Raw genomic sequence first — 72,089 nt, forward strand, 5'->3', positions numbered from 1 at the left:
CTTAATTGTACTTTTCCCTTTTAACTTTTCTTTCCCTATAACAACAAAATGAAATTAATTATAATTTTCTTGCCCTGCATTCCTTAAATGACTCTTATATTACACTCTTCTAAATTTTTGCTAAAAACAATTTAAATGTAAAGCAAATAAATAAATAAAATTCCAGGAATGCAAAGTGATTAGAGAAAATTATGCAGACTAAATTAAAAAAAAAAATTCAAAGTAAAATGTGTTGACAGAATCACCCTTTTAAGTAATTATGTGGTGAAGTTGTGAACATGGAATAACAAATTAATTAAACAAAGACAAATATTAAAAATTGTGGAATAGTCATTATTTTATGAAACCTATTTGTACACACTTGTTCACATTTTATTAGTTTACCAATTTATGTAATATGAGATTGCATGGTTTTCATGACATGGGATTCATGATAATTGAGCCATTAAAATTAAGGGTCTAATTAATTTTAGGTGTGGTTTTGCATTTTGACATATAAGGGATTGTAATTTAATTTTTATCAATTTGATATCATATGTTTTCCCATTAGCAAATGTGGTCCAAATCATTAGTTACATTAAATAATGCTTATGTGGAGAACAAGTAGCACTGATATAATGAACACTTGGGTGACACATCAACACTATGTATTCGCAACATAAGCGCCACATCTAAAATGTGTTGTCACTTCAGCGTCACATGTTCGCCACGTTAGTGTCATTTAACATTAACTAATGGTTTGGACTACATTTGTTAATAAAGGAAAATAAAGGGAATCAAATTGACAAAAATTAAACTACGGTCCCTCATGTGTTAAAGCGTGAAATCATATGATATTTTTTTTATATTTTTACTCATTAATACATTTCTAACTTATGGGTGGAGGGGTAGAGAGGGAGAAGAACAAGAAAAAGGAGAGTCAGAATTTAAATAAGGTTAATTTGGTCATTTTATAATATATACCAATAGTAAAAAATTTTAAAGTTGGATAGAATGGTGAAATAGCAAATGAAATCAAAAGTTAAGGATGTACTAAAGAATTTCTTAAAATAGATGGACTGACTAATAAATGATGACAATACTAAAGATTTAAGCATAATTCATCCAAAATTAAATATATGTCAACAAAAATCCTAATCCTCTCCTACTAAATTCAAGCAATGATGGACATGATTTGGCAATTCTTAGTGTCCATTAATGTTGAGTATCTGCAAGTATACAGATTGTATTAAGTAATAAAGTGATAAGTCAAGTATCGTTCCCACGAAGATTTGCATTTGAATATCAAACTATGAATGAATGAAGAGATTATTTGGGCTAATGATATTGGAAGTAAAGTGCAAACGTAAATAAACTTGATGAAATTAATAAATCTAAGAAAAATAAGTAAATAGCAAAGCAAATAAATTCTTAAACTAGATACAATTAAACTAAATTAGCAATAGTTAATTAAAATAAAAGACTAATTAATGGTGAAATTAATTCCAGAGCTGGGATTTATGCATAAATTAATTGGGATTTATCCTAGTTCATCCAAATTTAAGAGAAAAAAGAGTTTAAAAGTGATTGATTATAAAATCTTTTGATATTTTTTCAAGCAAGGAGTATTTTAAGAAAATCAAACCTACTTTCATACAATATTTAATTCACTTAAAACCTATTAAGTTGTGTAATCAATCAATATACCCTATTAAATTTCTAATTTATTTCTATGTGTTTTTATGTTCTAATTCCTTATTATCTATCAATGATTTTTAATTTTCAGTCCTTCAATCAAAGATTAAAAATAATACCCAATAGGTACCAACATTAGGTAAGTAAAATAGGCACACAAGGAGAAGAATCAAAGCTCATATTTGTATAAAATCTAAAATAAACCAGTCCAAATCCACAAATTAATCTAAAACATAGTTTTCAATCCTGAAATCTAAAGATTTTACTCACTCATGTTAATATTTACAAGAGAAAATAATGAAGAAGAAGAGAAAAACGTGATAATAATCTAAAAATAGAAAAACCCAAGTAGAAGAATCCAAGATTTCTGAATTCTGCAGCTCCAGATGTCTCCAACAGCCACACTTGCCCAGACGATCAATGGCGTCCTTCTTTCCTTTTCTTTGTTGTGTTTTTTTCTCTCTCTCTCTTTCTTTTTAGGGCAAAAACTAGAAAAAAGATGTTTTTATATGGTTTCCAAAAATTGCCCTAAAGTAGGTTTAAAAATGGATAAGGACAAATGAATGAACAGAAGATAAGGTGTAGAGATTTATAGATCAGCATGTAATTTCACGTTTCTGAGGTATCTTTTAACAGAGTTATCTTAAGAAAGGTTCCAGGCGCTGCACTACCTAGCGGCATAGGGTAAGCAGGTTCTTCAGCAAATCTCGACAAGTTTTGTATTTTTAATGAAATTTCGTTGTGCTTGACTTTCTGCTTAACCCGAGCCATATCGTAAGCACCACTACATACCCTAAATAGAATCTTAAGCAACTTCTCATGCAAATTTCGGTAGGTTTGACATTGAAAATTCTAAAGATATTGAAATTTAGCTACGCTTGACTTGTGACTTAACCTATGTCATAGGCTAAGTGATGTGACATGTCATAAGCAATATCTCAAACAATATCTTAAGTAAATTTCAGCAAACTTTAATTTCAAAACTTGATTTCTTCAACTTTTTTCATTATTCAAACTTTCAAACCTCCTCAAATCATCTCCTAATGCATTATTGACCTTCAATTCACCATAAAACCTATTAAAAACACCAAAATTATAAAAATCAAATATAAAGTAACTAAAATTAATAATTTAACTAAAATAACGACTAAAAGCATAATAAGAGCAAAATGGATACAAAATTACCCTAAAATACCTATATAAAATGAGTATAACATCCACATAACATTATACTAAGAAACTAACTGTAATTTTGTCCGCTTGATGTCAATGGAGTTCATAATCATATTAAAATGGTAACAATAAAAGATTATGGAAAGTGTAGAATTTGATTAGAAGAAATAAAAGGTTTAATTATACTCAATTGGAAATATATAAAGTTAACCATAAAAGATTATGAAAAGTTAAAAAATTGATTGGAACAAAATAAAAGATTTAATTGTAGTGAATTGGAAATGTACTAAATTAATTATAAAAGATTATGAAATTAAAGTTTATAATTTGATTGGAACAAATAAAAATTTTAATTATACACAATTGGAAATGTATAAAATTATTATGATCATGGTTTTCAAATTTGATTCAACTAATTCAATTAAAAAATTTGAAAATAAGGTCTATGATTGGTTTAAATTACCCATAAATTCAAAAATATAAAATACCATCAATTCGATCAAAACTCAGTCAACTTGGGGTGGGTTTCAATCTCTTTTTTTTTTTTTATCCAAAAAGATGCCATTTTATGCACATGTCTGATTGGCGATATGGCAACCCTTAACATGGTATATATATATATACATTGCATCCCGTGTATACAATAATTGATAATTGAAAATGCCAATTAAAGCTTTGCTTGATTCATATTCCCAATTGGATTTTCCATGGTTGGTTCTTATTTAATTTATGGGAACCAACCATCTTATTCTGTTTTATTATAAATATAAATTAAGGAAATATGATATGAGCCATCCATTGCAGAGAATCAAGCTGGAGCCCATTGAAATTGTAGATAGAGATGTAGATTACAAATTAGGATTGTTGATTTAGTAGTTAATTTTCTTAAAAAGTACAAAGAAGTTAAAAAATGAGATTGAGGTGAAAAAAAATTATAGTATTAAAATAATAAATAAAATAATTAATGATTTTAATTTAGTAAATTTCATAAGATATTGATACTGAGTTTTACTTAAAATTAAATGAATATATATATTTCATGGTGATGTCACGTGACATTCTCTATGAAGAAATTATTATTTAAGATTATAAATTTATACCAAGTGTAATTTTTTTTTCTTTCTATTGTTAAATTGGATATTTATTGAATTTTTTCTATTTTTAGTAATTAATTATTCAATTAATTTACATTATGATTAAATTACAAATTTTAAATATTATTTTATAATTACCCTGCTATAATTAGTATTATAGTTAAGTAAGTTCCAATCTTTTTTATTATATACTTATACAATATCACCGATAAAAAAATAATATCTAGATTAGATAGAGTACAATAAATAATAATAATCATTAGCTTTAAAATGAATATAGAGAAATGAAGGAGTCATACGATGGTCGAAGCAAATTACTATAACTTTCATATTCAATCTTTTAACTTTCATATTCACATTGTGCAGTAATAATTTTAATTTTTTATTTAATCTAAATTAAGTAAATTTTAACCAACGAAATATCTTTTAAGTTTTAGATTGTTAGTTAACAAGATTAGTTTTAATTGTTGAAAATATTTCTTTTATTTTTATTTTTTTTAATATTTTTTTTATTTTAAAAATTAATAATTTGATATTTTTATTTGAGTATTGAGGTTTATTTGGAAAAGCTTATTATGATATTGCATGTTTAATTTGTTTTACTCAAACTATTTTACATTTAATTTGAAACTGAATTCTTAAATAAATTATTCGAATTCTTAATAAATATATAACTAGTCAAAATAAGATAATAAAAATAAAATAATATTAAAATAAATTAAAATTTATTAAATATATAAAAAAGTGAGAGAAAAAAATTTTTAAGTACTACATGGATAATTTTAAATTATTTTATTAATTTTAAAATATATAATTTTTAAATTTATATAATTAAATGAAACAATTAAAAAATTGAGAATAATTGAATAAGAAATTTATAAAATTTTGACAATTAAATAAATATTAATGAAATATATCTAATATTTTTAATTATTTAATCATAAAAATTATGATAAAAATATTTTAAAGAAAAATTAAAAAAATTAAATAAAAAATAAAAATAAATATTTATTATAAAAAATAATAATTATTATAATTATAAAATATGATAATTTTTATATAATAAGTATCATATAACGAAATTATGAGAAAATATATTTATATAATAAATTCTCTTCATATAATGTCACGCATCACGCGGCAATGATATGAAAATATCATACTAATATATATATATATATAAAAGATTTCTTTCAAGCAGCTTTATTGCAATTTTTTTTTACCATTAATAATTCAAATTTATTCTCCATTTTCATTGAGATTAGATATTTTCACATTCAAATATTATAGATTTTTTTGGTAATTAATTTGAAATGTGGAATACCAAAATTAATTACAATATTTTAAACCACCAATATTTACTCATATTTATAAATTATTACTTATTTTATTACACTTAGAATTTTTTTAATTATTCATATTTTAATTAATTTATAAATATAAATAAAATTCTGTCCGTAGAGCGGGCACTACTCTTAGAAAATAAATAAATAAATGGAAAGATTGACAGGATTGGGAGGGTGGAGAAAGAAAAGAATTAAATGCGCCAAGCATAAATAGTAAAGCGCAGAGCATCCAATTTTTCTCTTTCGTTTCAGACCATCGCTAGCGATGCAAGTGTGTGTCTATATATATATATATATATATATATATATATATATACAGTACAGCATTGCTTTACTGGAAAACAGGAAAGCTACACGTGCAAGATTTTATATATATATATATAGAGGGAGAGCTATTTTAAAAAGCCTCCAAGAGTGAGAAGTCTGCTTCTTGATGTGCGTTTCTTGTAACTGAAGTTCGTCTTTGCCTCTTTCATAGCCATTCAAATCGTTTCTTTCTTATTTTCGTTTCTGGGTTTCATTTCTTTTTCTTTCTCTTATCTGCAATTTGGGACTTCAGCTTATGAATATTTGTGTTTTGAATTAACGGTAATCGTTGTCATAGCCTTCGTTGAATTTTTTTTTTTTTTCTTTTGCATAGCAGAGAAGGAGAAACCAATGGCGGGTTCGACGTCTGTGCAGCCTCAGTTCATTGTCAGCACTGGGAATCGGAGCTTTTCCAATGCACCCCTCATTGACAATTCAGATACTGATCAAATTGTCGTTCCCGACGTAACTTCTTCAACTTAATTTCTATTTGTTAATTTCACTTCATCTTTCTGGGTATGTTTACTTGATAATACTGTGGTTATTTTTTGTTTGGATGACCTCTATTTGTTTGAATTAAGGCCTTGGTCTATTTTGTGTGCATGTTATGCATCTGTTTGTTTTTGGTCATAGAGAAAGAGTCCAATGGTGTTTATTAGGTTCCGTAATTGATAAGTTTAAGCGATTATTATTATTATTATTTTTTTTAAATTGTTATTTAATTGGATAAGGCAGCTTTGGATTGATCTGCTTTCAGTAAGAATCAAAAACAGTTTTGGCTTCTTTTGCCAATTAAATAAGATGAGATTTTCCCTGTTTGGTTCAACCATTATCTGTTGATTACCTGATTTCAACTCACTGACAAAGTCATTTTTGACGTCTTCCATTTATATGTCCCTCGTCATATTTGACTTGATCAAGAGAGAGAGAAATTAGATATAATGTTGATATGTTCAACTTAATACTTATGGTAATCTAATGGTAAAATTTTGGGAGATGAGTTTATTGATAAAATATGTATTTTATCCAAAAGTGTTCAATTCAAGTGCGTTCATGCTATTCATCATTTTCTTTTAATTAATTTTGTTTCTTATTTCTTATTTATGAGTTGTTGTCTTTTGAACAGACTGAGATCAGTAAGACAGAGTGACATAAATGAGCACTGGATTACTCTGTTTTTAGATATTATGATTTGAAAGTCAAAACATCTCATGCTTCTTAATTTCAGGAAATTCAAATCAAATAAAAAATTGTATGTTCATAATTATAGTTGTATTATATATGGAGGTAAGTTTGATGAGGATTCAATCCTCCTACAAGTCTTTCTAAAACTACAGGCTTGCCACTGTAATACACCTGAAAGCTACCATGTGGTCCCTCAAACATTATAGTATAGATTTTCCTGTACAAATGCATTGACTCCTTTATACTGAAATGAGTCTCAGAAAAAGCCTGCAGATTGACAGCGTATACTCATTAATAATTAGTGAATATATTTTGATATAAAGAAGATTGAAGTTGATGGTGTGATGTAATTTTTAGCCATGAGTAAGCATCTGCTTTGCAAACAATAATTAGAATGGTTTAGCAGTAATGGGAGGCTTTTGTATGGCATGACTAAAGCTTTTGAAAAATTAATGGACTGGTTGATTGGAGAATTTCTTGGGAAAAAAAAAGCTTATGAGGATCAAAAAAAAAATAATGATGTTCAGTCCTAATAAGAATCTTTTTTCTTCTAATACCAGACCAGTATAGAAAACTTATGAACAACGGATATCTTTTTTTTATTTTTAATATACTATGATGCTGTAACTTTTATTGAAAAATACAACTGTTCAGTGAAAAGTGAAATACGAAAGAGGGTAAAGAATTTTTGCAGATAAGATACAAAATAGGTATATTCATGTAGGCATGTATGTATTTGTAAGTCAGGCAGGAGTAATTTTTAATTTTCTCTCACATAAATATAGTGATTTTTTTTAAGTTTTTGAAGTAGAAAATAACATTTAAATCCCTCTACCCACCCTACAAAAAGAAAAAAATAAAAGAAAAGAAAAATGCCAACAGAGAAGAGTAATTTGCTGATCTTAAGGGTGATAAATAATGGAATATTTTATAGGTGTTCCTTTAATTTGGCTCATCTTATATGGGAGACCTAGCTTGATTGATCATCGATCAATATATTAATTGTCTTCACTTTATAACATCAATGTGTTGTATAATTTATTGACCTTTCAGATAGAAAACTCTCATCACTTTCCCTGAATATTGGCATTCTTTTGTAAATACTGTTTGTATTTTTGGTCCCAATGGATCTCAGCTTTGAAGTCTCTTATTGATTTTGTGATCGTTTTTTGGCATTTTTTTATGCGAAATTTGCATTTTTAGATTGTGACTTTGCTCCTTTTTGCGTTATCTCTGCATAGAATTGATTTTGAGTGAGAACATAGTTCATGGAATCCCATTTTCATTTTGTTTATGCAGAAGAAAAGCTGGAAAAACCTTTTTGCATATATGGGTCCAGGGTTCCTTGTTTCTATTGCATATATCGACCCTGGAAATTGTGAGCCCGAAATTTCTAAGTTTGTTTGTGCTGCCACATGTTAACATATCCACTAATAATTATATGCACTGAATATTCTGTGTTAACCTGCAGTTGAAACTGACCTGCAGTCAGGAGCGGAATACAAGTATGAGGTACGTTCATTTTCTTCTCAATGCAGCGGTGTTTTCTTCCTCCCCTTTTCTCAGTTTTCTATATTGGAGTGGATTTTTGAATCTGATCAGGGTCATCATGCATTGGCATATCATATTACCGTGGAAAATTGCCAACAATGCAAAATTTTGAACTCTGTGGTTCAATTTGCCCTTTTTTTTTATGTCCAACAATGAACATGGTACTCATTTATTTAAAAAGTTTCCTAGAACCTTCTTTACCAGCCAATTAAAAGCAACAGAATCAAAGATTATATTGTTTCGCCTAGTCTTAGTACATCAAATGGGCTCCTAGATAGGCTACCCTGGAGTTTCTAGAGCCATTTTGCCCTTCATTAAAAAAAAGAGGGGCCTGTGGAAAGTAATACTAGTTCCCTTCATGCAGATGATAATATTTTTTTTTTAATTTAATTTTATTTTATTTTATATTATCTTACTTTAATTCAACATGCAGCATTACTTTCCTGAAGGATTTGTATATATATATATATATATAATTTTTTTTTTTTTTAACAGTTACTTTGGATCATATTAGTGGCCTCATGTGCTGCTCTTATCATACAATCTCTAGCAGCCAATTTGGGGGTTGTCACTGGTATGCAGCATCAAAATCTGCAACTCTAGTACATATTTTCTCCTATCATACAAGTATTAATTGCCGGGTTTTTTTTTTTCAATTCTAATTTGTACTTGTAGGAAAGCATTTAGCAGAACACTGTAGGATTGAATATCCTAGGGTGCCAAACTTCATCCTTTGGATTCTTGCTGAAATTGCTATTGTTGCATGTGATATTCCTGAAGGTAATTTTTGTTAATTTTCTTAATTATTTTATTCATATACATTTATAATCAATATATTGCTATGAGCTTATAAATTTCATTTTAATATTTCAAATATAATATTTCCGCATGCATGTACTTTTGAGCATCTTTACATGTATAATCAAAATTTTAAGAGCATATAGTGATGCATTCTTTTATATAACATGTTTCCCGTCTGCTAATTTTTGTGATTTTTGTTCTTCACTGTTCTCTGAATGATGTTGCTTTCATTTTCAGTAATTGGTACAGCCTTTGCATTGAACATGCTCTTCAAAATTCCTGTGTGGATTGGTGTTCTTCTGACTGGGCTTAGTACGTTGGTTCTTCTAGCTCTCCAGCAGTATGGGGTACATTGTTTTCTTTTTATTCCATATATCTTGAACTATTAAAATTAAGAAAATATACTCTTGTCTCTCTCTCTTTTTATTAAAATTAAGAAAATATACTCTTGTCTCTCTTTCTCTCTCTCTTTTTATCATTTTTATTCAAAATACATGAGGCTTTGCCAAATATCCAATTATGATGCATACATGAGGCTTTGCCAAATATCCAATTATGATGCATCAAATCAGCTTAACCACTCATAATTTCTTCTTATAGGTCCGGAAGCTTGAATTCCTTATCGCTTTTCTTGTTTCTACAATCACTACATGCTTTTTTGTGGAGCTTGCCTATGCAAAACCCTCTGCTTCTGAAGTTCTCTATGGGCTTTTTGTTCCACAACTCAAGGGACATGGTGCTGCTGGCCTTGCAATTTCACTTCTTGGTGCCATGGTTATGCCGTAAGTGTTTTATTCAATTATGTCTTCCAACTATTAATAGTTCCTTCCATATAGAAAAAAAAAAAAAAAAAAAAAAAGAAAACACATTTTTATCTTCGTTGGCTTCATTGCCCTTATGCAGACACAATCTCTTCCTCCATTCAGCATTGGTGCTTTCTAGGAAAGTCCCACGATCCATTCCTGGTATCAAGGTAAAGATCTTGAGTAGATTAGTTTTAATCTTAATCATTTGCAGGCATGCTTCAGTGTACAAGTGTGTTTATCAGTTTATGTGTGCATGTGTGTGAGAGTGACCATTTTCATGCACCTCTTTTGGAAAATTATATGTGTATGCAATATATTTTGGCCTTTTCCATTGGTGGATGGGTTTCTTAGTGTGCTTATCTTTGTAGGCAACGATATTAAACAACATAATCACGTTTTGAACTTTACAGCTCTCAACCTTTTGGTTAGTAATTTTTCATCTTTCTTTAAGTATTAGTATGTACCTTTGCACATAGAGTTTCAAGACACTTAAATATGTATCTTTGAAAAGTAGCCCATAGCCTTGACATCAGGAAGGATTTTCCATCCAATAATAGTAAAAAAAATAATAAGAGTATATAATAGTTTGATGATTGTGCACCCCAAATATCTCTACCCTTCTCGAAAGATATGTTTTCATTGCTGTTGCTGTCCTAGCATATCTTGAAGGTTATCCAAAACAAAGTTAAATTTATAAAGAAACTGCTACATGTTAACAATTTGACACTCAATGGTTCTTATTAAAACATGACATTGACGATTTTTTGAACATAGAAATTGGCAGAACTAACAATATTGTTTGCAGGAGGCTTGTAGATTTTACTTGATAGAAAGTGCCTTTGCCCTCACACTGGCCTTTTTCATTAATGTATCCGTTATTTCTGTAAGTGGTGCTGTTTGCAATTCCTCAAATTTAAATCCAGAAGATCAGTCAAACTGCAAGGACCTGGACTTGAACAAGGCTTCTTTTTTGCTTAAAGTATGTGAACCGATTTTCCAAATATCTGATTACATTTCCTTATCTATACTTGCTTTGCACTAGATAATGCTAATCTTATATTGGATATTACAGTTTTGTTTTTTTCAGTTCCTTCTAAATTTACTATTTGATCTTGATCTGCTTCATGATGGTGATTTCTTTTTTCTTTTTTCTGATAGAATGTTTTGGGTAGATGGAGTTCAAAACTTTTTGCAGTTGCTTTGTTGGCATCAGGTCAGAGTTCTACCATAACAGGAACTTATGCAGGGCAGTATGTCATGCAGGTACTTGGTAATGACTTCATTAATTATTATTTCTTACAGTCCATGTATGTGAATCAGCTTGCTGTTAGTGCTGCCACTTTTACATTAAGTAATAAGGCTTTATGGTTGCATTCCTTATTTCTCTTGAAGAATTTAATATTTCTTGGTTCATCTTGTTATGTTGCAAGTATTAATGCACATAACACTTCCTTTTTATTTGTTAAGGCAAATGATCTTTTTAACAAATCGCTTTCTATATATATAAATATATAAAAGAAGGCAATTGGTTCAGATAAGTTGTATATAACTATGGTAGTCTCCTTGATTGCTAGAGCCTAGAGGTTGCTATGTTATGTTTTTTCACATAATATTCACTATATTTCTTTTTGCAGGGTTTCTTGGATCTACGATTGGCGCCATGGATACGGAACTTTCTAACTCGATGCTTGGCAATAGTCCCTAGTTTAATTGTTGCACTCATCAGTGGCTCTGCTGGGGCTGGAGAGCTAATTATTATTGCATCTGTATGAATTGCTTACCTCTAAAACTATTATACTTTTAGAAGAATGTGCATTTTTTTTCTTTAAATTTCAACCACGTTCTGATATTTATACAAGTAATATGCACAGGGAATGAACATTAATAAGGTGTGTGTGGCAATATATTTAACTGCTGCAGATTACATTGGTTATTGTCTGCTCTTGACTTGGTAAAAATGCAATGCCTGTGCTTATCAATGATGTTGTGGAATTCCTTTACTTTTGCAAGGTCATGAGATTCTATGATGATGTACTCACATACAGCTAGACTTCTGGCTGCATTATCCATTGTTGAAGAGATTTCTTCTTGTCTTTTACTTTCTGGAATGCTAGTAAACACTAAAGGGCATTGACTTTAGGCTTGTTAAACAGAAAGAATCTTAGTACTTTGCATTTTTTCACCAGAGGAAGTTCTTTCTTCATAAACTTAAATAATAAGAAGTTATCATTGCCTCAGTTACCTCATTGACCCTACCATGTTCCAAACCCCCACAACCCCCCCCCCCCCCCCCACCCCCGCCAATGAAAAAAAAAAGAAAAAAAAATCTGTAATTTGTCTTTAGAATGATTCTATTGTTATCTAGAACAAAGGGCTAAAATTCTCATTTGTCTCTTACCTTGCAGCAAGTTCACATTTGGTGTTGTTTTGCAGATGATTCTATCATTTGAGCTTCCTTTTGCTCTCATTCCGCTTCTCAAGTTCACTAGTTGCAAAGCCAAGATGGGGATACATGCCAACTCAACTGTGGTATAACGTTATTTTGATCTATGCTTCTTCAGTTATTCATTTATACAATTCATTTAACCATTAAATTTGGTGACTTTGATTTATCTTGAAAGTTTCTTGCCTGACTACTTGGAGGATCCTTGGATCCCGTGAGAAATCCTGTGAAGAACACTAATCAAGTATTTGACATTTCCATCAAGACAGACGGTGTTAAGATGCCTGGCTTGAAATATGTTGTGTTTGTTTGGAACCTTTTTATCAAGGATTTTGCTGTTTCCTTTTTTCTTTTTTGTCTTTACCTTCTTTCCCTTGCTGTCATTTCCTGATTTTTCTTTTCATTTGACATGTTGGACTTGTCAGAATGTCAGTCCAGTATTTTTCAACAGTGACAAATGCATACAAAGATCTTTTTACAGAGCTTCAATTATCAAAATTGGATAGATTTCTGTTAAATGTTTTTTTTAAGCATTCTGGAGATTATTACTGCAACATAAATCATTATCTTTCAACTGTTATTTGTGCTTCTTTACTTTTCTAATCACTGTTTTATCATTTATCTTCTTTTGCAGATTTCAGCTGTCACTTGGATCATTGGTTCCCTGATCATGTCAATAAACATATACTACCTTTCAACTGGCTTAATCAACATTCTTCTTCATGGCCATTTAAAAGTGGTAGCCATTGTTTTTCTTGGAATATTCGGATTTTTGGCTTTCGCATTGTATTTGGCTGCAATTGCATATTTGGTGTTTCGTAAAAACAAGGTAGGTACTCATCTTTTGGCACTAACTGCACCTGAAAGTCAACAGATGGCTAACGAGTCTCGTGATACATCAATGCATAATCTCCCTAGAGAAGACATAGTAAACATGCAGTTACCTCAAAGAAGGTCTACAGAAGAAGTCGATTGATAAATGATAGGGTAAGAGTCTACAGAAGATGTCCACTGATAAGTGGTAGTGTAATTGATATCCTAGGATGGCAGTCTGTGAATCTGCAGTGACAGAAATAACATTTGGAATAGAGTTTAATAAGTTCTGAAACAAAAGACTAAGGTTTTTCTAGTTTCCCTCTAATGAATTAGAAGTTGAAAGTGCTTTTAGACCTATAGATGGAAGCTTTGTTTATTTTCTCATTCATTTTTTCTCCATCCACAGGTTGGCTTTATCTGATGCTTTTGTGAAGCAGTACACTTTCAGATCATCATATTCATATTATTAGAAAGTGGCATTGGGCACATACAATCCATTTATGGTGTGGCAATAGCTGAAATATTTTAACTCTGTAGATGTTTCCTCAAGATTCATAACAATCTTAACAAGAATTCCAATTAACCATTTTTAGATTCACAAAGCTGCTTTTAAATCTCTGAAATTCATCTATCAATTTTGTTTCCATGTGCAAAACCATCAAGATTTCTTTCAAATTAAATTCACTACAATCTGTCATCAATATATAGAGTAAGTGTTTACGAAAATAATTTAACTTATGTTTTGTATTTCGTAATGCAATTAGATTTTCTAGCTTAAGTTTCCTAAAACACTAAAATGTACATTTATTATTTAAACTATTTCGTCCTTCCATTTTAATACGTTACTTATTGCGTTGGCACGTTCGCACCTTATTTGTACTGCTTGTAAAAAATGTTTTATATATAATTTTTTTATTAATTTTAGTATATAATATAATATTATTATAATTTATTAATTTTCAATAACTAATTAAATTTATTCTTTTAAAATATCAAATTATCATGACTATATTTTATTTCTAATTAAAATTAATTTATATTTTTTTATATGTTTATTTTCTTAGTCTTAACTTAAAAAAACTTTACTTAACTAAGCTTTTATCTCAAAAATTTGAGGCCGGCTATATGGATTCTCTTTTCCCATTCTAAACGTTTTTTGGTTAAATTCTCGAAAATGTGTAATGCTTCTAGGTCATGTTGTACTATTCTTCTCCAAGTCAGTTTAAGTCTACCCCTTCTTTTCTTTCTATCATCTAAACTAATGTGCTCTACTTGTCTAACTGGAGCCTCCGTATGTCTACGTTTCACATGACCAAACCACATCAATCTTCCTTCTCTCAACTTATTCTCAATTGACATCACTTCTACCTTTTCTCTAATACTCTCATTATGGACTTTATCTAGTATAATATGACCACTCATTCACTTTAACATTTTCATCTCCGTAACTTTTATCTTAGGCACATATGACTTCTTCAGTGCTCAACACTCACCACCATATAACATTGCCGGTCGTATGGCTGTACGGTAAAATTTTCTTTTCAACTTATTGGGAATTTTGCGATTACATAAAACTACCGTGGTACTTCTCCACTTTAACCATCCGGCTTTAATCCTATAACTAACATTCTCTTCACATCCTCCATCTACTTGAAGGATTGAGCAGAGATATTTAAAGTGATTACTTTGGGGCAGTACCAATCCATCCAAACTAACTCCTTCCCTATTACCAGTTCGGTCTTCACTGAACTTGCAATGCATGTATTCTATTTTCGTTCTACTTAACTTAAAACCCTTTGACTCTAGAGTACTTCTCTAAAGCTCCAACTTTCTATTGACTCATTCTCGCGTCTCATCTATCAGAACTATATCATCTGCAAACATCATGCACTAAGGAATACTCTCTTGTATATGTTTCGTCAATTCATCTAAAACTAATGTAAAAGGGTAAGGGCTTACAGCTGAACCTTGGTGTAATCCAATTGAGATAGGAAAATCTATTGTGTCCCCTCCTACTGTACGCACAATAGTAGTTGCTCCTTCATACATATCTTTCAACACTTGTATGTACCTAATAGATACCCTTTTTTGTTCTAACACTTTTCATAAGACATCTCTTGAAACACTATCATAAGTCTTCTCCAAATCGATAAAAATCATATGTAGATCTTTCTTCGTATCTCTATATTTCTTCGTCAAGCTTCCTTTAAAGGATTTTTTTTTTGTTTATAGTATTCATATACTTAGTTTTTAAAGCATATACGTTGCACGTCCATCAAATTATTTATAATTATTTTTATTAATATAAATAAATAAAATATAATTAAAAATTTTAAATGTTTATAAAATTTATTTTTTTTAATTTCAACAATTAAATTAAATTTAATTTTATTCAACTAACCAAATAGTTCAATTATTTTTTATTTCTTTTTTCTTTTCTATCTGTTTTTTGTTGTTGCCATTTGTCATATGATCGGTTTCAATTCTGTTGTCACGAATCGATCATGATTCGACAAGAATTAAATCGGAATATAGGTCACCTATTGCTAATATGTTGGAGAACTCAATTAAATTCAATGAACTTATATGCTGGTTGGAAGCTCTAATTATATTAAATTCAATAATATTATTAAATACATAAAAATTATATTATGAGGTAAGTTGTTTTTAATAATTACAAGTAAATCATAAATACAACATTGATGTTGGTTAGGACTTAAACTTTCGTTCAATATTGTAAATAATTGAAAAGAATTAGTATATTTTTATTCGTTGATAAATTCACCTTTTTTTTTATATATTTATATAAATTATAGATATAAATTTATATAGTTTAGGGTTAAGCAATCCTCTTACACTATTATTAGTAATGAACTTATTATGTTGCTTTTATAAATAGCATTAACAATCTCTTATATATAGTATACTAATTATAATAAAATTCTAAAATTTTTATCTCTATACATTTTTTTAAAAAAAAAAAACATTTGATTGATGAAAATTATTACATATTTAGGATATATTTTTGCAAAGAGTTATATGTTAAAAATGATATTAAAATCTTAATATTAGTAGTCACCAGATAGTTTGTATCTACTGTATTTATAGGTAGGTTCTATTCGACATTAACTTTTAAGGTAGCATTTTTGTGTTTTAACACTATTCAAAATACTATTTATATCGTTCAGTGACACAGCATTTATACTAATGTATAGAAGTTGAAAGAATAGTTTATGAAAAGTTACTCCCTCTAACTTTTAGAAGTTAAGAGAGTATTTTTATTAAGGTTAACAATATCATATCACTATTTTTATATTTAACAATTAATATAACAATTATTTTTACTAAACACTTTTATTTTAAATTATTATATAAATAATTACAATTAATATTTAATAGTTAATTATTAATAAAACAGTTTATAACCACAAACACAATTAACAATTAATATTGCAGAATAAAGCGGAAGGCAACTTCTATGCGGACTGATTAGCTCATGTGGGCCATTTCTTGCCTATTGGAAGTCAATGCTTTGAAGATCCTTAGGAATGGCAATGGGGTGCGTCAAGGGTGGGATTGCTCCTCTCGTCCCCACCCCACAGGACTTTAGGGTCAGGGGTGGGAATTGCTCTTCTCATTTCCACCCCATAGGAGTTCGGCGTCGGTGCAGGGCATTCTCACCGGAGTGCGAGGCAATTTTTTTATTTTTTTATTTTAATTTATTAATATATAATATAAATTTATTTATTGAAAAATAAAATATAACTAGAAATGCAAGTTTTTCACATTATTTTAATAATACATTTATATTTTTTGTTAAAATTATAATATTAAAATATATAAATATATAAAAATAAATTATTTTTTAATAAAAGTAATAATATATTATTATGCGGGGCGGGTTATGGGGTTTGTGGGTGGGGAGAAGGTCATCCTGTCTCCGTCCTACACAAATTAGGGTCAGGACGAGGTCGAAAAAAATTGATCAAGGTCGAATTCGGGACGAGATAGGTCGAATTCAGGAACTTTTGCCATCCCTAAAGATCCTTCCCAAGGCATTTGCACTCTTTTGCTTCATAATATATGTGGAGTGTCTCATCCTAATTTTAGTTCTTGTGCTCTTGTTTTTCCCTTTTTTCCTATATATATATATATATATATATATATATCTTAATTTTTAGTAAAATTATTATTTGTAAAATATTAACTATAATAAAATGATGTTAGAATTTTAATTTTTATAAAGCATTTTATTTTTAGTATAATTTAAGGAATAATACAGTCATGTAAAAGATAATAACATTAGAGATTGATTTAACAAAAGTTAACAAATAAGATGTCATAGATAATGATAGTGGTGATTTTTAATTATTTAATAAAATATAAGGGTCTCCTATGGTATTTGCCATTTTGCTTAGCCTGTCTTAATCCCATAATTGAAAGTTTATAATAACTTACTTAGTAGACATAAATTTTTTGACTCTCTAATAATAATAATAATAATAATAATAATAATAATAATAATAATAATAATGAGATTTAGCAGGATTTGTTATATTGCATATGATATGATATGGCAACACTAACTAATACCTACCATAAATATTTTATTTTATAATATTATAGAAAATGTTTGCTTTTGTGGGCTTCATAAAGCACCCAAATTTAAGAATTACGGAAATTTTAAAGTAAAATTAGAAATTTAATAATCAATATTTTACTATTTTATGAGAAACAGGGTCTTTATTCGGTCAATTTGATAACAAATTAAATTAAATCAAAAAAACTTAAAAATTGGATTGTTAAAAAAGTAAGGGTGTTTAATTTTGCCTTTTACTCTAATTTTAATCCATTATTACTTAAATATGAATAAAAAATAAAAATATCAAAATATCTGTAAACACTGAAAATATATATATTAGCTTATACTAATTAAATTACTAAGTAAATTTTATACTTTTCAATTTTTTCTAATTATATCTTTCATCACTGGATTTATTAATTATTTAACGGGTCTGTCATTAATGATCTGGTACCACTTCAAAATAATGGAAACCTAATGCAGTACAAACAAACATTTTTTCACTCAAGATAAGCATCTTACTTTATTAGGATTATTTCCTCTAAAATAAGGATCGTATATAAGGGGTTCAAGCTGAGAAATTATACACTATATCGGTTATTCTATGTAGGATAGTTTACATAGAATCGCATATCAACAGTAAATAAACATGTATACATGGTGGCCCCGTCTTGTGCAACATAACTATCACTGCGCTTTCTATCATCAACTATCCAGTAGACTTGGTAAAAAAGGGCCCTAACTTAGTCTCAAAAAATTGTAACCACCAAGTAGTTATTTTTTTTTTTTAATTTCAGTAACTGTAATTATATATATGTCAATTTTCTATTGCTCTGCCATTCCATGTAAGGTACTAACAAATATGACATAAGTGCTTCATGATATAATTTCTCAAGTCAGGTACATTATTCTTTCTAATCAATTCCATTATACTTTGCTTAGTAAGTTGTCCAAGTAAACTCTCCAAGTATTCTTTCTCTTGTCTTACAGGTAGGCTGTGAAGTTCCAGTTTGATTCTTTGTAAAAACCAAAACTAAAACTGAACTTCCGTCCTTTCATTTTTTGGAACCAAAAGAGGAACGTGGTTTGGTTTTACTTTCGATTCTTGTTTTGATTCCAATTCAATTCAATTATCAATTCTTGCACTTAAAATTATAGTATTATTATATTTCTTTTAAAAGAACTAAATTAATTATATATTTCTAACATCAAAATGTCAATAAAAATAATAGCAATAATGTTAAAGTAACAATACTAAAATCAAAATAAAATATTAATAAAGTAACATAAACATAATAACTTACTCAAGAAAAATACTAAAATTAAACTAATAATTCTTACATAAAAATACAAGATAATACTAAATATCCATAATATTGGCATTGAATGGAGATAGCTAAGTGGGCCAGCATTCTAGCCAGGTCTCTTTGACCCATGACACTTAGGCTATCACGCTATAAGAGGTTAGAATTGTGCCTCTGCTAAAAGTTTAAGTTTTTTGCATGGTGGTAAGTGCTCGATCCTACAATTGGTATTATAGCCAATGTAATGGGTTTGAATCCCTGGCAAGTGATGGGGGTGAATTGTTGGCATTGAGTGAGGATAGCTCAATAGGCTAGCATCCTACCCAGATCCCTTTCACCTATGACATTTGGGCTACTATGTTATAAGGGATTAAAGTTGCACCTCTGCCAAAAATTTAAACTTTTGATATAGTGGTAAACGCTCGATCCTACACATAATAGATCATATAATATTTCCATCAAATTATGAAATAACAGTAAATTAACGAGTATAATATGAGTTAGGATTAATATAACCTGAACTAAGAGTACAAAACTACGTAATTTTTTACTTTAGAGAAATTTTTAATTATATTTTCACTCAATTGTTCAAAGTTAAAATTTTGTTGGATAATATACAATTTTTACTAATTTAAATTTTAATTTAGAATAATAAGTATTCAAGTAAATTTAATTTTAATGTAGTAAATGTTGTTTATAAAAATTTTGCAAATTATAATTAAAACCGTTTCAAATTGAAAATAAGATAACTAATATAATTTTTAATTTAGTGAATTCAATTATTAACGCTGACTCTTAAATATTATTTTGGATTATACTCTCTATTATGATCACATACCTCACAAAATATTTTATTTGGATCGTACTACTGACATTTTGAGTGGCTTATAATTCAATACTATGAAACAACGTATACATAAATTAAGTCACTTCATAATATATACTTTAATAAATATGTTCTACCATCTTATATATATTTTTCAATTATATAATTTTTAACAAGAAAGTATACTACATAATGAAAAAGTGATTTAATAAGATAATTAATGACTATAAAGTGATTTAATGTATTTATAATTAAAAATAATAAAAGTTAACATTGGGTTACATGTATCCTAATAATTAATAACAAATTAAGTTATATATATAACCATCTTAATTGCATATAATTTATATAATTTTATTAAAACTATGTAATATATCTAAAATATATAAAAAATACATATGTATAAAATCAGTTCTTTGGTTCGATTTAGTTTTGGTCCGGTTTCAGTTCGATTTTTGATGAAAAACCAGAACCGAACCAAAACAACAAAATACCTTTGTTTCGGTTCCTACAGTAGCGGTTCTTTTTTTGTTCTGGTTTGGTTTAGTTTGATTCTTAAGTTTGGTTTAGTTTGATTCTTTGGTTTTGTTTAGTTCGGTTAGGATTCCCAAGAAACCGTGTACAGTCCTGCTTATAGGTATAGATCCACAAGAAAAATCTACGAATAACGTCAGCGGCATTGTCAGATGCCACATCATGTTAATAGACCTAGTGAGATAGAGTATAATTAGGAAAATTAAAAAAAATATATAGAATTTAAATGGTAATTTAATTAGTATAGAATATAAAAAAAATTAAAGTACATAAAAAAAATTAAAGTACAATTTTTTTAATAATTTCCCTTTTAAAATTTAAGGTGTTAAGTTTTTTTCTTTTTAAGTATAGATCCACAAAAAAAAACACGAATAGCATTAGTGTTGTCAAATGCCACATTCCGCCAATAGGCGTAGTGAGATAGAGTATAATTAGAAAAATGAAGAAGTATAGAATTGATGTCCCAAATATGTCCAAGAGAAGAGGGAGGGGGGTGTGAATTGGACTAAAAATAATTTTTTAGTTCTTGCTCAAAACTTTCTTGAAAAATTGTGGCTTGGTTCGCCTAAATTTTATAATGCAAAGTGTGTGTGTGCAAATAACCAAACAAAAAATTGATACAAATTGAAATTAAGTAAGTTCATAATACAGTTATGACAGAATATATCAGTATTCAGTAAATGGAGTAGTAAACATGTAACACCCCCATACTAAGTAGTCTATACATTCTACTGTTCTGGTGACTAGTGTCTGTCTGGACAGTCAGGATGTGTAGAACCATATTTATGTCACCTAGAAAAGCTATAAATAAAAATTAATAGAAATTATATGAATGTGAGATACAAATAAGAAAACTAAAGTATAATCAGTTAAATGAGCCGAGGTCCCAGCGATGGGTGACCGAACTGGGAAGTGACTGCGAGCTTAGTTGCTACCCTAATTTCGTATGGGACCCTATGACACCCTAGGCCTAGGGAAAATTGCGAAGCTAATGGTAATGTAAAAACCACAAAAAAAAGAGAGAAAAAGCTCAAATAATTGAATTAGAGTTCAGGAAGTAACTCAGTGTTACTAGAAAAATTGATCAGACCGATAAGGGGCAATATGGTCAATTCACCGTTAGAGGTGACTCTTGGCCTAAATTTCCATTAAAATGTAGGAAATTAAAATTATGAAAAATAGATTAAAAGTGAAGAGGTGAATGGAAGAAAGAAAAAAGGAAAAGAAAAATTCAAAAATTAACGTGATTATGATATCACCCATATGCAAGCATGACTTAATTAAAAAAATTATATTTTTAATTTATAAAAATTAAGGGATAAATATCATAACAATAAGACAAAAAAAAATTAAAAACACAAATTGGGTCTTCTTCTTTAAGCTAGCCGAATTCTCTCTCTCTCCCCCTTACAAATCCTCCATTAATGGCTATTTCAAGCTTCCTAAACTCAAATTTCACTTCATAAATTTTATAGTTTTCAACAAAAACTTGCTAATTACCCTTGGTTAGGAAGATTGAGAGGAAGAATTTCAAAGAATAGTGAAAGATTTGAAGAGTTGAAAGGAGCTAATAGAGGTAAGTCTCTTTCTCCTAAGTTAAATTGATTATTACTTATGGAAATGATGTGAGCAAGTAGAAATTAACTTAAAAATTGAAAAATTATGCATGTTGGGAAGAGATGAAATTTCAGCCAGCCATAAAATTTTAGGGTTTTGAAGTGTTTCAATCTAATTAAACATGAATTTGAACTTGTTGGGAGTAGTAGACATGATTGAGATGGTTAGTATGCATGATTAGTGACAATTGGAAAAATTAGGGTTTATGGTGATTAGGGTTTTGGGAGAAATTGGCGATTTTTTAGAATTATTGACCAATTGATGTTGTAATGCTCAATTATGGTAAATTGGTGTACTTATAAGTGTAAATTGGTGAATGGAGTTGGAATAAATTGTGAATGTAGCATGGTTGAATTATGGACCAATGAGTCTAGCTAGTTTAAATGGCCATAAGTTGAAGTGCGTTGCTGCAATTGGTGTGAGGCTAATTGGAGATGAAATTAGGGTCATAATGATACATTTTTTATGTGGGAACCTTGCTCAAAAACTGACCATAAGTTAGTCTAAAATTTAGTTGAATCTAGAATTGGTGCCCTGATTCTGGGCAGAATTGACCAAATGAATAGTATATGTTCAAATAGTCATAACTTTGTGTAGAGAGGTCCAAATGACCTGATTTTTAAATCATTGGAAAGCTTAGACATAGTAGAACAACTTTCATGATGAATAGAAACCCAAATTCTAACTATAACCTAGTCAAATTGCTAACCAAATTTAGATCACCAAAACTGCTATAACCAAAAACTTGCCCCAAAAATCTGAAAATGACTAATCCGGCTAGTTATGGTAAAAATGCCATAACTTGAGCTACAAAACTCCAAATGGAGTGATTCAAAAAGAGAATTAAACTAGACACATTAAGGAACAATTTTGATAGAGAAAGTTTAGCCAAATTTTTACTGTAGATTGGTCTAATAGAATAGTAAACCTAAGTGACCAAATCTGAAATTTTAGAATTTCATCTAATAGGCCTTAAATTGTAATTGGTAATCAATGCCAACAAATTTGTGACCCAAAATGTGGTATGACCATGTGTCTAGAAATGTCATGCCAATTAATTATGAAAAAGTCAAAATTTTTCATGAATAGTAATGTGAATAGTAACCACAATATTATCAAATACAAAGAACTCAACCCTTAGGAGAACTTATAAGTAAAAATTTGGTATGAAAAATTTAATGGTTGGATTAATTAGTATAAATGAATTGGATGGGTATTGAAACACTTTAAATTATGTATTTTAGTTGGAAAGGAGCCCTCCAAGGAAGGAGGAAGAGTGGACTAAGTCAAAGCATTATAAAAGATTTGTGCACAACAAACTTAAAATTCTTTGTTTCTCCTTGACAATTCTTGAAATAAATGTTGTGAATAATTTTGATTGTTATGGCTTTGAAAATCTTATTTGAAAAATAGTGTGTTGCCTACTTTGTAAATGAAAAATTTGGAATGAAATATATTTTGTGAATTGTATGAAATATTTGAATAATTTGATTTTGAATTAGACTTTGAAATCACACTTTGGCATGGCAATATTATTGTGTTCCTCCTCCATCTATGGAGTTGAGATTGATTATATTCTTCCCTCTCTGGCTTGCCAGTTTGAGGTTGAGATCGGATGAGTACTCATATAGCTAGCTAGCCACTTTCCTCATTGATTTCGATTAGTGAGGTTGTAGATTGCTTTGTCGTGGTGTACAATATGGCATTGATCGTGAAATTTTGTGTCATGACCCAAATTGTGTATTAATTTGCAACACCATTATTTACAATTTATTTTGATAAATTGTTATTAAAAATCTTGACATCAACTTTGTGGACTGTGATTGTGAAAATTTTTAAATTCCTATTATCAATGAATGATTATATTTTTGATGTTTCTAGAAATTATTGTTGTGCATCACTGAGTAAATTACTCAGCGATGGCTTTTTCTAGCTATCGCAAATAAAGAAAATGATAAAGCAGCAGAGTGAGCTGCTATGGCTGCAGGGGAAATCTATTTTTGAATCTTTTACGGGTATAATATTTTATACCCTTGTAAATTTCTTTTGATATAAATTATTATTCATATGTATCTATAGAACTAGTTGAGCAGTTGTACAATCAAAATTGTAATATTAATATTTTGTTCTCTTTCTTGGAATTGCAAAGTTTTATATTTAAGTTGAATTGAATGAAATGCTATTAAAATTGCTTGAATTTGTGTTGATTGACTTGAATTTTATTGACCATAAATGGAGTTGTGGGTATTATATGCATATTGGAAGTGTTTTAACAGGTTTTGAAGAATTGTTTTCTCAATTTATAACCGGCATTCTATCGAAACTTCTGTAAAATTTTCAAAATCGCAAATTAATCAAAATTTGAGTTCATAACATAAACTTCAATTAAAGGTTTTTAATAATGATTCAAAATCACCTACTATTTTAAAATGGATGGAAATTGGTTTAAAATCTCTTGTAGTATATTTAATAGATTATTGGTAGGGAAAATTCGATAATCCATTAGGTATACTACGGAATTATATTATGCCTTACAGGGAGATAAGGTGTGACAAAACATAACTAAGTCTCAAAGACAACAAATGTAATAGAAGATGTTTTATCTGGCCAGCATACAAGAATAATCAAATTATACTAGTTCTTCAACTGATACAACAATAACAGATTATGTCAGTTTTTCTGCAAATATAATAGAAAACTATATCAGTTCTCAGTTTAGCAAAATCAGCTCAACCAGAAAATAAAATGCAAGAATTTAAAGAGTAAGGGTTGAGAGAATTGAACACAGAATTTTTATAGTGGTTCGACCTAACTAGCCTACATCCATTCTCCCAAAGATCCCACTTTGAGTCTTCACTTCACTATTCTTCTCTTTTAAAGGCAAGAGACAAGAGCCCTTTACAAATCTTCACACCAAAGCTTTTACAAGTAGCCTCACACTTCTGCCAAGTGTTATCCCAAACACTTTATACTTTCAAGCTTCAATAGGTGCTTGAAAAACCTCTCATAAATGATAACAAGGTGTTTAAAAACTCACTCTCACTTTTTACAACAGAATCTATAAAGAAGAGATGAGTTAATATGCCAATGATTGAGCAATAAAAACAATTGGAGCACTGTAAATGAAAGCTTTAATGATTTTAAGAAGTTAAGAGCAGTAGAACAACTTTCATTAAGTGCAAAATGATCAAGAGTAAGTGTATTTATAGCCTTAAATTATTTCTGACCATTCGAGAACTCATTTGAATGTTACACTTTCAAATTTCAAGAAAATAGCAGTTATTTTATCATGTTCTGCGATGTGGCAGAGTTGAATCAGTTAGCAAACCAGTTTGTTTATCAGGAGTAGTAGCAAACCAGTTAGTATACCAGGAAAAACTTTTCTGCTTAACTTTGAAAAATTAAAACTTTTCACCTAACCAAAATAAAATACTTTTAGGCCATTCAATGATTAAAAACAATTTCTAAAAACCTAGGATAAAAATTTGAGGAAATAAAAAATGATTTCATTGGCTCTACTCCTGAATTCTTTTCGCAAATATTCCTAAAATCCTTAAACTATACTCAAGCTATATGTACCTTTAATTTGATCTTAAATGTAGCTTGAAAGGTAGCCTTTTCTCTTCTTCTTTTTCTTTTTCTTTGATTTATCTTGTGTTATCTTAGAATGTTATCTTTTCTTTAAAGCACAAGTCCATCAAATTCATGAATCTTTTACTTTATCCTTAGAAAAATACAATGCTTAAAACAAGGTTAATTTGATTCTAGTTGAGTTTTGCTATTATTAAAATTTATGCTCCTTTTAGCTTATGGGGTCAACAATCTCCCCCTTTTTTATGATGACAAAACTTAATTGAATCACTAAATAAGAATTGAAAAGTGTGTGTGTGTGTGTGTGTGTGTGTGTGTGTGTGTGTGTGTGTGTGTGTATATATATATATATATATATATATATATATATATATATATATAAGGGAATAACTCCCCCTAAGTGTATGCACCTATATCAACACATATTAACATGTATGCATGATTATATATAACAACTCCCCCTTAATGAAATATTCATAAGCATTTTAGCCACAAGTGGTTTCAAGCAAAAACATCAACACTTATGTACATAATTTCTACAATAGTATTTATAATGTCAACCAAATATCCATAAAATATCAAATTTTCAAATAGGCATATTTATCCAAGTATCATAATCCATCAAAATAGACAAATTCATCCACTTCTCCCCCTTTTTGTCATTATCAAAATAAATGGGAGAAAAGATTCACATAAATAAGGATAGACTAAAATTCTAGTCAAGTGCAGTAAAAAAAATTCAGATACTAAAATTAGCAAATAAAGTAGCAGACTAAAAATAGACTATTCAAATAGAATAAACTAAAGTCAGCAAAGTATCCAAGCATATTAATCTTGGCCCTTCAGCCTAGAACTTCTTCTAGTTGGTTTAGGTCTATTAGTAGCCATTTTCTTCCTTTAGGATTTGTCAGGCTCATTACTTAGAGTTTGAAGGATTTTTGCAGCCATAGCAGCACCAGGTGTTACAGGAACAATGGTGCTGGGAGTCAATTCAGTTGCTAGTGGAACAACAGAAGAATCCATAGAATACTTTTTGCTAGTTTTGGCCTTAGTGCCAGATGATTTACCAGTTTTTGCTTTTGCCTTATTTCTCTGTTCCTTTCTAGCTGATTTTGTTTTTCCTTTAGCAAATGCAGCAGGGGCTGGAGTCTTTGGTTCTTCTTCACTATCAGAACCAGATGTACTCATGGCATCTCCACTTCCTTCTTTTCTGCCACCTTGAGAACCACTTTCATCACTGTCATTGTTGGATTTTTCTTTAGCCAATTCTTCTTCTTCTTTTTCAGATTCATCTTCTTCCTCTTCTTCTTCAATTTTTATTTCTTTTTCTTCTTCTTCTTCTTTTTCTTCTTCTTCTTCTTCTTCTTCTTCTTCTTCTGTTTCTATTTTTTCCTCATTTTCCTCTTCTTTTTTTTTCCTCTTCTTCACTATCAACTTCCTCTTCTTTGTCTTCTTCCTCTTCTTCATTTTTTTCTTCTCCTTTTTCTTGGATAGGACCAGTAGTAACAGCCTAACTGGTTTCCCCAACTTCAGTACTTGTAAGACCCAGATGAACTTTGATTTTTTTTAACTCATCCACAATTTTATACATTATCATCAGAGCACCATCAATTTTAGAATCAAGTGCATTCATAAGAGTACCTTGGAATGAGTAAAATTGCCTTAGTTCTTCACTTTGGAGTTCAGAAAATTGCTTTAAATTATTAACTTCTTCCAAAATTTCTTCCATGTCATAGGCAACACTTGCACTCTTTCTTAGAACTAACACCTTTCTCAAATCTCATCTTCCTACCATCATCATCTTTCTATAGGCTTGTGATAGGGATTATATTTGTTCTAAGTTTTTCATTTTCCAAGGGTATCCCAAAATCCCCAAACAAACCATTGAGATGATGGGCATAGGGTAGTTTATAAGGTAGTTTCCACTTCATGATTTGTTTCAGCATAAAGTAGGCAAGGTTAAACTCAATTTCATTTACAATATGCCATATTATGCAGAGATCAAGTGTGCTCAGATAATTGGGATTGCCTGTTCTAGGGTTAATCACATAAATGATAAAAACTGTGCAGAATCTTGATGTGTTGGTGAGCATGTGTGATGCTAGTTTTGTCTTTGACTTCCCTTTTAAACACTTCATCCTCAAAATCTCTTTTATTGAAACCTCCTACAGTAAACACTTCTTTATGGAAACAAATTCTGTTACCACTATTTGGGATTCCTAAGGCTCTAGCTAACCCTTCCACAATTACTTCATAAACCTTTCCTTTCAACTTCACTTTAAATGTGTTATCATTTTTAGCATCTTCAACTCTTAAATTTTTATAGAACTCTTGAATTAAATCCATAAAAATTCCTTCAGTATTTGAAAATAACTTATCCTAGTTTTGGTATTCAAATAAAGACTGCAAGGGGATTGAGATTTCATTAAAAGCAGGCCAATGGATATACTTGGGTTCATGAAAGGCTCTTTCCACAAGCACAATAGGGGCTTTAGAAGTTTTTCTCTGTTTAGCACTCTTCTCCTGAACAGGTTTACTGACCCTTTTCTTGGACTTTTTTGGTACTTTTCCAATGATCAAAGGTTTTTCTTTCTGTGCAGGAGGTGGAGACGGAGGAGCATCCTCACTGTCAGAATCTGAAGATGAGTAATAGTGAGAAATTTTTGCTTTTCCTTTTGATTTAGCCATGACCAACCAAACTAGGAATTGTTGGGCAACAGGAATGGATATTGCTAAGATAACAAGACACGCAATGTAAGCACCCAACAAAGATATGAAGAAAATCATATATAATATAGGTTAAAAAAATTACATAGCCATTTGAAAATCAGAAAAAAAAAATCATGCATTTAACAAACTTTTTTGAAATATTATGATGGATCATTCAAATTTGTAGGACAACCAATAAAGAAAAATTAGGGTTTTCGAAAATTGTTAATAACAAATTCAAAAATTTGACATATAGCGCATATTATTGTCATGAGAACACTCAATATAAGAAAACCTATCAACTAATTTCAAGAAGAATTGAAGATATATTATGTAAAAAAAAAAATGTGAAAGCCGCAACAATTTCACAAAACAAAATACTTGTAACTTCTGCACTAGAGGAAACAGAGAGAGAGAGCGACGAGAAATTTGAGTAAAAATTTTCACTTGAGAGGTTTTGTTTGTCAAAGAACCAAAACGAATCGAAACACAAGTGAGAAAGATTTAGGGATTTTACTTTTTTGCAAGATTAGATGCAAAAATATGGGTTTGTTACAAAGGAAATGGATTTCGCCCGTTTTAAAGAAGATGAAGAGTGGTGATGGTTGAGAGAGTTGTCAATGGATCGGGTTGAGTGAGAGAGAAACAGACTAGAGGTTTGGTTTTGATCCTTTTAAATGTCCTTCAGAGAGAGAGAAGCGTTGGTTTAAAAAAAATGAAATTTAAACTTGAAAAGATAGAAATGGAGGCTTTGCAGAGAGATGGATTTCGTGTATCAGTGGAGAAGCAGAAAATATTGATGATTATGTAAGTTTTTTAGTCCCGCGCCAGAAACTATGTTCATTAATATATAAAAAGACTATTTTGTCCTTTAAACAAATAATGAAACATAGTTTTAAACAAAAGGGGCATTTCAGTAATATTACTCTTAAAAATACAAAGGAGGCACTCAGAAAAAATAATTTCAGAATTTCAATACAATCAGACCTAAGTTGCAAACGTAAAATTAGGAGTAGTAGTAAAGCACTTAGCAAATATAGAAATTAGTAGACAATTTGATATGCCACTGTGATTAAATTTTGCAGAACACTGTTCACATCTGCTCATACTCAAAAAATTTTAAATTGCACTAGAACATTGAAAATGCATTATCAGCAAAACAAATCAATACATATTACCTAATTGATCATTTAAACAAATATGAAAGCATTAAATATTAAACAAGAACATCAGTAATTTCTATTTCTCTTCTCAATCTATAACATGTTTCCTCATTAAGTAGCTTTGTAAAGATATCAGCAAGCTATTTTTTTGAATGGACAAATTCAATTTGTATATCACCATTTTGAACATGATTCCTTATAAAATGATGTCTTATCTCAATATGCTTGCTTTTAGAGTGTTTGACAAGATTTTTTGACAGATTTATAGAACTAGTGTTGTCACATTTTATGAGAATGTATTCAAATTTGATTTCAAAATCTTCAAGCTGTTGTTTCATCCATAAAATTTATGCAACACAACTTTCAGCTGCAATATATTCAGCTTCTGCTGTAGAAAGAGCAATGGAAGTTTGTTTTTTACTATGCCATGAAACTAATGCATGTCTTAAAAATTGACAAGTTCCATATGTGCTTTTTTTGTCCAATCTATTACCAGCAAAATCTGAATCATTATAACCAACAAGGTTAAATTATTCACATTTTGGATACCATAAGCCAATTTGTGTGTGCCAATGAGGTATTTAAAAATTCTTTTCACAGCTATAAGATGAGATTCTTTTGGACATGATTGAAATCTTACACATAAGCAAATACTAAAATGAATATCCAGTCTAGATGCAGTTAAATAGAGTAGAGAACCAACCATACCTCTATAAAGTTTTTGATCTACCTCTTTACCTTTTTCATCTTTCTCTAATTTGATTGTTGGGCTCATGGGAGTTCCAATACTTTTCATATCTTCCATTTTGAATTTCTTTAGCATATCTCTTATGTACTTGGATTGATTTATAAAAATTTCATCTTTCATTTGTTTAATTTGCAATCCAAGGAAGAAGGTGAGTGCACCCATCATGCTCATTTCATATTCACTTCTCATCATGTTTGAAAATTTCTTACAAAGAAAATGATTAATTGCACCAAAAATAATATCATCTACGTAAATTTGCACAATAAGCATATTTTTCCCTTGTTTCATGATAAAAAGAGTAGTATTTAATTTTCCTCTTTTAAAACCATTTTCAAGCAAAAATTTACTAAGTCTCTCATACTATGCTCTAGGAGCTTGCTTTAAACCATAGAGAGCTTTAGTAAGCTTATAAATATGATTTGGAAAATGTGGATCTTCAAAACCAGGGAGTTGTGCAACATAAACTTCTTCATCAATATGACCATTCAAGAATGCACTTTTAACATCCATTTGATAAAGCATAAAATTTCTAAAATATGCAAATGCACATAACATTCTAATAGCTTCAATTCTAGCAATCGAAACAAAGGTTTCATCAAAATCAATTCCTTCCTCTTGGTTATATCCTTGAGCTACTAGTCTAGCTTTATTTCTAATTACATGCCCTTTTTCATCCACTTTATTCCTAAACACCCATTTAGTTTCAATGATCGAATGCTTTTTAGGTCTAGGAACAAGTGTCCATACTTTATTTTTCTCAAATTGATTGAGTTTCTCTTACATAGCAAGAGCCAACTCTCATCATTTTGAGCATCATCATATGTTTTAGGTTCAAATTGAGAGACAAAAGCAACATTACCAAAATACCTTCTAAGTTGAGTTCTGGTGATCATCTTTTGTGATGGACTATCAAGGATGTCATCTTTGGGATGATTCCTATGGTACCTCCATTCTTGTGGAATGTCTTAATGTTAAGGTTCCTTAATTTGTAGTTCTTCCACATTTGGTAGAGACTTTTCTTGAATTTCATCATTTGCAAAATAAGGAAGTCCTTCTTCTTTGTCATTTTAATCATTCTCTACTAATTGTTTTGGATCATGCTCATCTTCGTTTTTATTTTTGATGTCAAGTATCTGCTCATTTTCATCATCACAACAATCTTTCCATTGCAAAGAAGAGTTAGCATCATTAAAAAGTACATGCATTGATTCTTCCATGGTCAACATTTTCCTATTAAAAAATCTATATGCTTTACTATTTATAGAATAACCAAGAAATATTCCTTCACAAGATTTAGCATCAAATTTCTTAAGATTACTATCTTTGTTATTCAAGATGTAACATTTACAACAAAAAATATGAACATAAGCAAATTAGGTTTTCTTCCTCATAAGGAGTTTTCTTTAAAATTGCTCTTATGGAAACTCTGTTTACAATATAGCATGCTGTATTCACAGCTTCCATCCAGAAATATTTTGATAAACTATTTTCATTCAGCATAGTTCTTGCCATATCTTGTAGATATCAATTTCTCCTTTTTACAACTTCATTTTGTTGTAGAGTTTTAGGAGCTGAAAAAGTATGATAAATACCATTTTGAGAGCAAAAATTTTCAAACAAATTATTTTTTAAATTTCTTTTCATGATCACTTCTCAAGGAAGTAATACAATATCCTTTTTTTATTTTGAACTCTCTTACAAAAAGATTCAAATACACTAAAAATTTCATCTTTATGAGCAAGAAAGAAAGTCCATGTAAATCTTGAAAAATCATCAACAATCACAAATGCATGTGCTTTGGTTTCTAGACTACTAGGTGTGATTGGACCAAAAAGATCAAGATGCATTAATTCCAATGGTCTAGTGGTAGTGATAATATTCTTAAATTTAAAAGATGATTTTGTATGCTTACCAAGTGCACATGCTTTGCATTGAAATTCTTTTTCAAAATTTAGCTTTGGAAGCCCTCTAACAAGATTTCTTCTAGAAAGTTTAGTAAGTGTGCTCATGTTAGCATGTCCTAATTTTTTATACCATAACCATGCACTATCATCAAAAGTCATAAAACAAGTTTCACAATTTTCTTCAAGACTCTTTAAATCAAGTAGGTAAATGTTATCTACTCTAGTACCAACAAACATAATATTATTTCCATGAATTTCACAATGTGTAGGAGAAAAGATAACTTTAAAACCATTGTCACAAAGTTGACTAGCACTCAAAAGATAATATTTCAAACCTTGTACTAATGCAACTTTTTCAATATAAGGATTCTTACCAATAGTTCCACATCCAATAATTTTAGCTTTACTTTTGTCACCAAATTTGACGTATCCTTCTTCTTTTAAGGTGAGTGAGGAGAATTTGCTTTTGTTTCCAGTCATATGCTTAGAGCAGCCACTGTCTATGTATCAAAGTTCTGTTTCCAGTATACTCCTTAGGCAGACCTGTAATCAGCTAACTGTTTTTAGGCACCTAAGCAACTTTGGGTCCTTGGGTGTTAGTAATATTAGGTAAGGTTCCTTTAGGCACCTAAACTTTCTTTTCCTTAAAGGTTCCTTTCCTAATAGGATAAGCATTGACCATATGACCTTTATGATTACAATAAAAACATGTAATACTCGGTTGAAAAGAAGGTGAAGCTTTAACAAAATAATTTTTATATTTTCCATATTTCATAAAACCATCATAACCAATTTCAAATTTTTCATGTATAAGTCTTTGATTTTCGAGAATAACATCAAGTGTTTCTTTACCTTTTATAAATTGAGCTAAATCTTTTGTTAAAGATTTAACTTTTGCTTCAAGAGCATTGTTTTTCTCAAGAGGTTGCTCACAAATTTCTTTTAACCTCTTAAGCTCATCATTCACTTCATTAAACAACTTCATTTGTGATTTATAAAATTCATTTTCCTTTAATACTATACTCAAAGAGATATTTTCTGATCTCAATTCAAAATTTTCATATCTCAAAAAGTTTGCATTTCTTTTTAAAAGATCTATATTTATCATATGTTTTTACAAAAGCAAGTTCTAACTCATTAACATTAGAGGGTTCAAGATTTACCTCATTATCACTATCTCCAATGTGAGAGCTCTCGGCTTTTTCTTCAATTGCCATCATATAAGTGTTTCCAATATCTCTATCACTTGTGTCATTATTTAATGAAGAGTCACTATCACTCCAAGATGCTGTCATTGCCTTTTTACTTTTATCCTTTCTAAATTTGTTCTTCTTTAAAGTAGGGCACTTTGGCTTGATGTGACCTGGTTTGTTGCACTCATAACAAACAACTTCACTCGAATCCTTTGGATTTGGAGACTTTGGAGTGTACTTCTTCATGAATTTCTTGTACTTGCTAGCACCTTTCTTAAATGCTCTTTTGAATCTCTTGACTATTATAGCCATATCTTCATCATCATCACTTGAAGCACTGGATTTATCACTTGAACTAGCTTTGAAAGCAACACCTTTCTTTTTCTCTTTAACTTTTTTATATTTGAAAGCTATGCCTTTCTTTTTCTTTTGATCACCTTCATTTTCATCTTTTTTGTAAATCATCTCATGTGCAATGAGAGAACCAATTAGCTCATCATAGGTGTATTTTCAAAAATCTTTAGTATCTTGAATCACAGTAGTCTTTGCTTCCCATGATTTTGGCAATGATCTCGAGATTTTCTTTACAAGTTCTAGTTCTTCAAATTCCTTTCCAAGAGCCTTAAGAAGATTGACAAGATCTATAAATATTGTACTCATTTTAGTTATTTTTTCATCAGGCTTCGCTCATCGTCACGAATGAGGAGATTTGCCTTTGACTCTTTCACCACATCGGTTCCTTCATATGTCACTTCTAGTTTGTCCCATATCTCTTTAGTAGTTTGACAACTTGAAATATGATTATATTCATTAATATCAAGAGCAAAATGAAGAATGTTAATAGATTTGGCATTTATAGAAATTTTCTTCCAATCATTATCATCAAATTCAACTTCAGCTTTAGGAATTTACATATTTCCTTCACCAGTTTTATAAGGAACATAAGGACCATCTTTAATTATTCTCCAAGCATCAATATCAACAGATTGTATAAAGTTTCTCATCCTGGTTTTCCAAAAAGAGTAATTTATGCCATTAAAAAGTGGTTGTCTAGTGATTGAATAAACTTTTGCTAAGGGAGCAGGTATGCCAGCAGAATTACTGGATGAATCGGCCATGTGTGTCGTTCACTCTAAGGTGTTTAAGCCTCAAGTAAGAGAGACAAGCTCTGATACCAAATTGATGTCCCAAATATGTCCAAGAAGGGGGGTGAATTGGACTAAAAATAATTTTTCAGTTCTTACTCAAAACTTTCTTGAAAAATTGTGGCTTGGTTCACTTAAGTTCTATAATTCAAAGTGTGTGCGTGTAAATAACCAAACAAATAATTGATACAAATTGAAATTAAGTAAGTTCAGTATATTATTCTAGCAGAATATATCATTATTCGGTAAATAGAGCATTAAACAGAACTAAGTCTCAGCACAACAAATAGAATAGAAGACAGGTTATATCAGTTTTTAGCAGACTCAGTAGTAATCAAATTATACTAGTTCTTCAGCAGATACAACAATAACAGATTATGTCAGTTTTTTTAGCAAATATAATAGTAAACTGGATCAGTTCTCAGTTCAGTAAAATCAGCTCAATCAGAAAATAAAATATAGGAATTTAAAGAGTAATGATTGAGAGAATTGAACACAGAATTTTTATAGAGTATCAGCCTAACTAGCTTACATCTACTCTCTCAAAGATTCCACTTTGAGTCTTCACTTCATTATTCTTCTCTTTTAAAGGCAAGAGACAAATGCCCTTTACAAATCTTCACACCAAAGCTTTTACAAGTAGCTTCACACTTCTATCAAGTGTTATCCCAAACACTTTATACCTTCAAGCTTCACTAGGTGCTTGAAAGACCTCTCATAAATGATAATAAGGTGTTTAAAAACTCACTCTCACTTTTTACAACAGAATCTATAAAGAAGAAATGAGTAAATATGCCAATGATTGAGCAATAAAAACAATTGGAGCACTTTGAATGAAAGCTTTAATAATTTTAAGAAGTTAGAAGCAGTAGAACAACTTTCATTAAGAGCAAAATGACCAAGAGTAAGTGTATTTATAGCCTTAAATCATTTCTAACAGTTTGAGAACTCATTTGAATGTTACACTTTCAAATTTTAAGAAAATAGTAGTTATTTTGTCATTTTCTGCGATATTGCAGAGTTGAATCAGTTAGCAAACTAGTTTGTTTACTAGAAGTAATAGCAAACCAGTTAGCATATCAGAAAAAAACTTTTCTGCTTAACTTTGAAAAATTAAAACTTTTCACCAAACCAAAATAAAATACTTTTAGACCATTCAATGATTAAAAACAAGTTTTAAAAACTTAGGATAAATATTTGAGGAAATAAAAAATGATTTCATTGGCTCTACTCCTCAATTATTTTCACAAATATTCTTAAAATCCTTAAACTATATTCAAACTATATGTACCTTCAATTTGATCTTCAATGTAGCTTGGAAGGTAGCATTTTCTCTTCTTTGTCTTTGATTCATTTTGTGTTATCTTAGAATGTCATCTTTTCTTTAAAGCAAAGTCCATTATTTTCATGAATCTTTTACTTCATCTTTAGAAAAATACAACGCTTAAGCAATGTTAATTTGATTCTAGTTGAGTTTTACTATCATCAAAATTCATTCTCGTATGAGCTCATGGGGTTAACAAGAATTTACATGGTAATTTAATTAGTATAGGATATAAAAAAAATTTAAAGTACATATTTTTTTAATAATTTCCCTTTTTAAATTAAAGGTGTTAGGTTTTTTTCTTTTATTATTTTTAATAATTATTAAATAAGATATAAGATAAAGATAAGTTATATTTTATGATATAAACGTGGAATTTTAATTAAATTAAAATATAAATAATGATTATAAAATGGTATATTAGTCTATATAAATTTTTATTAATTAAATTAATTATCGCCTTAATAAATATAATAGTAAAAATAGGTGATGTTAAGATATTTTATTCTAAATTAAACCAAAGAATTTATGTTGGAAAAAAAAAGTAGGATGCCTTATTGGGAATTAAAACCTATTAAATTCTAAAATTTGAAGAAAAATTAAGGTCTAAAAAGAATATAAAAAAAAAAAGGCGTTTAAAGAGTTTTAAGTTAGAAAAAAAAAAGTATGATTCTTTATTAGGAATTTAAAACCTATCAAAATTCAAATTTTTGAAGAAAAATTAACGACAAAAAAGGAAAATTGTAGTTTCCTTTTAGAAAATTATATTAATTGATTTAATTTTTAATTGAATTAATAATATTTATAATATATTTATATTTTTTAATAAATTAAAATTTAGATTTAAATAGAAAATCTTTAAATAATAATAAAATTTATATTATTTTACAGTCAATCAAAATAGAAAGTAATTTATTATTATTAAATTCAATTATAAGTATTTTTATAATCTCATTATCTTTTGTATGTATTATAGATTATATATTCATCATATAAAAAGAAATAATAAATTTTATATTATTTTACAGTCAATCAAAATAGAAAGTAATTTATTATTGTTAAATTCAATTATAAGTATTTTTTATAATCTCATTATATGCATGTATTATGGATTATAAATTCATCATATAAAAAAAAACTTACATAATTATTATTCTTTTCATTTATTTTTATTTGTAATTTTTTATAAATTATTTTATCTAAAATTATTTATCACTTTAAAAAAAAATTAAAGAGTATTAATTAATTTTTTTAATTTTAATTTTATTTTTATTAAATATAATAAATATTTTATAATTTTTTAAAACTTAACTTATCATTTTCCCTCAATGAAAAGAGATAAAAAGATAAAAAATAATTTGATGAAATTAAAAATATTTTTGAATTCAAAATATAAAAATATTTAAATTTCAATAAATTTATTAATTTTTAAAATTTTGGAAAATATATTATTTTATTTCTATTTTATTTTCGTCCTCTCTGAGTTAAAATTCCAGTTGTTTTCCACTCCGGAACTCGGAACTGGAACCCAACGGGTACTAATAGCCCGCCCCGCTTGCTACTCAAAATTCACAAATTGAATCCAACCGAAAGCCAAAGTGTTTGTTTCACTGGCGACTCAGTTGCTTGGTGGTTCCTATCATTCAAAAATATATTTCTCTTTTCCATTTCAATTCAAAAAGCCTTACAATATCACTTCTTACAATTTTGCCTTTTCTCCATTTCCTTTCTGGGTCTGTCTCCGTCATGGTTTATTTGTTCTGGGTTTCTTTCAGTATCTGAGGAAGCAACACAAAATGGCGGGAAAGGAGCTTGAACTACAACTGATGGATGGTGGGAATAAACTCCTTAACCCACCATTTTCCATTGATGAGCTTCTGTCTATTCTTGAAGTAAGCGATACCCATTTCTTTATTTTCATTTATTATAATGTAGGCTGCACATTTATGTTATGTTTTCTGTTTATTTAATTGTTCATGAATTGAATTTTTTTTTCTAAAAAAAAATTGGGTTATTGTCAAGGCCTGATTAGATATTTGAACTGTTCTTTTTTTTTTTTTTTTTTTTTGTATTTTATCGGTTCCTTTATTTTATTTGATTCTGCTTTAAATCAATTTTAACCCCTCTCCCCCAGGTTTGGAGGGGTGGAGGCATATATTGCAAAAATAAAATAAAAAATGTTCTTTCTTTTATTCTTTTTTGAAAACTTCTTATAGAAAGGGAACCCACTTGGTAGTTTCTAGCAATTTGGGATCTCTGTTAATTGTCTGGCTGTGTAAACTTTACTGTATTTGGTGAACATGGCTGTTAATAAGAACTGAGAATAACATTAAGAAAATGAGATTATATTTGCTCTAGTATGTAATGCTTTAAAATTGATTTTTTTTTTTCTAAATTTAATGGAACATTTCACTTCTGTCACGTAGCAGGATTTGCATTTGATGTTTTCAATATATTTTTCTTGATATCATTTTTCTTTTCCAGTTTATTTTGATCCTGATACTTGTATTTTCTTCTTCCTTCTTTGTTATGTCTTTTAGAGAGTTGAGGTTTCTCTCTCAAAGGTGGATCAATCACCTCGTCAGTCAATGGTTGCTGCACTTTCACCTTTGAGGAATGCGTTGGTTTCTGATAAACTTTTGAGGCATTCAGATACAGATGTGAAAGTTTCTGTTGCTGTTTGCATTAGTGAGATTATACGAATAACAGCTCCGGATGCTCCTTATGATGATGAAAAAATGAAGGTGAACTGAATATCTAATAGCAGTTTTTATATGGACATTTAATAGAAGAGTTCTTATGCTTATTTGTGCTTCATGGATGTGCAGGAAATATTTCATCTGATTGTAGCTGTGTTTCATAAACTTTCTCATACGTCCAGCTGCTGTTACTCAAAGGTGGTGTTAGTCCTTGTTACCATGGCAAAAACAAGGGCAATTTTGGTGATGATGGACCTTGAGTGTCATGCTTTGATTATTGAGATGTTTCAACTTTTTCTGAGAATTACTAGGTAAGGTAAAAATGGTCTGGTTTTGCTTGTTGTCTCTTGCAGATTTAGCTGACTGACTGGAGATAAATTTTGGATTGAATTTTTGCTTTTACCTTCGCAATTTTATTTCTGAAGTTTCTGAGGCTCAAACAGAGATCAAAATTAAAAACCATTAGGTTTGAGGTTTGATTTTATGTGGGATTTTCTAAACATTTAAAGTTTCATAAATTTATTATAATCAACCCATTCATGGAATTGATAGTCTTTGACAAAATTTACAACCTTACCAATATCTATGCATGTTTTTATAGGGAAAGTTTCTTCATACCTGTGATGGTAATATACAACTAGGCATATACATACGTACCAATGCTTCTGTTTTATATTTCACTAGGAAATTGCTCATGCTAATGCACCTAGCTATTAATAATTTTAATATATATATATATAATTTTAATATATAAAAATAATGTAATGTTTTAAATTTTTTATTAATTATTTTAAATTTTATTTTATTACTTTTATCTCTCAAACTTTTTAATAAAGATTTTATAGTAAAAATAATTAAAATCTATCGCTATATATAATATAGATATAAATATATGTAATTAATATATGTTAATATATTGTAAGTTACTTTATAATAATGGTTACTTGTTATAATATTAATAGGATAAATATTAAATAATTTATAATTTACATATAATAGAGAATTTTACATGGCAATACTATAAAAGAATGCCACGTATCAGATGGGAATTGCAAGTGCTAATTTACGTGACTATTAATAATTTTAATTTGTATATTTTCTTTTGATTTTCATATATAAAAATAATATAATATTTTAAATTTTTTATTAATTATTTCAAATTTTATTTTTATTACTTTTATCTCTCAAACTTTTCAATAAAGATTTCATAATAGTAATAATTAAAATCTCTCTTTCGATATATATATATATTGTAAGTTACCTTATAATAATGGCTACTTATTAAAGTATTAATAGGATAATATAACTTACATTACATATAATAGAGAAGGTTACGTGGCAATACTACGAAAGAAAATAAAAGAGAATGTCACGTGTCAGACTTTTGGGAATACTTTACTACTTCATATATATATATATATATATATATATATATATATATATATATATATATATATATATATATATATATATAGATATAGATTTGGGAAATGTTTTCTTCGAGCTCTCAAATTTGTTTAAATAGTGCTATAGATTATATTATTGTTGTTGCTGCAGTTGGTTGGTACTTGGTATATGGCCTTCAATTTTTTGTTTGTTCTAGGAAATTTATCTTATAATTTTTCAGCCTTGTGGTTCTAGGATCACTCTTTCATTGCTGGGCTGAAACTATATGGATAAAACTGTGGATTGGGAACTATAGATACCCTCTTTTTTTGTGCAAAAAGTCCTATTCACCAGCGCGAGATGTAGACTGAGCACTCATCATTTGCTGCATTAGATAGGACTTAGGAACTGATATTGAAGGTGCTAATGGGAATGGGTGGTTGTGGTTGTAAGCAGCTACATATTTGTTGTAGGTGGGGTGGTAAAGAGGTATTCTTGCCTTGTAAGGGTATTCTATCAATGGCTGACCCTTTGAGCTATATTTACGCAATTGAGATTGGAATTGGTAAGGGATGTTTGATCGACTGATGCAAGGTGAAAGGGACCTTCAACAATAAATTATTTTCTTATGCACATTTTTGTCCTCTTTCTCTTCTTTCTTTAAAGAGGATGATTTGGTGCCTGTGCCTGGTTTGGAGCTCTTTTTTTTTTTCTTCTTATTTTTGTACTAATAGCAACAAAAATCCAAACCGCACAATGTTTGTCAATTGTGGCCACTTCTTTTAATACCAAATACCAACTGTGGCCACTCCATGAACTTAAACATTTATAACGATTAGCCATCTTTTAGTTTCACTCCCTAAACTATGTGCCTTTGTTGACATAGTGTACTCTTATTGTTTAATAGTTCTTAAGTTGACTAGAGCAAAACTAAAGCTGACAGGATCTTAAAATTTAATTTTCTCAATAATTTTCATAATTTAATTTGTTACTGGTTTTTTTTCCTTGTTTATTTATTTTTAGTTTTTTAAAAAATGTTCAAATGCGGTTGGAAATTTTGAGTAACCAAAAAAAAAAAAGTAAAAATCTAACGATCCTTACAGTTGACTGCCACATCAGTGTTGGCCACATCAGTGTTGGCCACACCATAGAGGAGAAAACTAACTGTCATCAATTATTACTAATAATTAAGTTGACGTGTTATTTTGGAAAAGGTGGTGTGAGGGCTGAGAATGCAGGTTATCATAGTCATTCTTTTGAGGAATCAAAAGCATTGTTCTTTGTTGTGATTAGTATGGTCTTCTTATCAGTTTTTTTTTTAATGCCTGATCTTGTTGCTGAGAGGGCAGTTGTTGACTCATTTTGTTCTTTGTATTTCTTACTGTGTGTTGAATGTCAAGGATCCAACCCCTTCTAGCTTTTCTGGTTATATTAATGAGTGATCATTGTATTGTAAGTGTTCAATTTATATATGTATATTTGTTTTAAGGTCAAACAACTCAGAAGTTGTATTAGATGCCATGGTGACAACAATGACCATTGCCATCTTGGAAAGTGATGATATTTCTTTGGAGATTCTTGTTCCCCTTTTAGCCAGTGTGAGAAAGGAAAATCAGGTAATAATTAATTTTCCCTGATTACAATATTGAATTGCATTTTAATTTTCAGTGATGATGCTGATTAGCAACAACTTTTTCTCAGAATGTTTTCCCAAAGTCCTGGAAGTTAGGAAAGGAAGTAATAAAAAATTGTGCTGCAAGGATTGAACCTTATATTTTGAAAGCAGTGAGCAGCTTAGGAGTTCCTGTGGACAGTTATGATCAAATAGTTGGTTCTATTTGCCAAAATGCAACTGATTGTATCAAGTCTTTTGATGTCCCTGGTTCTGAGGAACATTTGGTGAGTATGTTTATAATTGTATTCAATTTGTACTTCTCTAGTGAGGGGAAAGAAGTAAAAAAGAAAAGGACTTCTGCATCTGCCTGGATGCTTTGGGAGTCTATGACCAGTCTAGTGCTCCAAACCTTTTCACTGATTCTGAATCTTCATGCTGCTCATTCTATGAGTTACTGGAAAGTAGACTAGGGCACTAGGGCCCTTTTGGTCAAGATTTGCTTGGCATTCCATTGCCTTCTATTAAAATTTTCAGTTTTCCTTTGATTTGATAGGAGATTGTGAAACTATAGTGTTCACTTCTTTTATTTTCTTTTTTTTTTTTTTTAATAACCTCCATATTACCTATTTAAATGTTGTGCTGGTTTCCTTCAGTGTTTTGCATTAAAGCTAGTAGCATCTATGTAACAAAGACCAACATCTGTGGGTAGGGCTGGCTACAAATTCTGGGTTGTTGAGACACTTGCTGTAAATAGACCAGATTTGTGGTGATTATAGATCAGATTTGTAGTGATTATGTGCATAATCAGGGTTAGAATCTTGTACAGTAATTATGGTTGTAATTAAGGGTGTAATCTTTATTTCTTCCTTTTTAGTTTCTTATACACAAGTATATATACCCCAATCAGCTTGAAGGGAATAATCAAGCCATACAATTCTTCAATTGTCTTCTTTTTCTGTTCTTCTCTTCTTCGTCAATATGGTATCAGAGCCTTAAAAAGGCCTGCTCTTCTTTCTCGTGCTCAGTCCTTGTAAGAAACAGGACTGCTATTCAAGTGTGACAAGTTTTTTGAAGCAGTGAGCCTCACTGCCCCTCTAGAAGGTCTTGTCGTTCCCCAATCGGCCTTCCACCTGACTTTCATCACCGGAATCCTCGCCAGTGACTCCCACGTGCTGTCACAGGTTCTCCAAAGCTCGCTACATGTGCCGGCGCGGGACGACAGCTCCGACCACCTTTCTTGTCGGAATCAATTCTAGCCACCTCGCCAAAAGCCGACGACTCATCCCTATACCAACACCTCTTCTAGGTCCTTCATTTTCTCCTTTCTAAAGGGGAAGCAGTGATTTGGTTTTCCCTGTTCACTAACCTATGATACTTTTTCAACAATTTTTATCTCTGTGGTATATTCAACATGTTTGACAAAGTAGAGTCATCAGAAACAGGTGCATTCCAAACTGCAGAGCCATCAGACACAGGTGCATTCAAACCTTTCTTCTCTTCTATTTCTAGCTCACCAACTATAACAACCATTAAGTTACAAGGAAGTAACAATTATATGTCTTGGGCTGCATCAGTAGAGTTATGGTTTATGGGGCAGGGATATGATGACCATCTAAGTGTTGCTCTAATAGAACATACAAGTTAGACTAAAATTGATACTCAATTATGTAGTCTCTTATGGCACTCATTAGATCCCAAATTACTCACTTTTTTTCAGTCCTGTAAAACTTGTTGCAAGGTCTGGACTAAGGCCAAAACACTATATACTAATGATGTGCAACGTATTTATAAGGTTGTGTCAGATATAGTCCATTTATAACAAAATCATTAGGATATGGCCAGTTTTTTGGGGCAGGTTGAAACACTGAAAGATGAATTTAATTTTCTCATGCCCTTTACTGATAGTGTCACTGAACAATAGCGTGATAAATTTTTTATGGTTTTGGCATTGATTAGACTTCGTTCTGATCTTAGTTCTATGAGAGATCAAATATTGACTAGTTCAGTTATCCCTACTTTGGAGGATGTATCTGCTAGGAAATCGATAAGGATAGGGAGGTTACAGAAAAGGCAAAGGGAGGAGACCTCATTGCACCCACTGTGATAAAGGTGGTCACACTCGTGATACCTGTTGGGCACTCTACGGTTGACCACCACATGCCAATCAATCCAACAGTGGTGTTTGATCAACTGCACATATAGTCCAATCTAGTGGTGTTGGTTTGCTTTCCTTGATGCAAAGGATGGTGCACTTAATTCAGTCACCTTAACTGGAGCAGACTATGAGAATATCTATAGTATTAGGTAGCTAAGCAACAGTCTCCTTCAGCCAACATCTCTTACTCTGGTAATTCCTTTGCTTGTCTAACCAAGTCTTCATCCACTGGTCCATGGATCCTAGACTCTAATGCCTCTAATCATATATCTGCTAATAACCATCTTTTCTCCATTCTTATTTCTCCTTCCATATTACCTAAAGTCACCTTAGCTAATGGCTCATAAACAGTAGTTGAAGGAATAGGAGAAGTAAATCTTCTTCCTTCTATTCCCTTAACTACAGCTTTATTCACCCCTGAATATCTATGTAACTTAATCTCCATTAGTAAGTTGACTAAAAACCTTAATTCTTCTATCACCTTTACCACTGACTCTATTGTTGTGCAAGACTGGGGTTCGGGAAAGATGATTGGAGCAGGACATGAGTCACAATGATTGTACCATTTCTCTACTCCAAATCCTCCAGCTGCTTTTGCTTCCACAGCTTCTCCTTCCACAACTTCTCTTAATCTTATTCATAGTTGTTTGGGCCATCCAAGTCTTGGCAAGTTACAGAAAATAGTTCCTAGTTTTTCTACTTTGTCTTCTTTAGAATGTGAGTCATGTCAACTTGGGAAACAAACTCATGCTTCCTTTCTCAAGCGAGTCAATAATAGAGCTACCTCTACGTTTGACATTGTTCATTCATACATTTGGGGTCCAAGTCGTGTTAGTTCGACTTTGGGATTTAATTATTTTGTTACATTTATTGATGATTATTCTCATTACACTTGGTTATTTTTAATGAAAAATTATTTTGAATTATTCTCTCTCTCTCAAAATTTGTGCTGAAATTCGTAATCAGTTTGGTGTTTTAATAAAAGTTTAACGCAGTGACAATGCAAGAGAATATCTCTCCTCTCCCTTTACTCATTTCTTGTCTTCTTAGGGCATTTCTCATCAAACTTCTTGTGCTTATACCCCTCAACAAAATGGGGTTGCTGAGCGGAAAAATAGGCATCTCATTGAAACTACCTGAACCTTACTCATACATGATACACCATAATGCTCCTTTATGCTTTTGGGGGGATGCTGCTCTTACTGCTTGTTATTTGATTAACAGAATGCCATCTTCCATTTTGTAGCATCAAAGTCCTTATTCAGTCTTATTTCCATATCAGAATTCCCATCAATTAACTCTACGTGTGTTTGGATGTATATGTTTTGTTCATGATCACACTTCCGACAAAGACAAACTCCAACCTAAATTAGTAAAGTGTGTCTTTTTAGGATATTCTCGTCTTAAAAAAGGATGCAAATTCTATGATCCAACTACAAATAGATATTTTGTCTCAGCAGATCTAACTTTTTTTGAAATATCTCCCTACTTTTCATCCAACACAACAGACATAAATATCATTCTTAATGCCTTTCCAGTTCCCGCTATTCCACCACTTCGAGTCAATCTACCTCCTCTCCAAGTCTCCTCTCGTCGTACTCATCCTCCTGTTAATATTCACAATACACCTTCATATGATAAAGGTACAGAAGCAGATCCTGGTGATTCATTGCTCGATCCACCATCACCAACATTGGTCACTCTTATTGCCATTCGAAAAGGCATTAGATCATCTCGTGATCCTCATCCAATTTATAAGTTTTTGAGTTATCACCGTTTGTCTCCCTCTTACTATGCTTTTATCTCCAATATGTCTAATGTACCTATCCTAAAGACTGTTAGAGAAGACTGTTAGAGAAGCATTGGACCATCTAGGGTGGTGTGCTACAATGGTTGAGGAGATGACTACTCTCTATAATAATGGAACTTGGGATTTGGTGCCACTACCACAGGGAAAATCTACTGTTGGATGTAGATGAGTTTATACAGTCAAGGTGGGACCTAATGGCAAAATTGACAGGCTTAAAGCTCAATTAGTTGCTAAATGGTGCACACAGATATATGGGCTTGATTACAATGATACATTCTCTCTAGTAGCTAAGATTGCATCTATTCATCATCTCATTTCCTTAGCTGCAATTCAACATTGGACCCCTCATCAGCTAGTCATTAAGAATGTTTTCTTACATGGCGAAGTAGCCGAAGAAGTATACATGAAGCAACCACTAGGATTTGTTGCTCAGAGGTAGTCTGACTTGGTATGTCATCTTAAACAGTCTTTATATGGTCTTAAGCAGTCTCCACGAACACGGTTTGGTTGGTTTAGTGCTGTGGTTAAACAGTTTGGAATGACTCGGAGTGAAACTGATCATTTAGTATTTTTCCGACATGATGGTCATGGCAAATGTATTTATTTGGTGGTCTATGTTGATGATATTGTCATCACAGAAAATGATCATGATGGAATTTCCCAACTCAAACAGTATTTATTTCGTAACTTTCAGACTAAGGACTTGGGGAAGTTAAAATATTTTTTGGGAATAGAAGTGGCACAATCAAAGTTGGGTATTGCTATTTTTCAAAGGAAATATGCTTTGGATATATTGGAGGAGATTGGGATGTTAGACTGTAGACATGTAGACACTCCCATGGACCCGAATGTCAAACTTGTTCTTGGATGGGGGGAGCCATTAGAAAATCCTGAAAGATATAGAAGACTAGTTGGTAAACTCAACTATCTTACAATCACACGACCTGACATTTCTTTTGCTATGAGTGTGGTTAGTTAGTTTCTCCAGGCACTATGCAGTGGCCATTGAGATGCAGTTATTTGTATTCTCAAGTACATCAAAAGAGCTCTAGGACAAAGTTTGTTATATGAAGATAAAGGTCACTAAAAAATTGTTGGATATTTAGATGCAGACTGGGCAAGCTCCCATCAGATAGACGATCTACTTTAGGATATTGTATAATGATTGGTGGAAATTTAATATCCTTGAAAAGTAAAAAGCAGGATGTGGTTGTTAGGTCAAGTGCAGAAGTAGAAAATCGGGCTATAGCTTTAGCAACATGTGAACTTATCTGGTTAAGGCAACTCCTTCAAAAATTGAAGTGTGGGGAGGTTAAACAAATGAAATTGATATGTGACAATCAAGCTGCCCTACATATCGCCTCTAATCTAGTTTTCAACGAAAGAACTAAACATATTGAGGTGGATTGTCACTTTATCAAATAGAAGATTGAGTCTGGATATATTATCACCAGTTTTGTCAATTCAAATGATCAATTGGCAGATGTCCTAACTAAATTTCTTAGGGGTCCTCGAATTGAATACATTTGTAGCAAGCTTGGAGCATATGATATATGTCCTCCAGGTTGAGGGGGAGTGCTGAGATACTTGCTATAAATAGACCAAATTTGTAGTGATTATGTGCATAATCAGGGTTATAATCTTGTACAGTAATTATGGTTGTAATTAAGGGATGTATTCTTTATTTCTTCCTTTTTAGTTTCTTGTATACAAGTACATATACCCAAATCAGCTTGAAGGGAATAATCAAGCCATATAATTCTTCAATTGTCTTCTTTTTCTGTTCTTCTCTTCTTCTTCAATATGGGTTGGAACCAAAACTGGATCAGCGGTTCCGGTTCCTGGGTCAGGGGGACCAGAACCATGTTGAAGGGTACTTTTTAATTTCTTTTTTTTCCAAGGGAAGAAGATCTAGTTTTAGCTGGGAACCAGACCGATCGTGTCCAGTCTGGTTCAACTACGGTTTCAGTCAATCCAGGTTTGACCGGTTTCATTTTGGTTGAGTTGGACTGGTCCTGTTCCTGTTCCAAACCAGACCATGGCCGCCTCTAATTATAGGTAGCAATGGTATATCAAATAGCATAACCAACTTCTTTTGGAACAAGGAGTTCCAGTGACATATGACAAATAAAATTTAGTTAACAGATGAGAAGATAACTATGTATTTAAGGATATCAGGATGCTGTAACCTGTGAATAGCAATTATCTATTCAGTATATTAACAATCCATGGACAAACATCTGACTCATGTTTCTCGGGATACATTTCTCTACCTGATGCATACTTCAACAGATTAATGATGAAAGACCAGCTATCCAATGTATGGGTGGGAAGAGGCTTAGGTGCAAAACTACATCTGAAAATCCTGGAACTGAAGAAACTACTGACAAGGTACAACTGAAAGTGATCTCAAATTTTCTTTCTTGCGGTCCTATTTACATGAATGGTATATTCTGGCCATAGATTTCCCTTTGTTTTTAATAAAGAAATTATAATTCACCATAACAGAACTCTGTTTTTTGTTAACCATGCTCTACCCTCTTGATGAAATCATGCTAAATTTGTGGTTATAATTGTTTTGTCTTATTATTTTAGTTCTTGCAGTGTATATGGATGCTTTCCTCAGCATTTGCATTCTGATAATAAGAGTGAATCCTTTCCCATTTATGAGATGTGTTGTACTTACATCACCTTTTTGAAATACAAATCACTTTCCTATTTACTGCATAATTTTTTGAAGTTATGTTAAGCAGAAAGTTATGTTGTCATCTGGGACACAGTGTGTTCAATACGTAGATAAATATTTAATCTTAATAAATTAAAGGAATACAAAGAAGAAACTCAAGCTGGATGTAAAGGTAATATGTAAGGTGTAACAATGTCATGTGTTGCATGGCTAATTAGTACTCCATAAGATATTTTCTATTAAATAAAAGTTCACTAAAGACTCAAGATGTAGAGATTAGTTTTAAACTTATAACGCTCTTGTGACAGATCCTGGTGGGATAATTAAATAGGTTATTCAGTTCACATCCCCCCTTCCTCTGCTTCTAATCTGAACAGTTGATATAGAAGATATACCCATAATACTATTGGCATGTTCATGAATAATTTTATATTTTAGTTGATTGAAATGCTTTGGCCTTTTCTGATGTAAATGCATTAATCCTCAAGTAATACATATATTAACAGGGACAATCAGTAGACTTTCTGAGTGCGGGTTCTTCACTTAAACTGTAAGTTTTGCTTTCTATGGTTGTTGAACTTCTATGACCAGAGCATCTCTCACTATATTCTGTAGTTTATATTGAAGTTTCCAAATAATTTCATAATAATTTGTTTTTGATGTGTCAATCTCTGTATTTCTATTTAATCTCATCCAATTATGCAAAAACTCATTTTATTTTCTTGTCAGGTCCATTTAGCTGCTGTAACCGATAGTCATATCTTAAAATGATTGATTTTCTTGGAAGGCAAACCAGATCCAGATAATTTGGTTTGCAGCTGCAGTACAGTAACGGACAACTGGCTGGCTATTTGCCCAGTTATCGTGCTGTCATTGCACTGGTGATTTATTAAAAGCAATCCATAGATAAAATTTTGGGAAATGCTTAGAATTTCTCCATAGATTTAAACATTGTAGTAAAAAACTTTTCATTTGTTGGAAAAGAAATGTTGTTATGTAGTTAATGTGCTATGTAACATTGTTATTCTAATATAGCCAAGTTATCTCATAAAAAGCTTTGAAAGGTTTCAAGTCTTTTTCTCCATTTGGTCATATTACCTGAGTGAATTTTGTCAGTCTTCTATGTGACAGGAAATGGATTCTCTCTCTCTCTCTCTCTCTCTCTCTCTCTCTCTCTCTCTATCTATATATATATATATATATAGTTAGAAAAGTTTATCGAGTTTTGTTAGTTGCTGTAATCCTCAATTTTAGAAATTGGTCACATTGAATGGTTACACCTTAATTTTTTTTCAGTTGTTTTCTGATGTAATAACGAAATTTTGCAGGTATATTCAGCAACAAGACCAATCTGTGAACCCATGGAGTTGTCAAAAAGAAAAGCAGCAGAATCAAGGGATGCAGATCCCATCCTCTGAAGACACATTTCCAGCTAATAATGGAGGAAGCAATGTATGCAGTGGAACAACGATTGTGCAAGGCTATGAAGTCAAGGCTAGTGTTGCACCTGTACTTACAGCTATATTTGCCAAGTATGGTGATATTGCGGCTAACTGCCAGTACAAGTCACCATCAGTAAGGGCTTGTTTGCTTGAAATTGTCTCTGATGTTGTTCGCCGACTACAAAGCACTGACATTCCTCTCACTGTCTCTGAGATTAAAGTCCTCCAAAATGAAATGAAAGATTTGGAGGCTACAAAGCTAAAGCTTTCATGGCTTACCCAGCCATTAGAAAAAATTTCTGAAGTAGAAAGGATTGCTGGGATGCGTTCTATGCTCAAGTCTGTAAAAGCAAGTAGCATGTTGGTCATAAAAGCAGCAACCAAGGAGCTGGAAGATGCACTCATGGAGCTAGTGGCACTGCAAAAACGCATGGGGGAGGCTGAAAAGCGTATAAATGCAATGAAGCTTGTGGTGCAAAAGGTTGATAATGCCATTAAAGAGGCTGAGGATCAGGAGCGTCACTGGCTAAGGAATATGAATGAGCTTCCATAGTGCTTTCTGCAGAAACAAATTAACAAAGTACTTGCTATGAAATATCTTTTTGAGAACATTGAGGCCCAATGTTCATCAACTGCATTCTGGTAACCAACACAATCGAACTGCAGTCTAGGCTTGTAAGTGTTGGTGTTGGTTGTTCCTGTGTGCTCCTTTTGTTCCTGCCAGTTTTTAAAAAATCAATTTTCCTGTGTTGAGGCTTCCTTGTCGACTCCACAAAAGATCGTTGTTCTGTGATTGATGGCTTGAGATTCATGAGAACGGTCTGGTATTATTGTCTCCAATTAGAACTCAAACTCAAAATTTCATAATTTTAAAGGCGACTCTAATACTATTGAATTAAAAGTCATTTGTAGAATGTTTCCTTTATTTAATTTATAGTAATCCCTAATAGATCATTTATTGCAAATTATAGGAAATTACTATTTATTCTTTGCATTTTAATGAAAATAATTACTTATTATTGGTATTTTAAAAAATATATTATTTAATCCTTCTTTTTTAGTTCGTTAAATTATTTAGTTTCTTTATCAATTTTTCTACTAGTCAATAAATTTTACTGCTAATCAAATTATTATTTAGTGTCCTTTTAAAAAAAAATTAATTAGTTAGTTTATATATTTTAAATAATAAATTAATTAATCCATAAAATTTTATTTTATTAACTTTTTAGTCTTTCTCGTTATTTTTTTTTTATCCAAATTGCTTTAATCCTTTTCTCCTTATTTTTCTCTCCTTACGGTTTTTTCCCTTTACACTCACACCATTTTCCTTTTCATTCTCTTTATAGAAAATGGTAGAAACTATCTATGTAAAAATGTTAATTAGTTCTTTTAAATCTTTAAGTAATAAAAGCAATAAACTAGAAAAATTATTTTTTAATAGAAAAAATACAAAAATAATGCCTAAGAAATTGAATGAAAACACATGAATATTTTTTTTTTTTTAAAAAAAGCAAATTCAAATTTAGTACACAACAAAATTTTCTTTTTTATTTAGGAATATGTTTTTCAAAATATAAACCATCTAATTAATTTTATTAAAATAGAGGACTAAATAGTATATTTTTAAAATATAAAGACCAACTAATTAATTTTATTAAAGTAAATATATTTTTATTTACTTGAAGTTTGTTGTATGTTTGACCCTAGATTAGAAAAGTGTCCCTTCACCTGAATTTTATATAAAAATTAAAAAAAAAATCTCTTTCTTTACAACTATAATGTTAATTGTTTATTTAATTTTCTTAATTCTGATTTTTTTTTTGGTAGATAAGAAAATAATTTATTCATATCTTTTTAAACAAAAGCCAGCATATATATAGGTTAAAGAACCTTTTTGGCAAATGCGAAAATGGCACAAGAACAAAGGAACACCAATATTGAAATGACACCCTAACTTACTGTGAAGGATACTCCACGATGCCACGCTCATCCCCTGATTTAATATATGATTTCTTTTTTTATGTTTTATTTATTAAACTAAAGCTCATGAAGAGTTTTTGAGATGGTTTGGGGTTCGAACATCCTCACTCATCAAAGTGATGAAATTAATCCTCACAGGGGCTATGAGCTATAAGGCTTTCAGATATTGAGATCAACACTTTATTAATTTAAAATTCATTTGTCTTAAGAGAAAGCAGTTGGGAAATTTATTAATTGGAATCAAAGATTAATGTATTAGGCATCATAATATTCATTAGAATACATAATCAGAACACGTAATTATTTAAAATGATAGTTTGGAACAATTTAAGAAAGATGAAAAAAGGGGTGATTCCAATACAAATGACAAATAGTTGCACATTACAAATTTCTACTTTTGGTAATTTGGAACTTGTTCTCTAGTTTTATAGACCAGTGCAAGGATTGAATCCTGATAGAGCCTTCTGGCTGTTTTGGGATATGTAATTCACTCAACTTTACGAGTGTTTTCATAAAAATTATTAAATTTTAATTTTTTTTATAAAATTTATTGAACTTTAATTTATTTTCATTAAAATCACTGTGATCGAAAACTAAAAACTTCTCGGTTAATCTGTTAACTTATCAATTATTTTATAAATAAAATTACCTAATTAGTGACTGGTAGTAAAAAAAAATAGAGAAAGAGAATGGATTTGACAGCAAAGAAGATAATTAGATGCTTTTTATGTATCTTTTCTTTTTTTTAAGAAACTAATAAAATAAGATAATTTTATTTGTAAAATAGTTGATACGTCAGCGTGTTAACTAGATAACCTTTAATTTTTTATCACAATAACTTTTATAAAATTAAATTAAAATTAATAAATTTTATAAAATAAATTAAAATTTAATAACTTTTATAAAATATTCATAAATTTGAGTGGCCGCGTGTAATATTTACTGGTTTTGGGATAAGAAGGTGACCCCTTTCCTGCAGGCTCTTAACAATTTCACATAGGCATTGCTTCACTGTTGTAAATTCCAAGCCAAGTTCCTTGAGCTTTTGGTTGGAGAATTTGTATGGTTTTGCTCTTGGGTTCTTCTCATCTGAACACCTGCAATCATTTACAACACAAGATTTCAGCCACCAAATTCCATGAATTAAATTGGAATCTATTTTCTTTTTATATAAAATAAAAGACTTAATTATGAGGCATGATGATTAATTCTATTGGAACATGTTGGCTATATGAATGTTTCTGCCCAATTGTCAACCCTAGTTACCCAACTAAAGGAATATTCATATGATTTCTCTAATGTTTCAATCAAAGATAATAAATTTTGACTCATTCAAATTCAATTGATCTGAAACAATTTATAACACATCTATATTTGCTTTAAATTTGACTCAATCAGCGCAAATTTTAATTTAAAAATTAAATAAAAATTAAATTTTTTAAAGAAAGCGTATTTTAATTTTTTTTTTCAAAGTCTAACTCACAATTTAACTTCACTAAAAAAGATTCAAAATGATGTTAACCCTAAATTTTAATTTGAATTCAAATTCGTCCTAATTTCCTCCTCTACCTTCAACAAGTATTAACCTTACCTGTAAAAAAGTAGCCTGTATATTAGATCTCCTCGACCAGGAGACATGGGAAGAGGTTGGTTAAAGAAGACCTCCAAGCTTCACTTATGACAAAGACATTAGAGTAGGTAATGGACACTTTGGAACCACTACTTTTTTTCTTTTTTTTTTTTTTTCATTAAATCAAAATGATTCCAAGTGTTGTTTTATTGTGGGTTTGATAATTAATTCCTATCCTAGTCCTTGTAGGTGAGATTTATAATAAGTCAAAGTGGATGCAACAACTGCCCCACCACCCTATGAAAACAAAAGGTGCAACACTACTTAAATGCACTTGCCTTATTCAGTGATTTCTATTTGTTTCTTCCTCAGCTTCCAGCTTTCAATGCGTAATGGCTGATGCTAGAAATCAACCCAAAATGTCAAGTTTAGATTTTTAAACTGTTGTCAACTATTAAATATTTAACAAAATTATCAAAATTTTAAATTAAATTTCTATTTGATTTAAAATTATCATACTTTTTTTTAGAAGCTCTGATTGGGATTCTAACTTGAGACCTCATAATCTCGAAAATAACTGTAATATCATTGAATTAAAACTCTCGCTAATAAATTATTATACTTCCTGTTGCTTAATGTTCTAAATGGAAAAGTTTCTATAATTTCTAATAAAATTTATGTAAACAAGACTATAAAATCAAATTGTAGAAGAAACAAGAAAGGCCTTTTTTTTACTATTGTTATTTTTAGTTTTCTTTTTTGTTTTTTGAGTATACATGTGCCGCATTATTACCTAATTTGTTAATTAAATAAATGAATTTTTTTTTTTGAAAATTAAATAAATGAATTATTACCTAACTTGTTAGCATACTTACAAGGTTAATGTATAGAACTAGATATATTACTTCAGTTGAACCCTAAGACCAAGATGAAATCCCTCCAAATATTTTCTATATTTTTCTTAACAAAATTTAGAATCAAGAAGTTTTTAATATTTTTTCTAAGAAATTAGTCAAATATCAATGCAATGTGATGCACACTTATTGATAATATAGTCAAAATCAAGCGCCAACTAATAGAGAACTACTCTGAGAGCTCTCATCTATAAGCTTAAATTTTACAAAAAATAAATTTAAAAAAAAAAGAGAAAAAAAGAGCTTCCATTTGAGAGGAGCAAGCCTAGTAAGCCCAACGTAGAAGAAATTTACACTTGAGGGAGAGATTGTTGGACATTTGCAAGTGTAAAATTCCCATATCGAAGAAAGATAGAATTAGTTGGAGACATATAAATGGGAAAGACCCATAGCCTTAAGGTTTTGAGTTGAATATAGTATCAAGCTCATTAATATGTTCTTTGATAAGATCCATTAAGAAGGATTATTCCTAGACACTTTGCACTCCTCAGATCTATAATAGAACTATTCTTGGAGCCCTCATCTACAAGTTTAAGCCAAAATCTCTTGACATAGTGTCAAAGCTTATGTTAATTAAATATTTCAGCACAAAACAAAGTGGGTCTGAACTTGTTCTAAGCTTAAACTTTTAAATTGAGTAGTTCCTTGATACCAACAATATAGAATCTAATTAGAAAGTTGAAAGCAGCAAAAAGCCAGAAACATAGGTTGGGAATCGAATCCATGTCATGTTGTGACTTGAGGGTATGCCACTTGAGGTCCTAATAATCCTACCACTAATTTCTTGATTTGTGGCTTAATTATTAGTTGGCAAGTCATTTCACTCCATTTGATTGATCGGGATTTAAATCGTAATATTAAATTATAAATTACATTTTTTGTTCTTTCTTAATTTTACAAGAAATTATATATCTTTAATTAAGGCAAAAACTATCTTATCGCAGTGAACACAAGAAAAAAAATTATACACATATGGGGTCTATCATTATTCACAATAAGAATGAGGGAACATTACTTGGTGGGGAAGGGATACGCTGGGAAGAACTTGGCAAGAATTTCCACCACCTCTCCAAGGTGGAGGACGTTCTCGGCGCAGAGATATCGGCCGGAGGCAGAGGGCGTTTCATAGACAAGAATGTGGGCAAGTGCCACATCCTTAACGTGCACGTAAGCTTGAACAGAATTTGCATAGGTCTTGGCTGAGCCAGTTAGGTACTTGAGGATGTGAATAATGCTGGCATTCACAGTGGATTGCAGTAGTGGTCCAAGCACCAAGACAGGATTCACCGCCACTAGGTCCACCCCTTTCTCCTTGGCCACGTCCCACGCTGCTTGCTCCGCCACGGCCTTTCCATAGCAGTACCAGTCCTGCAATCAAAATTTTCACCAAAACTTTGTTTTTGTTTCCTACGTATCCAAACAATTAAAAAAAAAATCAAGGACAAATGGGTAGCCAACCTCAAATAAAAAAAGAAAATGCTATTTAATTAGCAATTAAAATTTCATTGACCTGGCTAGATTTGGTCAACGACTCCTCCTCTGGTATGTTTAGGAATTTCTTGGCAAATCCCAAATCTCAAACCAGTCAATGCAATTTGCCTTTGCTATTAAATCTTGGCCATATATACATATTCTACTTGAATTAGAAAGAAAAGATTACTCATTCAACCGAACAGAGTTCAAATTAATTTTTGACCATATAATGTTAATCATTAAGCAAATAGATATTAATTAATATTAATATAATTCTAAATTAATAAACCTTAGTATTCTTGCAGAAGTCGAGGTCACTCCAGCAAGATTCATCCACAACAACATCAGGGTTCCTATTGGGATCCATGTAAACCGCACCGATTGAAGACGTGAACACCACTCGACGGACTTTGGCTTCTGCAGCTGCTATGATCACATTTTTTGTCCCATTCACTGCTGGCTCCTCCATTTGTTCCTTCAATATTAAAATCATTCCTCATCATTCATGAACAAAATCATCTAATTCATTTTCGTCCGATATGCAATATTAAAAATATTATATTTTTTCATTGATCCATTGTTTTCCCAGTTAAGAAAATGAAATTCTTATTCATTAGTGAGAGAGCTTCTACCAATATAATTGAAGATACTACAAAGACATCTTTTGTAGTATAACAATCAAAATAATAAATATATTAGATTATGTGGGCAATGTTCAAAATATTATAATTTTTTTTCATTGATCCATTGTTTTTCCGATTAAGAAAATGAAATGGAAAATTTAATGATATAGAAAGAGAAATTTTAGGCACGGAGACAGGATTAATAACTTTACCAAAAATGAAGAGAAGTATTAGGTAAAGTGGGCCACTGATGCAAAACGTAAGGTAACGATAATTATTACTCTGCAAGGTGCCCATCAACGCATAGACGATTTGGTGATGGCAATCTAATGAAAAATTTGGTTGGGGTAGGGGTAATGTCCATCACTTTATTATTATTTGTTTAAATAATAATTTTCAAACCCTTTCCTGGCATCCAAATAGAAATTTAAGAGCAAAAACATCTTACGGGATCATCAGTGATGGGAGAAGCAGTGTGGAAAACTCGATCACACCCCATAACGGCCTCTCTAAGGCTCTCATAATCAAGAAGATCAGCTTTGCATAGAGTTAATCTCTCCTTCGCACCTTCAAGCTCTCTCAAATGAGCATTCTTCGAATCATCTATCACAAGAACAAAATAAGAAGAAGAAGAAGAATAAAACCCAATTAGTAGAAAAAATTTGTTAGAGTTTAAGTTCAATTGGAATTAGAAAGTATAATTAGTTTAGAAAGTTTAATAGAATTTAAATTTTGTGTTCTTTATTGTTAGAGAGGATAGAAAGAAAAGAATGGATAGATTTAAACTGATTTGAATGAGAGTAATACAACATGACCTATAACGAATAAACATTTCTGAGAATTTAACCCAAAATCGTTTAAAGTGGAGAAAGAGAATTCATGTAGCCGACCCCAATAAATTTTTGAGATAAAGGCTTAGTTGAGTTGAGTTGTTATTTATTGTTAGAATTATGACTCAAAATCTTATTGGGATTTGAAGAAATATCTTTTTTTTATATAGAGTATAACTCTTATTTTAATGTTATTTCTAAATTGAGTTGGACTCATAATAAGATTAGGATTGAGAGAATTAACAGTATAAATAAGATAATGGTGGAAAGTTTATTTAGCTTCGCCCTTAGGGAATGGCTTTGCTCATAGAGAGTGGCTTTGCCGATGGAGAGGGATTGTTGCCCATTATAGAGAGGGGCTTTGCCTATTGCTGAGAATTTAGCACTACCCATTGATGAGGGCACTTGCCCATTGCGGTGGAGAGAGGCTTCAAACTAAGGTGGAGAAAATACATAAAATTCAAGAGGAAGTGATTCTTGTTCATTGGTGAGAGGGCTTTTACCCATATAGTTGAAGATATCACAAAGGCGCCTTTTGTGGTGTAGCAGTCAAAATAATACTTATATTGGGTTATGTCTAAAAGAGACTGAGAGGATAACAAATATATTTACTATAAGCAATTATGTAATGTGGGTTATCTTGGGTGTAAATGGGTTGATGAGTAGTATAGTTTTGTGCTTGTAATTGATGATTTATTATTATTATTGATAGTGAAAGATGACACGCCTATGGATACAGCCTTATGTTAAGAGGGTAAACCACGTAAATATTAGTATTTGGTGTGTTTACTTTATTTCTTTACAGTTTACACGTTTCTGTGATGTCGAACAAATTGGTATTAGAGCTTGGGGATGCTCTTGGTGAGTTTGATTGAAGGTGAAGCTGCTACAACATGTAGAAATTAGCATATGCAATAATGGTGATGATGGAGAGTTGAAATTAAGGTGGAGCTCTTGATGCGAAATCAAGATGGTTGATGACGCAAAGATTTTTTGAAGAAAGAGGGAAGTTACACCCAAGATAAAGATTGAAGAGACTGATAATTTGAATGGTTCAAACTCAAGTATGGAGATTTGATGATTTGAAGATACTAAAAAATTTGAGGTATGCAATGGTTAATGGATTTTGAGTCAAGATGGAGATTGTTAGAATTATGACTCAAAATCCTAGTGGGATTTGGAGAGAGATCTTTTCTTATATAGAGTAGAACTCTTATATTAATGTTATTCCTAAATTGAGTTAGACTCCTAATCAGATTAGGATTAAGTGAATTAATACTATAAACAGGAGAATGGTAGAAAGGTTATTTGGCTTCACCCATAAGGAGTGGCTTTGCCCACAGAGAGTGGTTTTGCCCATTGAGAAGGGTTGTTACCCATTGTAGAGAGAGGCTTTACCAATTACTGAGGATTTGGCACTGCCCATTGATGAGGAACACTTACCCATTGTAGTAAAGAAAGGCTTCGGACTAAAGTGGAGAAAAGACATAGAATTCTTAAGGAAGAGATTCTTGTTCATTAGTGAGAAGGCTCTTGCCCATATAGTTGAAGATACCACAAATACACCCTTTGTGGTGTAGCAGTCAAAATAATAAATATATTAGGTTATATCTAAAGGAGACTGAGAAGACTAACTAATATATTTACTTTAAGTAATTATCTAATGTGAATTATATTGGGTGTAATTGGGTGATAAATACTATAGTTTTGAGATTGTAATTGATAATTCATTATTATTGATAGTAGAAGATGGCAAACCCGTGGATATAGTTTTATGTTGAGAGGGTGAACTACATAAATATTAGTGTTTTCTGTATTTGCTTTGTTTCTTTGCAGTTTACTCATTATTATTATTATTATTATTATTATTATTATTATTATTATTATTATTATTATTATTTTACTTTTAGTTTTGAGTTGAGAAAATTGAAACTCGAAGTTACCTTTCACTTTACATTGTATTATCTTAGAATAATAATTGATAGGTTATATAACAGGAGGTAGCCATCTCCCTTCTCATTATAAAGGTAAATTATCTTAAAATAGATAGTTAGTGAGACTCAAACTCGAAATCTCCTCACTTCCTACATCTTAAAGATAAATAAGCCTAGGCTACTCCCTAATTGACAGATAGATTTAACTATTACACCAAGTCATACTATAATTGTGACACCCCTTACCCGTCTACAGTGAAGCCGAGCAAGATATGTTACACAATGTGCCGGAACACCAGATCTTAACTCATTGATATTTATCATTCCAAAGTTTATTTATTTATAGGTCACTAAATGAAACTTATGAAATTGATATCAGTTACATCATTTATTGAAATTTTAAATTTATTTGAGGTTTCGAAAATTTTTCAGAAAATCCGGCAGAGTGCTGGCTAAAAATGGAGAAAACAGTTCTTTGAAACCTGTGAAAAACACTTCCAAATATTTTTCCAATCATACTCAACTCCAAATACTCACTATCATCTCAACATTTCTCTACAATTTTCATTCATTCAATCCATATCATATATAATTCAATTTGAACTCGAGTTTATAAAGGCAATACTTAATTTAATTAATTTACAATACAAAATGATATAAGTGATTATAATTTACATGATAACATAAAGACCTAAATATAAAATACAATTTACAAAAATACAAAAGAGAATCCTAGCGCCCTACCAAAATACACTACAGATGAGAGGTGACACAAAACACTGGCAGATCTGACTCTCACCCAATCTGGGGTCTACTGGGCTCACGCTCCATATCTCCTGTACCTACGCGTGGCAAAAGCAACGCGCTAAGTAATACTGCTTAGTGGTGCCAATAATAAAACAAAAATAACTAAAATGAAATAAACATGCAGAGTGTATACTGACATTTTATGTAGACCGAGTTTCTGACAATTATTTATAGTAATCTAATACTTTTTATGTTAATCATTTGATTAAAATTTGGTAAGATTTATTTTGATTGCTCAAGTAACCTATACTAGTCGACTGGGCTAAATAAACGGGTAAATTGGCACTGGGTACTAAGTACCTCGGGCCGTCACACCATCAGTCACAATAGGTCTCCCGGTGTGCAACAGAATAGCTAATAAACTGTAATAATTATTAGGCATGAAACCAAGTATAGTAATCTCAGTCAAAATAACCAAATGCTATTATATCACAGAATGGTACAAAAGGCCATAAAACATAGAATGGCATGATCCATATGTAATACTGCTAATAGAACCCTATTGGCATGCTAACCTATCCAAACCAATCTTACTAGGTCTACTAGAGCATATTACAAAGCTCTTAATTGAATATTTGTGTTTAATATGTAAGGTTACTATTCATTTTACTATTCGAGTCAAAATATTGATCTTTTCATATATAATAGTTACATGAGTTCTAACCACATGAAATTACCACATTTTGATTGATATAAATTTTAGGTCAATTGAACTTTTTCATATATAATAGTTACATGAGTTCTAAAATGTCTAAACTTTTCATTGATATAAATTTCAGGTCAATTGGACTTTTCTACACTGAGTTATGACCATTTGAACAAATACTATTCATTTAGTCATTTTCTAGGGACAGCATATTGGTTACCCTGATTGGGGTAGTTTTTAGGTCAACTTGGGTTAGTTTTCTGGGTAGGGTTTCTCCACCAAAGTTGTGCAATTATGTGTCTAGTTTTATGTCCAATTGGCCTTGCACCAATTGAACCTACACCTCTCAAGTTACAGCTGCTCAAACTTACTAGACTCACATCCAGCCCTGCAGGTCACCTAAGGCAGTATACCTAACCTCAATTCCATCAGCATAAATCACTTCAATTCCTCATCAAATATAGCCAAATTGTTACTAATTGACCATTACAATGTTCATATACCATTATATGAGAAAACCATAATTTTGCTCAAGTCCCCAAGTTCTCAAGTTCCATTCATGCATCAAACTTACAATTCAATGTTCAATTACTCAACTCATGTCAAGGGCAGCCAACATACTACTTTGATTCAAGGAAATTCATCAAACCCTAACCATCCCTAGGCTGCCAAAATCATAGAGATACATACATATAAATTTTATTCTATTTTTCTTACAATTTCAACTAATCGCATGTCCTTAAACATGAATTGAGTGAGAGAGAGAGGAAATTGGACACTAACCTTGAATGGAGTCAATTCCAAGCTTCACTAACTTCAATTTCTTATCTTCTTTCTACTCTCAAATCCTTAATCAAGGTACATAAGTAAGATTTAATGTTGAGGCTTAGGGTTTATATGGTGAAAGGAGGGAGATAATCAAGCTTATAATGGGTGAAAATGGTGGATGGCCATGGAGTGTAAGTTTCGGCCAAGGACAAAAGAAGATGGCTGATAGCTTTTTCCAAATTTTTGACTTCTTCTCTTTCTTTTTAATGTATTATAAATGTATTTATTGAATTTTGATTGGCCAAAAATTTTAAATGACTTCATGCTTACTTAATAAATCAATATTATCTTCATTTCTTTTCTTTTCTTTACTACTCACTTTTAATTTCATTTTTAGCAATGTTTATTCATATTTTATGTCATATAATTTATTTACTTAATTGGACAAGTTGGTCAAAAATTATCTCTAAAGATGAAATGACCAAAATGCCTTTCGTTTGGCTTAACGAGCTAAAATTATATGTACCAATTAATTTAATTTTTCTTGTGTTTTCTTAGTATTTTATTGTCATCGAAACCCCAATAATCCTTCTCTGAAATCTCAAAAATTATTTCACAGAGTTTCCCTGGGTCTAGAGTTGCTAACGGCCTTCATCGTCACTTCCCGTTAGGGTCACTCATCGCTAGGGCTATGGCTCATTTAATCTTAGTACATTTCATTTCTAAAAATTTTCCTTAATTTTTCTTATTATTATTTGGTTTATTTATAACTCCTCACTCTAGTCTAATTATAATTCCAGATATTCTAGTTACCCAGACCGACATTAGTCACCGGAACAGTAGAACGTAAGGACTAGCTAAAGTGAGGATGTTACAATAATTGTTTATTTAATTAAAAGCTAAGTTAATGCTAAGTTAATTAAATAAATGATCGTTTTATCTTTTTACACCAATTTTGAAAGAAGGTAAGGATTAGAAGTATAATACATCAATTTCAGAGGTGTTTAGCCATTACACCAAAATAAGCTAGACTTTTTTGTTTATTTAATAGTAGAGTTAATGCTAGTTCCTTAGTTTTAATTAAACCTACAATTTAGTCTATACAGCTTTAAAATCAAGCAATTTAATCTCAACATTTTAATAAACTTATAAGTTAGTTCTTACTATTAGAATTTAAGTTAAATTACTATTAATTATAAAAAAAATGACCAACCGACCTTAATTCTATTTTCAATTAGAAAACAATTTAATCGTAAGGTTTTATTTTATTAGCAAATTAGTCCCTATATTTTTAAAATGCGGATCCCATTAAATTTAAATTTAAATTTAAATTTAAAATATAATTATTAAAAAAGAATTATTTACTTTAAAGTCCTTAAAAGTTTTGGTTAATTACAAAATCATTCATATTTTACAAATTGATCTTTAAATATTATAACTATTTACGTGAGCCCTTAAAATTTTGTAAAATTCTATGTCATTATTACTTTAGTAATATATATATATATATATATATATATATATATATATATATATATATATAATATGAATCTAGAAGCAAATTGTTAATAAAATAAAACATCAGATACTAGATTGTTTTTAATTGAAAATAAAGTTAAAACCATTTTAGTCATTTTTTGCTAAATTTAATGGGAAATTAATGGTAATTCTAATGGCAGGAACTAACTAGTAATTTTATTAAATTTTAATGACTAAATTGCTTGATTTTAAAACTATATGAATTAAATTGCAGATTTAATTAAATTTCTAGGACTTAATTGTTTATAAAATAAAACCTTAGGGATTTAATTGTTTTTAAATTAAAAATACAATTAAGAGTATTTTAATTATTTTTACTAAAATTAATGGTAATTTAATTGAAATTTCAATTGCAGAGATTAACTTGTAAGTTTATTAAAATGTCAATAATTAAATTAATTAATTTTAAAACTATAAAAAACTAAATTATAAATTTAACGAAACTCAAGAACTAAATTATAATTTACCCTTAAACTTACAAACATTTTAACTTTTTGGTTAATTAAGAGAGGCAGAGTTTTTTGTTTTATGTTTTTTTATTTTTTTCCTATTTGTTTTTAAAACTCAACTCAACTAAGCTTTTATCCCAAAAATTTGGGGTCGGCTATATGGATTCGCTTTTTCCACTCTGAACGATTTTGGGTTAAATCCTCAGAAATGTGTAATACTTCTAAGTCATGTTGTACTACTCTCCTCCAAGTCAATTTAGGTCTACCTCTTTTTTTCTTTTTATCCTCTAACCTAATGTGCTCTACTTGTCTAACTGGAGCCTCCGTATGTCTACGCTTCACATGACCAAACCATCTTAATCTCCCTTCTCTCAACTTATCTTCAATTGGCACCACTCCTACCTTTTCTCTAATACTTTCATTACGGACTTTATCTAGTCTAGTATGGCTACTCATCCACCTTAACATTCTCATCTCTGCAACTCTTAACTTATATGCATATGACTCTTTCAGTGCCCAACACTCACTACCATATAACATAGCCGGTCATATGGCTGTACGGTAAAATTTTCCTTTTAATTTATTGGGAATCTTACGATCATATAAAACTCACGTGGCACGTCTCCACTTCAACCATCCGGCTTTAATCCTATGACTAACATCCTCCTCACATCCCCCATCTACTTGAAGGACTGAGCCTAGATATTTAAAGTGATTACATGTTTTTAAAACGTGGCAATCAAAATGAAAAACAACCAAATTCGATTTTCTATTTGAGTTTTTTTTATTCATTGACTCCACATCTCCACTATTATATAGGACAATATTTTTTTAAAATAATTTAAACTTTTTCTAAATTCATTCATTCATATTACTTAATAATTATAATATTAAATATTATGTAAATTTATTAAATTCAGTAATAATTTATAATGAACCTCTTTTATAGATTATTTTTTTTCATTAATCTTTATTTTTAATGATATTTTAAAAATCATATAAAGAAATCAATATATTATCATAATTAATATTACTTTTAATTCTAAAATTTATTTTTTTTAATCTAATAAGAATATAAATATTCTTATTTATTTTTCTAGTCACATGAGAAACTTAAGCAAATTCTTGAAAAAATACATTTTAGGAAACATAAAAGAAAATTTATAAACATTTTTTATTTAAAAAAAAAAACATAAAATAATACGGAACGTATCCTAAATAAATGAACGTTTTAACTTTTTACGCTGAGAGAAAAAGATTAAAAATATATATTACATCAAGTTCTAGAAGTTTTTAACCATTGCATCAAGCTAAGCTAGACTTGCTTGTTTAGTTGATAACGGAATTAATGCTAAATTAATTAAATAAATAAACGTTTTAACTTTTTATATCAATTTTGAAAGGAGAAAGGATTAAAAATATATTACACCAATTTTTAGAGGTGTGTATAATTTTCAAATGATAAGATTAAATTAAAAAAAAATAACTGTCATAAATTATTACTAACAATTAAGTTGACAGGCTATTTTGGAAAAGGTGGTGTGAGGCTGAGAATGGATAAGCAGGTTATCATAGTCAGCCTTTTGAGGAATCAAAAGCATTTTTCTTTGTTGTGATTAGGATGGTCTTTTTATCTATTATGAAAAATCACACTCACAAAAAATAAAAAACATAAAATTTAATGTGTTTTGGCGTAAGCCTACTCCACCAAACAAATTCACTATCAAGGAAAAATAATTACAATCACTCATTATTTTTCTCACCTTCTAAATCACTCAAACAATCCATATAATGACTAACTAACTATTTATATATATAGATCACTAAAATCTAGTCCTTTCAGGACTCTAATTATTAAACTTAATAGTTTAAATTCTACTAAACTTCTTAAACTAATTATACTTCCTAAATTAATTATACTTCCTAATTCTAATTGGACTTGGACTATAACAATCTTCACCTTCAAGTCAAATGGAATTAGTCTTCATAATTTCTGCAAAAGTCAATTTTCTCTTGAGTACTTCCTTGCACTCTTAATTGTTGATGTTGCTTCTTGCTTCCACTTGCATTCTTCCAATAAATGTGCTTCCTTCCAATTTATAAAGATTCTTTGTATCAATCTTCTCACCATTTATGATCACAAGAGCACCTCAGCTAACTCTCGTGACTCCACCAAGAATCAAACACCCATAACCCAAAGAATCCAAATTACCCAAGAAAATTAAGTTCCTTTCAAATTAAGGAACATATCTCACTTCATCGAATATTTTTACTTGATCACCATGCAGCTTGATATTCACTCTTCTAATACTTTCAACTTCCATCTTGTTCCCATTGGCTAGCTTCACTTTTTCTCCTTTCTTTTCTTCAATCACATCAAACCACTCCTTCTTTGAGCATATATGGAATGGGCAAGCAGAATCCATTAACCACTCATCTTGTAATGGATCTTTTGCCTTTTCCTTATCATCATCCACATTCAAACATTCACTATCAATACCATCATCCAATGTCATTGCAGCAATTCCTTATTTTTCTTTTCTGCGACTCCTTTTGAATTGTTTAAACTCTACAAGATCTTCCTCTATCTTCATACAATGGTAGTGAATGTGGCCATTCTCATGACAGTAGTAACATTCTCTATCTTCATGGTCTACTCGTAGTCTCGAACTCCATCTACTATTCCTTCTCTAATTATTTCCACGTGAATTGCTTCTACCACGATTAGAACCAGCAACAAAAGCTCTACCTTCATTGCTACTACTTGTCTCTTGAACTTCTCATGATCTAAGATAACTGCGATAACCTCCCCCACCTTCAAAGTCTCCTTCCTAACTGTTAGAGGTTAAAAGCAAAAGGGCTTTATCTTTTTCATCAACCTTCACACCAACACTAGCCAATTGGGTAATTAATTTATTAAAAATATTAAGATGATCCCTCACATCAGTACCTTCATCCATTCTGAGTTGGTACAACTCCTTCCTCAAGTACGAATGATTTGTGAGTGATTTTGACATGTACAGGCTCTCCAATTTCTTCCATAAAATAACAGGCGAGGTCTCCTCCAAGATATTGTACTTCACATCTAGGGCTAACGTCAATCTAATAGTACTCACAGCCCTTTATAACGTCAATCTAATAGTACTCACAGCCCTTTATTGAAGCTCCTCCAATCATCATCTTTCATGGTCGCTAGTTGCTTCTCGCTCAATGCTTTGATTAATCCTTGTTGCACAAGTACATCCTTCACGGTGCTTTGATACAAACTGAAATTATTTTTCCCATCAAACGGCTCTACCTCAAATTTTATGCTCGCCATCTTTGACATATCGAATCACAGCTCTGATACTACTTGTTATGAAAAATCACACCCACACAAAATAAAGAACACAAAATTTAACGTGGTTCGGTGTAAGCCTACTCTGCCAAACAAATTCACTATGAAGGAAAAATAATTACAACCACTAATTATTTTTCTCACTTTCAAAATCGCTCAAATAAAACTCACAGAATTCAACATATCTCTCTACTTTATCAGCTCTCTGCGATACATTCCATATAATGGCCAACCAACTATTAATATATAACTCTAATTATTAAACTTAATAATTTAAATTATACTAAACTTCATAAACTAATTATACTTTCTAAATTAATTATACTTTCTAATTCTAATTGTACTTGGACTCTAACATTATCAGTTTGTTTTTCCTTTTTATGCCTGATCTTGTTGCTGAGAAGGAAGTTGTTGACTTATTTTATTCTTTGTGTTTCTTACTGTGTGTTGAGCGTCAAGGATCCAACCCCTTCTAGCTTTTCTGGTTATATTAACGAGTGATCATTGTATTGTAAGTGTTCAATTTATATATGTATATTTGTTTTAAGGTCAAACAACTCAGAAGTTGTATTAGATGCCATGGTGACAACAATGACCATTGCCATCTTGGAAAGTGATGATATTTCTTTGGAGATTCTTATTCCCCTTTTAGCCAGTGTGAGAAAGGAAAATCAGGTAATAATTATTTTTCCCTGATTACAATATTGAATTGCATTTTTATTGTCAGTGATGATGCTAATTAGGAACAACTTTTTCTCAGAATGTTTTCTCTAAGCCCTGGAAGTAGGGGAAGTAATAAAAAATTGTGCTGCAAAGATTGAACCTTAAATTTTGAAAGCAGTGAACAGCTTAGGAGTTCCTGTGGACAGTTATGATCAAATAGTTGGTTCTATTTGCCGAAATGCAACTGACTGTATCAAGTCTTTTGATGTCCCTGGTTCTAAGGAACATTTGGTGAGTATGTTCATAATCTTATTCAATTTGTCCTTCTCTGGTGAGGGGAAAGAGGAAGTAAAAAAGAAAACTGATTCTGAATCTTGATGCTGTTCATTGTATGGGTTACTGGAAAGTAAATTAGGACACTAGGCCCTTTTGGTCAAGATTTGCTTGGCATTTCATTGCCTTCTATTAAAATTTTCAGTTTTCCTTTGATTTGATAGGAGATTGTGAAACTATAGTGTTTACTTCTTCTCCCTTTCTTTTTTTTTTTTATTTTTTTTAATAACCTCCATATCACCTATTTTAATGTTGTGCTGGTTTCCTTCAGTGTTTTGCGTTAAAGCTGAAATTTCAGTTCCATCAGTAGCATCCATGTAACAAAGACCAACATCTATGGGTAGGGCTAGCTACAAAATCTGGGTTGGATCCAGAACTGGATCGCCGGTTTCGGGGTCAGGGGACCAGAACCAAAATGAAGGGTATTTTTTTAATTTCTTTTTTGTTAAGTGACAAAGATCTAGTTTTAGCCGGGAACCAGACCGGTCGGGTAAAGTCTGGTTCAACTACAGTTTCAGTCAACCCAGGTTTGACTGGTTTCATTTCTGTTCTGAGTTGGACTGGTCCTGTTCCTGTTCCAAACCAGACCATGGCCACCTCTAATTATAGGTAGAAATGGCATATCAAATAGCGTAAACAACTTCTTTAGGAACAAGGAGTTCCAGTGACATATGACAAATAAAATTTAGTAAACAGATGATAACTGTGTATTTAAGGATATCAGGATGCTGTAACCTGTGAATAGCAATTATATATTTATTATATTAACAATCCATGGACAAACATCTGACTCATGTTTCTCGGGATACATTTCTCTACCTGATGCATACTTCAACGGGCTAATGATGAAAGACCAGCTATCCAATGTATGGGTGGGAAGAGGCTTAGGTGCAAAACTACATCTGAAAATCCTGGAACTGAAGAAACTAATGACAAGGTACAACTGAAAGTGATCTCAAAATTTTTTTCTTGTGGTCCTATTTATATGAATGGTACATTCTGACCATAGATTTCCCTTTGTTTTTAATAAAGAAATTATAATTCACCATAATAGAACTCTGTCTTTTGTTAACCATGCTTTACCCTCTTCATGAAATCAAGCTAAATTTGTGGTTGTAATTGTTTTGTCTTATTTTAGTTCTTGTAGTGTATATAGATGCTTTCCTCAGTACTTGCATTCTGATAATAAGAGTGAATCCTTTCCCATTTATGAGATGTGTTATACTTAGATCACCTTTTTGAAATGCAAATCACTTTCCTTTTACTGCATAATTTTTTTGAAGTTATGTTAAGCAGAAAGTCATGTTATCATCTGGGACACAGTGTGTTCAATACGTAGATAAATATTTAATCTTACTAAATTAAAGGAATGCAAATGAAGAAACTCAAGCTGGATGTAAGGGTAATATGTAAGGTGTAACAGTGTCTGGTGTTGAATGGCTAATTAGTTCTCCATAAGATATTTTCTATTAAATAAAAGCTCATTAAAGATGCAAGATGTAGAAATTAGTTTTAAACTTATAACACTCTTGTGACAGATCATGGTGGGATAATTAAACAGGTTATTCAGTTCACATCCCCCCCTTCCTCTGCTTCTAATCTGAACAGTTGATGTAGAAGATATACCCATAATACTATTGGCATGTTCATGAATAATTTTATGTTTTAGTTGATCGAAATGCTTTGGCTGTTTCTAATGTAAATGCATTAATCCTCAAGTAATACATATATTAACAGGGACAATCAGTAGACTTTATGAGTGCTGGTTCTTCACTTAAACTGTAAGTTTTGCTTTCTATGGTTGTTAAACTTCTATGACCAGAGCATCTCTCACTATATTCTGTAGTTTATATTGAAGTTTCCAAATAATTTCATAATAATTTGTTTTTGATGTGTCAATCGCTGTATTTCTCTTTAATCACATCCAGCTATGCAAAAACTCATGTTATTTTCTTGTCAGGTCCATTTAGCTGCTGTAACAGATATTCATATCTAAAATTGATTGATTTTCTTAGAAGGCAAAGCAGATCCAGATAATTTATTTAGGATACTTGCAGCTGTAGTACAGCACCGGACAACCGGCTGGCTGTTTGCCCAGTTATGGTGCTGTAATTGCACCGGTGATTTATTAAAAGCAATCCATAGATAAAATTTTGGGAAATGCTTAGAATTTCTCCATAGATTTAAACATTGTAGTGAAAAACTTTTTATGCGTTTTTGTGGTAAACAAATTTGAAAAAAAATGTTGTTATGCAGTTAATGCGCTATGTAACATTGTTATTTTGATATATGTGACAGGAAATGGATTCTCTCTCTCTCTCTCTCTCTCTCTATTTATATATATATAGAAAAGTTCATCGAGTTTCGTGAGTTACGGTAATCCTCAATTTTAGAAATCGGTCACATTTAATGGTCACTCCTTAATTTTTTTTTCAGTTGTTTTCTGATGTAATAACAAAAATTTCGCAGGTATATTCAGCAACAAGACCAATCTGTGAACCCATGGAGTTGTCAAAAAGAAAAGCAGCAGAATCAAGAGATGCAGATCCCACCCTCTGAAGACGCATTTCCAGCTAATAGTGGAGGCAGTGGAACAACGATCGTGCAAGGCTATGAAGTCAAGGCTAGTGTTGCGCCTGTACTTACCGCCATATTTGCCTAGTATGGTGATATTGCGGCTAACTGCCGGCACAAGTCACCATCAGTAAGGGCTTGTTTGCTTGAAATTGTCTCTGATATATGTTGTTCGCCGACTACAAAGCACTGACATTCCGCTCACTGTCACTGAGATTAAAGTCCTCCGAAATGAAATAAAAGATTTGGAGGCTAGAAAGCTAAAGCTTTCATGGCTTACCCAACCATTAGAAAAAATTTCTGAAGTAGAAAGGATTGCTGGGATGCGTTCTATGCTCAAGTCTGTAAAAGCAAGTAGCATGTTGGTCATAAAAGCAGCAACCAAGGAGCTGGAAGATGCACTCATGGAGCTAGTGGCACTGCAAAGACGCATGGGGGAGGCTGAAAATAGTGTAAATGCAATGAAGCTTGTGGTTCAAAAGGTTGATGATGCCATTAAAGAGGCTGAGGATCAGGAGCGTCACTGGCTAAGGAGTATGAATAAGCTGCCATAGTGCTTTCTGCAGAAACAAATTAACAAAGTACTTGCTATGAAATATCTTTTTTGTGAGCATTGAGGCCCAATGTTCATCAACTGCATTCTGGTAACCAACACAATCGAACTGCAGTCTAGGCTTGTATGTGTTGGTGTTGGTTGTTCCTGTGTGCTCCTTTTGTTCCTGCCAGTTCTTAAGAAATCAATTTTCCTGTGTTGAGGCTTCCTTGTCGACTCCACAAAAGATCATTGTTCTGTGATTGATGGCTTGAGATTCACGAGAAGGTCTGGTATTATTGTCTCCTATCAGAATTCGAACTCAAGGCTTTACAACTTTAAAGACGGCTCTAGTACTATTGAACTAAAAGTCATTTGTGCAATGTTTTCTTTATTTAATTTATACTATTCCATAATAGATCATTTATGGCAAATTATAGGAAATTATTATTTATTTTTTATATTTTAATGAAAATAATTACTTGTTGTCAGTATTTTAAAAAATATATTATTTAATCTCTCTTTTTTTAATTTGTTAAATTATTTAGTGTCTCTATCAATTTTTTTACTGGTTAAATTATTATTTAGTCCCTTTTTTTAATAAAATTAATTAGTTGAATCTTATATTTTAAAAAGCACATTAATTAATTCATATAATTTGGTTTTATTAACTACTTAGTCCTTTTGGTTTTTTTTTACCCAAATTGTTTTAATCCTTTCCCCCTTATTTTTCTTTCCTCATATTTCTTCCCCTCTGTACTCACATCATTCTCTTCCTCATTCTCTTTATAGAAAGTGGTAGAAACTATCTATGCAAAAATGTTAATTAGTTTTTGTAAATCTTCAAGAAATAAAAGCAATAATCTAGGAAAATTATTTTTCAGTAGTGAAAATACAAAAATAATGCTTAAGAAATTGAATGAAAATACTTGCATAATTTTTTTTAAAGCAAATTCAAATTTAGTGCACAACAAAATTTTTATTTTTATTTAGGAATATGTTTTTTAAAATATATATAGGCCATCTAATTAGTTTTACTAAAATAGAAGAATTAAAAAATATTTTTTTAAAATATAAGAATCAACTAATTAGTTTTACTAAAATAGATAGACAAAATAATATGTTTTTTAAAATATAAGAACTAACTTATTAATTTTATTAAAATAAAGGGATTAAATAGTAATTTTACTTACATTAAAATTCATTGATTAATAAAAAATTTTTACTGAAGAATTAAAGAGTTTAATGAACAAAAATATATAAATTTTTATAGAATATTTTTCAAAATATAGGACTAAATAATTTCATTAAAATATAATGATTTAATAATTTCGTTAAAATATAGGAACTAAATAATAATTTTTCTAAATTATATGATGAAAGATAATGGAAGGTAAGTTGCTTAGGCTTAGACATTTAAATGAAAGTAAGTAGGGTATATGATCATTTATTTTTGCTCACTTTTTTATTTTAACAAGGATTTAATCTT

At 30.7% G+C, this 72,089-nt stretch overlaps 4 protein-coding genes and 1 pseudogene across 10 annotated transcripts; 4 read left to right on the forward strand and 1 right to left on the reverse strand.

Annotated features, from left to right (window-relative positions):
* Positions 1 to 5,612: 5,612 nt before the first annotated feature.
* LOC110661096 (metal transporter Nramp1) lies at positions 5,613 to 13,797 on the forward strand. Of its 6 annotated transcripts, none has more exons than XR_009149531.1 (15): positions 5,699 to 5,742; positions 5,928 to 6,058; positions 8,078 to 8,156; positions 8,250 to 8,290; positions 8,825 to 8,903; positions 9,005 to 9,109; positions 9,368 to 9,477; positions 9,731 to 9,912; positions 10,034 to 10,103; positions 10,742 to 10,915; positions 11,095 to 11,199; positions 11,571 to 11,702; positions 12,370 to 12,465; positions 13,014 to 13,499; positions 13,602 to 13,797. XR_009149531.1 is itself a non-coding variant. In XM_058148739.1 (15 exons), the coding sequence occupies exons 2-14, from the start codon at positions 5,945 to 5,947 to the stop codon at positions 13,353 to 13,355; spliced, it is 1,629 nt and encodes a 542-aa protein (XP_058004722.1). In that variant the 5' UTR covers positions 5,699 to 5,742; positions 5,928 to 5,944; the 3' UTR covers positions 13,356 to 13,366; positions 13,602 to 13,797. The 6 variants fall into 6 exon arrangements, 5 of the variants coding, with proteins under 5 accessions (XP_021675319.2, XP_021675323.2, XP_058004722.1 ...); XM_058148739.1 differs by having other exon boundaries at positions 13,014 to 13,366; XM_058148741.1 differs by having other exon boundaries at positions 13,014 to 13,208.
* A 23,532-nt stretch (positions 13,798 to 37,329) lies between these two features.
* LOC110641237 (sister chromatid cohesion protein PDS5 homolog C) lies at positions 37,330 to 50,593 on the forward strand. Its single transcript, XM_021792889.2, has 8 exons — positions 37,330 to 37,727; positions 38,376 to 38,579; positions 38,664 to 38,845; positions 41,410 to 41,536; positions 41,622 to 41,819; positions 47,793 to 47,891; positions 48,693 to 48,736; positions 49,515 to 50,593. Exons 1-8 carry the CDS (start codon positions 37,632 to 37,634, stop codon positions 50,179 to 50,181), a joined length of 1,617 nt encoding a protein of 538 aa, XP_021648581.2. The 5' UTR covers positions 37,330 to 37,631; the 3' UTR covers positions 50,182 to 50,593.
* Positions 45,541 to 47,785, forward strand: LOC131180857 (uncharacterized mitochondrial protein AtMg00810-like; annotated as a pseudogene).
* A 1,925-nt stretch (positions 50,594 to 52,518) lies between the features above and the next one.
* Positions 52,519 to 56,787, reverse strand: LOC110641227 (cinnamoyl-CoA reductase 1-like). Its single transcript, XM_021792870.2, has 4 exons — positions 56,637 to 56,787; positions 55,855 to 56,040; positions 55,108 to 55,460; positions 52,519 to 52,705 (listed from the first exon to the last, which is right to left on the reverse strand). The coding sequence occupies exons 1-4, from the start codon at positions 56,685 to 56,687 to the stop codon at positions 52,519 to 52,521; spliced, it is 777 nt and encodes a 258-aa protein (XP_021648562.1). The 5' UTR covers positions 56,688 to 56,787.
* A 10,079-nt stretch (positions 56,788 to 66,866) lies between these two features.
* LOC110641239 (uncharacterized) lies at positions 66,867 to 71,094 on the forward strand. Of its 2 annotated transcripts, none has more exons than XM_021792891.2 (5): positions 66,867 to 67,173; positions 67,259 to 67,452; positions 68,352 to 68,431; positions 69,232 to 69,275; positions 69,964 to 71,094. In XM_021792891.2, exons 3-5 carry the CDS (start codon positions 68,363 to 68,365, stop codon positions 70,154 to 70,156), a joined length of 306 nt encoding a protein of 101 aa, XP_021648583.2. In that variant the 5' UTR covers positions 66,867 to 67,173; positions 67,259 to 67,452; positions 68,352 to 68,362; the 3' UTR covers positions 70,157 to 71,094. The 2 variants fall into 2 exon arrangements, with proteins under 2 accessions (XP_021648583.2, XP_021648582.2); XM_021792890.2 differs by having other exon boundaries at positions 66,868 to 67,173; positions 68,347 to 68,431.
* Positions 71,095 to 72,089: the final 995 nt, after the last annotated feature.

Source organism: Hevea brasiliensis, chromosome 6, assembly GCF_030052815.1.
Source record: "Hevea brasiliensis isolate MT/VB/25A 57/8 chromosome 6, ASM3005281v1, whole genome shotgun sequence".
Classification (NCBI taxonomy): domain Eukaryota; kingdom Viridiplantae; phylum Streptophyta; class Magnoliopsida; order Malpighiales; family Euphorbiaceae; genus Hevea; species Hevea brasiliensis.

What these genes read in the sequence shown, in the direction of transcription:
- LOC110661096 (XM_021819627.2), top strand. Translation starts at nt 5,945, where the DNA reads ATGGCGGGTTCGACGTCTGTGCAGCCTCAGTTCATTGTCAGCACTGGG. An exon ending in ATATATCGACCCTGGAAATT is followed by an intron (nt 8,157 to 8,249) that starts GTGAGCCCGAAA and finishes GTTAACCTGCAG; the next exon opens with TTGAAACTGACCTGCAGTCA. An exon ending in GATCCATTCCTGGTATCAAG is followed by an intron (nt 10,104 to 10,741) that starts GTAAAGATCTTG and finishes TATTGTTTGCAG; the next exon opens with GAGGCTTGTAGATTTTACTT.
- LOC110641237 (XM_021792889.2), top strand. Translation starts at nt 37,632, where the DNA reads ATGGCGGGAAAGGAGCTTGAACTACAACTGATGGATGGTGGGAATAAA. An exon ending in GTGTGAGAAAGGAAAATCAG is followed by an intron (nt 41,537 to 41,621) that starts GTAATAATTAAT and finishes ACTTTTTCTCAG; the next exon opens with AATGTTTTCCCAAAGTCCTG. An exon ending in GCGGGTTCTTCACTTAAACT is followed by an intron (nt 48,737 to 49,514) that starts GTAAGTTTTGCT and finishes GAAATTTTGCAG; the next exon opens with GTATATTCAGCAACAAGACC.
- LOC110641227 (XM_021792870.2), bottom strand. Translation starts at nt 56,687, where the DNA reads ATGGGGTGTGATCGAGTTTTCCACACTGCTTCTCCCATCACTGATGAT. An exon ending in CTCCCATCACTGATGATCCC is followed by an intron (nt 56,041 to 56,636) that starts GTAAGATGTTTT and finishes TTAATATTGAAG; the next exon opens with GAACAAATGGAGGAGCCAGC. An exon ending in ACTTCTGCAAGAATACTAAG is followed by an intron (nt 55,461 to 55,854) that starts GTTTATTAATTT and finishes TTTTGATTGCAG; the next exon opens with GACTGGTACTGCTATGGAAA.
- LOC110641239 (XM_021792891.2), top strand. Translation starts at nt 68,363, where the DNA reads ATGGGTGGGAAGAGGCTTAGGTGCAAAACTACATCTGAAAATCCTGGA. An exon ending in CTGAAGAAACTAATGACAAG is followed by an intron (nt 68,432 to 69,231) that starts GTACAACTGAAA and finishes ATATATTAACAG; the next exon opens with GGACAATCAGTAGACTTTAT. An exon ending in GCTGGTTCTTCACTTAAACT is followed by an intron (nt 69,276 to 69,963) that starts GTAAGTTTTGCT and finishes AAAATTTCGCAG; the next exon opens with GTATATTCAGCAACAAGACC.